This window comes from Dermacentor andersoni, chromosome 2, assembly GCF_023375885.2.
Source record: "Dermacentor andersoni chromosome 2, qqDerAnde1_hic_scaffold, whole genome shotgun sequence".
NCBI classification, from domain to species: Eukaryota; Metazoa; Arthropoda; class Arachnida; order Ixodida; family Ixodidae; genus Dermacentor; species Dermacentor andersoni.
Genome location: NC_092815.1, coordinates 99,971,072 through 100,024,244, shown reverse-complemented (window position 1 = coordinate 100,024,244; position 53,173 = coordinate 99,971,072). Strand labels below are relative to the sequence as shown.

The 53,173-nt window shown below is 45.6% G+C and overlaps 1 protein-coding gene and 1 long non-coding RNA gene across 2 annotated transcripts; both read left to right on the top strand.

Moving 5' to 3' along the window:
• Positions 1 to 9,630: 9,630 nt before the first annotated feature.
• On the top strand, positions 9,631 to 14,754 carry LOC140215938 (uncharacterized). The gene is made up of 3 exons (XR_011892533.1): positions 9,631 to 9,716; positions 14,388 to 14,484; positions 14,693 to 14,754. It is a non-coding gene; the product is annotated as an uncharacterized lncRNA (long non-coding RNA).
• Positions 14,755 to 17,185: 2,431 nt separating this feature from the next.
• On the top strand, positions 17,186 to 33,673 carry LOC126541950 (ornithine decarboxylase-like). The gene is made up of 4 exons (XM_055077024.2): positions 17,186 to 18,210; positions 18,590 to 18,743; positions 30,704 to 30,804; positions 32,355 to 33,673. Exons 1-4 carry the CDS (start codon positions 18,145 to 18,147, stop codon positions 32,676 to 32,678), a joined length of 645 nt encoding a protein of 214 aa, XP_054932999.1. The 5' UTR covers positions 17,186 to 18,144; the 3' UTR covers positions 32,679 to 33,673.
• The last annotated feature ends 19,500 nt before the right edge of the window (positions 33,674 to 53,173 follow it).

Below are 53,173 nucleotides of genomic sequence, written 5' to 3'. Positions count from 1 at the left end.
AAGAAAGCCTTAGGAGCTATGCAAAGGGGGAAGGCAGCTGGGGAGGATCAGGTAACAGCAGATTTGTTGAAGGATGGTGGTCAGATTGTTCTAGAGAAACTGGCCACCCTGTATACGCAATGCCTCATAACCTCGAGCGTACCGGAATCTTGGAAGAACGCTAACATAATCCTAATCCATAAGAAAGGGGACGCCAAAGACTTGAAAAATTATTGACCGATCAGCTTACTGTCCGTTGCCTACAAAGTATTTACTAAGGTAATCGCAAATAGAATCAGGAACACCTTAGACTTCTGTCAACCAAAGGACCAGGCAGGATTCCGTAAAGGCTACTCAACAATAGACCATATTCACACTATCAATGAAGTGATAGAGAAATGTGCAGAATATAACCAACCCTTATATATAGCTTTCATTGATTACGAGAAAGCGTTTGATTCAGTCGAAACCTCAGCAGTCATGGAGGCATTACGGAATCAGGGTGTAGATGAGCCATATGTAAAAATACTGGAAGATATCTATAGCGGCTCCACAGCCACCGTAGTCCTCCACAAAGAAAGCAACAAAATCCCTATAAAGAAAGGCGTCAGACAGGGAGATACGATATCTCCAATGCTATTCACAGCATGTTTACAGGAGGTATTCAGAGGCCTGGAGTGGGAAGAATTGGGGATAAAAGTTGATGGAGAATACCTTAGCAACTTGCGATTCGCTGATGATATTGCCTTGCTTAGTAACTCAGGAGACCAATTGCAATGCATGCTCACTGACCTGGAGAGGCAAAGCAGAAGGGTGGGTCTGAAAATTAATCTGCAGAAAACTAAAGTACTGTTTAACAGTCTCGGAAGAGAACAGCAGTTTACGATAGGTAGCGAAACACTGGAAGTGGTAAGGGAATACATCTACTTAGGGCAGGTAGTGACCACGGATCCGGATCATGAGACTGAAATAACCAGAAGAATAAGAATGGGTTGGGGTGCGTTTGGCAGGCATTCTCAAATAATGAACAGTAGGTTGCCACTATCCCTCAAAAGGAAAGTGTACAACAGCTGTGTGTTACCAGTACTCACATATGGGGCAGAAACCTGGAGGCTTACGAAAAGGGTTCTGCTGAAATTGAGGACGACGCAACGAGCTATGGAAAGAAGAATGATGGGTGTAACGCTAAGGGATAAGAAAAGAGCAGATTGGGTGAGGCAACAAACGCGGGTAAACGACATCTTAGTTGAAATCAAGAAAAAGAAATGGGCATGGGCCGGACATGTAATGAGGAGGGAAGATAACCGATGGTCACTAAGAGCTACGGACTGGATTCCAAGGGAAGGGAAGCGTAGCAGGGGGCGGCAGAAAGTTAGGTGGGCAGATGACATTAAGACGTTTGCAGGGACAACATGGCTACAATTAGTACATGACCGGGGTAGTTGGAGAAGTATGGGAGAGGCCTTTGCCCTGCAGTGGGCGTAACTAGGCTGATGATGATGATGATGATGATGATGATGATGATGATGATGATGATGATTCAACCATAGCAGATATAATCCATGAAACTCAAACGCGTGCTTATGAGGAGCTGTAAGGCCTACAAGTGTGCAATTTTTCCAGAAATTTCACGCTCCCTCATTTGTGGTGCCTCTGCGCTCAAGACGCAGTCACCAGGATGGCGTGCACTGACTCGGGCAGAAAGATAGAGCGATGCCAAGTTGGTGTCACCACCGTTCACCACCGCAGGCCCTCTACGAATAGGGAGCGAGCACAACTGTGAGATTACGCTGCTGGGTTCCGACTAGCTGTATCACAATTAATTAATTGTAAGCCGTTGAGGGCATGAATAGAGGTTAGGCGCTTTATTTGACATCGTTTTGTAGAAGAAAGAACCCATTACTGGATCACGAATGCGGCACATGAACTGATGGCGCTTTGAATGACGCATTCGGAGCAAAATTTTGCCTCCCGCACGGCGTTCAGAGAGGCGTAGCTCGGCAGTACGTTTGTCCGTGCGAGCAGGAATGGTCGCATCTGAGAAAGCTCACTATGTAGCAGTTGTGTTCTATCAAACCCAAACTGGGTTTATAAGGAGTTTTGAAGCGTAGAAATATACAAGTTTGTTGCATAAATTTCACGCTTCTTCTGCTATGGCCCACCTTCACTCGACACGTAGGGTCCCGAAATGGCGTAATAAGACAGCGGGATATGTAACCACCTTGACCATGGGGAAACCTGTCCCTCTTCGTATACGGAGCACGAGCATACGTGAATGAGGCTAACTCGCCAATCCCAAACATCTACATGTACGCCGGGCTCGAGCGGCGCGAGACCGTCTCGGGGGCCACAGGTGGAGTGGGCGGGTCGGGGGGGGGGGGGGGTGAGGGGGGGAGGGCACAAACACCGTTTGTAATGCAAATGCATTCTCCAGCCCTATGATTACAGAGTTCGCACAATTGCCAAATTAGATCGCCATACCCCCGCTAGCTGTAATGTAAGTTAAGAATGTGAGCTTTCTAATGCGCGAATAAATGTAATTTGTGTATTTATTCACGTCATTTTTCTATCCTTGTGCCTGTACACTGTCTGCAGCACGCACAAGATATTTCAGGAACTCCACTGTGACTGCGTCGCTGATTCAGCCCACGCTGATACACAATAAACCCCCAAGAAATGCCTTGTTAAAGGCCTCTCGCTTTTCAGTGAGTCTTTTTGAAGGGCTTTATCTTTCTCAGAGGTTAAATATCCTCACAGCTCAATAAAGTAGCAATTCGCATGACGTCTGCGATACGGCAACACCCTGGGAGTAGTTGCTGTGTTAAAGAGCGCTCACCTTTCAGCCTCGGTGAGTCGTTGAAGGCTTCCGTTGCAGATTACAATGATGATGGCGCGCCTGGTACATAGCACAAAGCCACTGTGAAGGATTGGCCAGAACCGAGTGTTCTAATAAGCCAACAAAAGCATGTGCAATTTAAGACAATAAAGAGACGGATGTTAACTCAAGGAAAATGTGCAATAAAGTTGTAAGCCTTTAGCAGACAGGAAGAAGGAGGAATAAGTTCAAGAGAGAGAGAAAAAAAAAAAGGTTGTGCAGCAAGGCAGGGAGTTTAACCAAAGGTAGTTGGGGTAGGCTACCCTGCGCGGGGAGGAAGGAGTAGGGAGACAAAAAGAGAAAGCCAGAGTGACGAACACAAACAAACCGCGTACACTATAGATCGGTAGGGGTCGGCGCTCTTAAAATCTATCATGAAGGCGCGTAGACCGGAGGAATCTTATTGTAACGCGAATAGGGCCTTGTGCGTGCATGAAAAGAACTTCAACATTAGACCAGACACATTTTATTTATTTATTTATTTATTTATTTATTCATTTATTTATTTATTTATTTATTTATTTATTTATTTATTTATTTATTTATTTATTTATTTATTTATTACACCCTCAGGGTCAACAGACATTACAGAGGGGAGTGGTATAAAATACAGAAAAACAACAATATTTTAACTACAAGAAGCAGCACTATATTTCTAATTATGCAATAATATTTATGAAGAGGCAGAATACAAGTTACAAACTATATATACAAAGAAGCAGTCCATTGTTTCTAAATATACAATAATAGCTACATAGATGCAGAATACAAGACGTTACCTAATGTAAAGTGTAGGCTTCAGTAAATTTTGGATAATAATAATATTGTTTATAAATGAGCCTTTCTGCTATATGAATTTTATAATTTAATGAAGGAGTAATAAATAAATCATGAAAATAAAACGGCATATATTAATAAAGTCATCTTTATGTGTTGCATAAGTAATTTCATATGGCATAGCGAAAATTCCTATGGCTGCATCACAACATCAGTGTTCCAAGTGAGAGTCCCGTGATACTGTATGAAGTGAGCCAAAGATTGGGAAGCTTGGGGAACCTTCCAAAAGCATTTTGGCGCCCGTTCCTGCGTTTCGCGTCGCCGTTGTGCCTCGCCGTAACCAGCCCCGTAGCCGTGGCCAGCGCGCTACTCTAGCTCCGCGTGCTCCTGGTGCTTTCTCTCGCGCACCGCGCGAGCCTTGCTCTCCTCACTCCTCTTCCACTGCCACCCCTGTGCGCCGGCTCGGTGTCGGCTGATCTGGATTATGTGCTGCTGCTCAAGCCGAACGATAGCCTTCGCCGTTCACCACTACGTGTACCCCTTGCCGCCCTCCTCCGTGGCGGTGACCGCGCAAGAGCGCGCGCTGTTCTCCGGTTGCCAAAGCGCCGTCTCGGTATCAGCGGATCACGGTGCGCGCCTCCCAAGCCGAAACGTAGAGCTACCTTCAGTGGACTCGCTAGCCGCGTCATCCAATCACTGCCATCTCTTCGCCTCGCAACGGTCCTGTGCGCCGACGCGCTACCTCCCGCGACCTCCCGATAACCGAGGCAGTTGCGCCAAGCTATGCTCCGTTTGCGGCGGCTGTTTACAAAATGTACCGCACGAGACGGATTGTCCGAGGCTCACAGACGGTTTATATTATAATATAATACGTCTGCCTATATAAAAAGTCTATTCTCAGCCAGTCGAAGTTCAGCGTCTGCCCCAGAGGCCCAGCGCCGTCGCCGCCTGAATCCAGAGGAGCGCTACGCCGAACCAGGCATTGGTGCAGCAGGTCGAGCATATATCCATCTATTACTCTGACCACAAAGCTTCCTTCATGACAATCAAGAACTAGGAATGGAGTGTTTCTTGAAGCAGGAATATGTGTGAAGTACAAGAAGTTGTCTGTAACTGTACACACATGTCCTGCTCGAATTATTTGTCTCAATATATCGAAAAGCCAAAACGGCTGAAGAGCTGCACTCAAATTTCGCATTAGGAATTATCGTAATTGTCGGCCATTTTTTTGGTTGGATTATCCAGTTCGGAGGTCGTAACGTCTTCTACAACGGATGTCACGAGCTAAGTGATGCACTGCCATTTCCTAGATTCGCACGAAAAAGAAATTACGGCAGACATCTCACGATGACTGCCGATGGTAATGCGAATAGCAATCGAGCAATGTAGTGACAGATCATATTTCTAAAGGTGCGTTTATCGGCTTCATGTCACATAATGCGATGCCGTCCCACTTTGCTAGGGCAGCCGCTTGCCAAGGTGATTCATGCGCATTGCGACATGATAAGGAATGGCTGAAGTCGGCGCAGCGACGATGGAATGGTGACGAAGGAAGGATATCGATCGAATAACAAAGGCGTGTAACAACGACGGCATCGACAATGATATGTTATTTACAATATGACGAGGGTATAACGACGACAATGTCATGACGACGACGTGAGGACAATGAGATGACGACGACTGCACGATGGCAGGACAACGGCGGTATGACGATAACCGGATGAAGAAGCGGGAACGACGACGACAGCCCGACCAAGACGGCAACATGACGACAGCGTGACAACGAATCCATGATAGCGTCTGTGTGTCGATGACGCAATAAGAACGATGGCATGACAACGGCAGAATAATCCCGATTTAATCACGAGAGCATCATTACGATAGAACGGCCAGCAAGGAATGACAACGATGGATCAACGAAGCTGGTATGACAACAAATGCATGAAGACAAATTTGTCACTACGATGGCATGACAACGGCATGAGGACCGCGGAATGACGACAAATGTATGATGACAAGGGTCTGACGATGACTCTGTCATGAAACCTGTATGATGACGATGGTTTGACGACGAGGGCATGTCGAGAACCGGATAATGTAACAAAATGACGATGACAGCACGGCAACGAGTGCATCACGACGATGGTCTAATAATGGAGGCACGATAGCGGCTCTCTGACGATGACGGCATGACAAGGGTGCATAATCGCGACTGAACGGGCACAGTATGATTACAATTCAATTAAGAAAAAGCACTCAGGTCGATGTAACGAAGAAGACAATAGGAGGACAACTGCTTGATGACAGTGGGATGACGATACTGAAGGACAATGATAAAACAACACCGTGAGACGAAGGCATAACCACGACTGTGTGACGACGATGACGTGATAATGACGGCATGAAGAGAGTCGGATGACAAAGTTTGAATGACGAAGTGCAACGACCACGGCCTCATCAGGACCCCGAACCACCACCTAGTCGCCTAAGCTATCAGACAATGTGGACCACTGGGTCAGAAGACGACAGTCAGATCGCGAAGCTGGAGTGACGGCGTTTCAAAGACCACTACGGCATCGCTATGGTGGCGTGACAACGAATGCACGACGACGATGGCATGAAGAGTGTCGGATGGCACAGCTGGAAAGACCGCGACGCAACGGCCACGAAGGCATTGCGATTACGAGCCCGTACCTAGTAGCTAAACTATTGGACAACTTGGGCCACTGGCCCTTCATAGAAGCGATGGGATGAGGAGAGTAAGATATCACGAAGCTGGAATGACGAGACTGGAACGACTACGCCACGTCAAGACTAGGAGCACACACCTAGTGGCCGAAGTAGGTAGAAAACTTGGGTCACTGTGTAGGCGTAAGGAGATGGATAGATAGATAGATAGATAGATAGATAGATAGATAGATAGATAGATAGATAGATAGATAGATAGATAGATAGATAGATAGATAGATAGATAGATAGATAGATAGATAGATAGATAGATAGATAGATAGCCGGCGCTATTTTCTATTTTCACGAGCATTACAGCGAGGAATTGCCCGCATGCACAACGTCATCTTGTCAAGAACAATTTTTATGCAATGCACATGATGTAATCGTCGGCCACTACAGTAGAATGCTCGTTCTGGCTTCCAGATTACGTGCAAAGACGCCACTGCTCTCAGAGTCTGCGTGCTGCGCAGTCTTTCACTAATTGCCCAGCACTGTTGTAGCATTGGCATTCTTTGGGTACTACACTAACTTATTTGGGGGGCTATCTATCTATCTATCTATCTATCTATCTATCTATCTATCTATCTATCTATCTATCTATCTATCTATCTATCTATCTATCTATCTATCTATCTATCTATCTAGACTCGATGTTTGGGCGATTAGAGTAAATAAATTACCCCCGTCCGCCCTTTACCGTTGGAGAAAGATTGACTTGCGTCGCTCTAGTCGCCGCACTTTTAGACGATTGAGGCTCCTGCGCTTGATTCAATACCCTGCGCTTCGGCACCCTATTGATGCGGACACGTTCTACAATGGCCCAAGGCATTGGGTACCCTTGTGTCTTGCTGTCCGAGTCTCTTAACGGCATTTCTGGACCGTAAGTGTCGAACGCAGGTGCGCCATAACCGAGCAAGCGAAAAATTTCTGCAACAGATTGAATATTTCTAGGCCCTACAACTCTTGATGACCACCGGTTTAGCCAGACTGCAAGTCCATGCTGTGAAAACTGCGGAGCCGTGGAATTTCTAGAGCATATCTTGCTTAAGTGCACAGCTTACAGATACGCGAGAGGTCGATATAAAATTAAGAATGAAAAGCTCGATCAAAGCACTCTGACACGGATACTGGGTACCTGGCCTTGCCCATCAAAACAGTGCACAGCCCTGGACTTCTTGTTTTTATATATGAGTCTAGACTTGCTCTCTAAACTAAGACTCACGCTCGCCGTCTCACCAGGAATGTGATTTTATGTTATTTTGTATTAGGCGTCGAGGTTTGACCAATATTATCTACCTCTCTCGTCTCGGACCCTTATTGTACTGCCAATACCATCGCAAGACCTGCATTTTGTTTTCGTTCCTCCCTCCTTTTTTTTTTTTCTTCTGGACACCTTCTTCTAGGACTTTTCTCCTCCTTGGTCCGATTCCCTAGCATGTAGGTGTAAGCACGCTGGCTATACACTCTGCTTTTCAATAAGTAGCTTTCTTTCTTTCTCTCTCTCTTTTCTCACTTCGTGTAACTCTAATGTCGGTATGTTTTGTTTTCCATGTGGACGAAATAGTTGACAGAGAGAGCTTGTGTCGCACCTTACAGTTATAGATGACATGGAGTTGTAAGTAAACTATAAGCCTGAATTCTTCTGAAACGAGGTAGGGCAACAATTTGCATCCTGCCAGTGGACCCCGACGACAACAGCCTTATTAATCGCATCTCAGGTGCGCCTCGATCCTTTGCAACACCATGGACATGCACTGCGCCGCTCAAGGTCGCGAGCTACATCCCGGCCGCGGGGGCCGCATTTCGAAGGGGTCGAAATGCAAAAACGTCCGTGTACTTTGAATTAGGCGCAAGATAAAGAACCCCAGGTGGTCAAAACAATCTGGAGTTCCCCACTTCATCGGGCCTCATAATCTTATCTTGGTTCTGGCGTATATTATCCCAGAATAAAGCTTAATTTATTTTATACTTTGCAACTATGTGGCTTTCGTAATGTAACTGCCGCTCTTTACTGAGTAGCAGAGGGCCCGAGGTATACGTTTTTGGACATAAGCGCGCAAGGCATGTTGATTGAAAATATATTTCTGGTGATGAAGAGCAAATTGTCAACTGCAGGTAAAAGGTACGTGAATATTTATTTATTTATTTACCTTTCTTTGTAGTGATACATACCTTACAGAGCCCAGATGGAGCATAGAATAAAAGTGTGCGATACCATGAAAGGCATTGCAAATGCTGTAAGCGCACTGCTGTAAGGTAGAATATCGCGCACGCGCACACGCACGCACGCACGCACGCGCACACACACACACACAAACACACACACACACACACACACACACACACACACACACACACACACACACACACGCACACACGCACACACGCACGCACGCACGCACACACGCCCACACGCACACACACACACACACACACACACGCGCGCGCGCACTCACGCACGCCCGCACGTACGCACACACACTAAAGAAATCGCGTGGTGCAACTGCGGAATTCAGTGCCATAATGGTCACACGCGATGTAATTTGGAAGGACGTTGAATAAACAGATAACAGAGGGCAGAGTCGATGAGTTGAAAGCATCATCATTTTTCCCAAGCTACGTGCGAAGCTGATTACAAGCTAAATGCTAGGTGGAGGAATAATTAAGACACCGCCTAGATGTTTTTGTAGCATATTTGCGTGACGTCGCAAAGTTCCCCTGCGTTTATAGAAGATCAGTTCGTTTTCTTAGTAGCTTCATCGTACTCAGATATGATCGACATGTTATAGCGGTAGCCATCGCATACATTTTTTTCAGCCGGCTGAAAAGGATGTCAATACTCCAGAACTTGGTGATATATTTTTGTGCCGCCAAGGCGTCATCGTCAGAATGGGATTGGTTTCTATAGGCACTTGATAATGAAAGAAAAGCAAAAATTGAGCTAGTGAAATGTAACGATTCATTTTATTCCATTCCATTTCTTTCTTATCATTCCCTGCTAACGGCCAGCCAAAACTGGTGATAACGCAGGCGGAGTGCCCCTCGGAAAAGACTTATTTGTTTTGTCACAATGATATAGACAATTTATTGCGATATTATACCATGTTTATAATACAACAATATCGACCCCTGTGCACTGTGTGCCTCAGGTATGAAGAATGTATAATGAAATTGGGCTCTTTGAGTTTTCTTCGACTGCTCCGTAATATCCATGCTCTGCAACAGATGCACTTTGAATAATGTTCAGGTCTGTTTTGTGCAGGCAGAAATGTCTTCTGAAGGCACCAGTGAGACGTTCATCCTCACGCGAGGCACAGTTCAAGAAGTGGCACGTCATATTGTGCAGAAACAGGTAACACAGGCTATCCCTAAGTGCCCCCCCACCCTTATAAAAATTTCTAGCAACATTTTTTAGACCATCTTTAGACTATTGTTACTAGAACCTATCAGCAGTCAATCGAAGTCTTACCAACTGTGTTTATACATCCTAACAACGCTCTAGTAACACCCTAGAAACAATTGGCCGCCAACTCCCAATAGTAACGTGTTCATATGATGTTTTTAAACTTCTTACCAAATGTTTTAATGAACATTCGTCTTTATAAACGCTAGTAACATTCTTTCAAAAGAAGGATGTTCATATATTTTTTGCCAATTTCCTACCAACCAGCTATTAACATTCTTCCAATTGGAGAATGTTCGTAAACGTTCGGCCAACTTCCTAACAATCACTTACTAACATTTGTTTTATCCACCCTAGTAAAATCCTGCCAACAGCTGGCCTAGCCACGGTACTTCAATTGAAACATGTTCATAGATAGTCTGTAAACATTCTAGTAGCCGTCAACCAACACAAGGATTTAGGCTGTATAGAAACATTGTGGCCATATTTTACTTGCGCATGTGGTTATGTACTTGCTACAGACGTTTTGCTAGCCCCCTAGTAACATTTGTCCTACATACGACCTAGTAGGGTAGTGTGAACATTTGTCTCTATGTGCGAACATGTTCGTATAAGGCAATATGCAACCTAGATGGCGCATGTAGATGGAAAACAGATGAAAGTTTGCAATAAAAGGAGTTTATTCACACAATCATATTTTTATATACCAATCATATACCAACCAGCTGTTAACATAATTCCAATTGAAGATTGCTTGTAGATGTTCTGCCAACTCCCTACCAATTCCCTAATAACAAGCCTTCTTTATACACTATATTAACATTCTTCCAATTGAAGAATGTTCGTAATCGTCCGGCCAACTTCCTAACAATCACCTATTAACATTTTTTTTACACCCTAGTAACATCCTGTCAACAATTGGCCTTGCCACGGTACTTCAATTGAAACATGTTCATAGATGGTCAGTAAACATTTTAGTAACCGTCAAGTAACACAAGCATTTAGGCTGTGTAGAAACATTGCGGCAATATTTTACTTGCATGTGGTTATGTACTTGCTACAGACGTTTTACTAGCCCCCTAGTAACATTTGTCCTACATACGACCTAGTAGCATTTCTCACTATGTGCGAACATGTTCGTATAAGGCAATATGCAACCTAGATGGTGCATTTACATGGAAAATAGATGAAAATTTATAATAAAAGAAGTTTATTCACACATTAATATTTACAAAAGAGTGAGAAGTAATAGTGAAATTTATAAATATATTACATAAAAATGACTTAGTTGATTACGACATCGCAGCTGTCGCATAATCTCTAGCAGGCATCGATGACAACGTATTTTTTTACATTCAGAGCTGATGTCTCTGAGAATGTTTGCAGAGTGAACCCTGCACAGAAACAAGATGGTCAGTGTTAAAATCATGTTCAGGTTGGCGCATCACATGTATAGAGCAGCTTTTTAACAAGGTTCACATGGAAGTTCACATGAATGCAAAAATTTTAGCCGTCAACCCTGTACACTTGCAGATGAAATGGCAAGGATGGGGCACATATTGCAGTGCGTATCCTTTGCTGTGTTGTGTTTACCACGTGTTATTAAAATTAGTAAAGTCTGCAACATCGTTTCCTTAAAAGAGGGAACAGCCTAAAACTATTCTTATGACCCCCCAAATCAGTGGCCTGACTAATTTCAGTTTCCCAAAATGTTTTCTTAACCAATTGTCTGCATAAATAATTTACTCACTCAAAAAGTCATTTACATGGACAGTCACCACATTCGCACTTGTCTAAACAGTGCAACTATGTCATTGTGAACCGCGAAACTATGGGCTCAATACATCACTACCTCTCATCCTTTACAGCCAGATTAGGCAAGAGCAAGGAATGGGTTCATGATCAGACAATATTTACTACACACTAAGCCATCGCGACCGCTGTGAGAACGTAGTGTTTGTACGTTTCATCTTTATAGCAATTTCAAGCGGACCGCATGACGCGGCGTAGTTAAAGTATGTAAGAAAATAGTTCTTAATACATTTCAGGTCATTAGAGTTCGCGCTATAATAACCTACCCAAAATGCGGCATAGGAAACTTAAATAAAAAGAATATAAAAACAATATGTTTATGAAAAATGATGGAAAAGAACATACCTTTTATTACAATGTATAGACAGACAAAACTTCGGCGCAGTGCTGTCTTGAGGAACTGCTGTTCGCCACTTGCGCAGGGCGCAGTTTAAAACACGTGCAGAGCGGATATTAAATCACTATCACTTTACACGACACTACCTCGCGGCTGGCAGAGAAGGTACAGAAACGTACACATCACGTAACGAAGAAAGCGCCGTGGGCTTCGGAAGCACGGTGCTGGTTGGCGTGTATCGATCAACCAGCCACAACAGAGCATACACATTAATAGCAGCAAAAATATCTAGATTGCTGCAATACACGACCAAAAACACCTACAACGCTGCGACCGTACCAAGCCGGCGTCGCAAAAGAAATGATATCGATGGCGATGATCTCCTTGTTTGCCTCGACTAGGACCACTGCCAAATGTGTGCGCATGCACGAGAGAGGCATGTAACATTCTTCCCACCCACCCGTTTTGCCTTCACCAACGCCAAACTAAAGCCCCTCTTTACGTGCACCCCCACCATGCGAACGTTGAATGACACCAAGACATTCATCACCTATAGGTTATTTGGGTGGCGGATGCATCCCCTTCAGGAAACTGCACTTAGAGGGAGGAATGTACCTTGCGGCCGAGTTTTAAAATGAACCTGACAAGACAGCCGGCTTAATGGCCGTATTATTTTATCTTTAGAGACAATTATTGTTCATAAAACCGGCATTTTATCTGCAAGTCTAATAAGACTGGAAAAATAAAATAATATAGGGTAAATTGTGCCGTTATTATATTTTCCGCAAGAACATCCTTTAGCACTTGTCGCTTTCAAAGAAAAATATTTGCTTCATGGCGCCCAGCGCGAGATGACGCTCAAATCTATTGTAGTAGTACTTTTATGCTTAAATAGATGTCCGAAGCGTGACGGCTATGACTTTAGTGGTTTTCAGACGCCCGTAGCACGGGAAAAGCAAAGCCTTCGATAATCTGGCTCTTGGTACCCGGAATGCCATAATTACCAATGTTATAAGGGCACCGCGAAAGCTTGTCGGAGATCAGATTTTTGTCGCCGTGTTATGAAGTGATAGAACTAAATACTAGTAGGGCTTATTTAACCCTTTTCGATATGTTTTCTCAAGCAGCAAGCAACCATCGCCGTTAAGCAGATCAGTTGGCATAGTTACTTTGCCTTCACTTTGCCGTAACGTTCTATTAGTTTCCTTTAATGTGCAGAAGCCGCCGGTAGGAGGCAGGGTCGAAATCGCGCGAATAGGGTACGCGAATAAAGCTACCATTTTATGCAGTAAGGATAATTTCATTGTCTTTTTCGCGGAAAGGTGTCGGAAAGGTCTTTTCACGCTACTGTGTTGACATGTTCCAGCTTAGGGCGCATTATTTACATTGCGGAGTGCACTGACGTGATTATCTCGTTGCATAGTTAACTTGTGGCCTTGCAATAGCAGGGCGTGGTAAGGGCCTATTTACGTTCGAGCCGTCCGCCACACCATCCTCTTGCCCGCACGCATGTGGTAGGGTGAAAATTTGCAGATTTCGCAGACTGGTACACATATTTCGGTTTACACTGCATGTGCGTGCCCAGTGTATACCGAAATTTGTGAACGAGTGTGCGAAATGTGCAGGTTTCCGCACGACCGCACCCACGCGGCAAGCGGGCGGTGTCAATATTAAGTGTTAATCCGCCTTTAATTAACCAGCCCCAAGGGCGGGATAAAGCTGTGTAACTGGTACGCGGCCTGCACACTACTCCGCTATCACACCGTTAAGGTGGTGCAGCGCAAGCAAATTTTCTCGAAGTGTGCTGACGTCAGCGTACGTTCACGTAGTCCAGGGCAACCTTTAAGAAGATTAGTTCAAACAGTTTACGAACACATTTCTTTAAACATTTTAGTAGCACTCCATCAACAATTCACCATCGACTTGGATTGAAACTGTGATTTAAAACAAAGAACTCGATTCCTGAGTATGTCATATATCGGCATTAGTGTGTGTTAGAAAAATTTATTAAAAACTTTCAAGTTACTTCCCATTCTAAATATTTTTCGGCAAACGGTACGAGCTGTTGACAAAATGTTGACGTAAAGTAACGAGCCTTTTGACGGAGTACTAAAGTTGTTATTTAACAAGAATTTTTTTATAACTTCATTGCTTCCGAAGTTGGTTAATTAAGCTTGACAAATATGCAATAAAGCAGAATACGAAAAAGTGTGACTTACTCCATACAATAGTCAGTAACATGCATTTTGTCCCGTCGTCTTAGAGTGCATCGGCATACTTTAAATCTGTGACCAAGATTAGCGGGAACACCCTGTATAAAAAGGTGGGAGACGTTAGCCCAACCGAGCTAAGGGAAGTATGGAAGGTCCGAGTTGCCTATCGCATGAGCCTGACTGGAATTTTTAAATCAGCCGATAAATATGTCATACCACAGCGCATATGCATTTCGCCGAACGTTTCATTTGACACAGAAAGAAGACGACTCATTTTTCGTCTGTGATGTCAGAGACATCGTTCAGAAGGTGGAACTCTGGCGCCAGCTCCTACCGCGAGTGACGCCTTTTTGCGGTGAGCAGCTCGACCCTTTATGAGCTATTTTCATGGTAAAGAGTAAACATATAATGAAAACTGTCAACCTTGCAGAATATTTTTGTAGTTGTAAAATATTTGTGAAATATAAAACCTTGTAAAATATCCCAACATGGCTGGGCGGGGTAGCCGTCAGGAGACCATGAGGAGTAATTACGTTCCACTTCCACACTTTCTTGCTTTCCAGCCATCAAAACAAATGGAGACCCCGTTCTTATGGCTGTCCTAGATTCTCTTGGAGTGAATTTTGATTGCTCGAACACGGTAAGGACGACTGCATGCCAGACTGTAATTCCTAATTCCCGAATCAGTGATTGAACTTATAATGCGTGGTGGATAGAAAATTTGCAAAGTCAAAGATTCATCGAGTGACTTTCTCTATGTTGCCTGTAGGTAGAAACCTTACATTTGCTTGGGGAGAACAACCCCTTTTGTTCAATAACCAAATCCAAAGGGTTACGGCACCTGATCTCAGAAATAAACGTGTTAATTAAGGATGCAAACATGCATATGAGCGCAGTAGAGAGCGAGATAAGGAGGAAGGAAGGGATGCTAACCAGTCAAGAGTCCAATAGGCTACTCTACGTTGGGGGAATAGAGAAGGAAATAGAAAGAATGGAGAGAGAAGGTAACAAGCATAGTAATGGCCTATTCATCGCATGAAGTTTTGTTGACCAACCACGAAGTGAACATCATTCCAAACTGGAGTCTGAAACTAATTACTATCAATTGAATCTGGCTAAATAACGAGGATAACAGATAGACGAGAGGCCTTCCCTCATATAGATGGTGCTTAATTCTTAAAGTATGCACTTCAAACGCTATTCGGTCCTCTTTATCCCCTCCCCCCAAAAAAAAATTTAGGCAAGAGGCAAAACTCCGTCGCCTGGCAAGGCCTTGTCGCCCACTGTGCGGTTGGCGCTGCTGTCACTACATTTTATTAACATGTAGAGGACAGCGCTGGCTGTAGCTGACATTTTATGCTTAACCGTCTCTATCTCTCCTTATATTTATTCTGCCGCGGAATAGCATGAAAGAGTCGTCAAACTCAGGCTAATCTCTCTGCAATTTATTTCATAAACATTTTTTTTTCACCTGATGCAGACGCTATGGTTTTATTTTCCTAGGACGAAATAACGCATCGCTTGCAATGCAACGAAAAAGCGTAAAATTCAAAATGACGTTGTTGGGACGAACTGTATTATTGAGCTGGCACAATGTGTTCTTAAAATGATTTCGTTGTTAGGACATTTTGTTTTCAGGTTAGCTCAGACTTCGCCAGTACTTGCTTGTATATATCCCGTACTTAAAGAACACGTAAGATTTTTTGTTCGTTCATGTTTTATTGTCTTATTGCTAAGAATACACAACACTCTGCCTCTGCTGTGGTGATCGCCAATGTACTGTTCACCAACGGTGCCATTTCTCTACATCAGAACGAAATGAGGAATATTCTGGAAATGGGTATTCATCCCGATCGCATTATTTACGCCCACACTATGAAAAGCACATCTCACATGAAGTTCGCTGAGGAACAGGGCGTCACAATGATGACTTTTGATTGCATCGAGGAATTGCAGAAGGTCAAAGACAAGAAGGCCAGGTAAGGACTTGCTCCATACTACGATTTGTCACATTAATCTACACTGGATGTAAGAGCAATACATTTTTCAATAATATTTACGAAGTAGTCATCACGAAAGTAACTGACTTATGTAATTTAAAACGCCGGTGATAAAAATCAGTTTCAAGCATGAGTGAAATTGTAGCTTTGCACATATGCTGCCATTTTTCATCACCATCAGCCTCTTCGTGCTCACTGCAGAACATAAGCCTCCCCCTGCAATACTGACTGAGCCCTGTCTTGGAAGCGCGTATCTTTTCTAAAAGTACCAGATGTCAAATGAAGAATATCAAGTGTACGTTCTAATTCGGGAAATATTTCCTGTACCAACATAGAACCAACTGATGCAGTTAGTCGACCACAGCTCTCCCACAGACCATAAAAATCAGGATTTCGACAAAAGTGTAATGGTACACTGCCAAATGTTACTTCCTCCGCAGATTGCTTCTTCGAATAAAAACCGAAGACGAGGGTTGCAAATTATTGTTTAACAACAAATTCGGCTGCTCTGTGGACGATGCAAGACACATTTTGAAGTCGGCGCTTGACCTTAATTGCAACGTAATCGGGGTCACGTGAGTAATGCGTGCGTATGATCACGGTTGTTTAGTTTATTTGAACAAGTGCTGAAAAATATCGATTCTTTATTTTACCTTCAAATGCATTTATTGTGAAATCGGTTACTGTGAAACCTTCTATAGTAATACAAAGGAAATTCGAATGTAAGGCAGTATTGTAAGCAACCTATCTTAAGATTAAAAGCACCATTCAGGAAGATAACTTGAAAACCAAATTCAGGAGGATATGAAGTATTTCCATAATATGTCTGATGATTTCGTGTCCGGTTTTACAGACATATCTCAATATTGGGCCTGCATGCACAAATTATGCCTCGCCCAAGTGACAAAGTGTTGTCGTGTAGATTTTCAAGTGACAAAGGGGTTCGTGTGAATTCCTTTCTGCGTTTACCCTCAGCAGCGTATTGTCATTCGGTTTACGGCCCACTGCTGGAAGCCTATTACCATTTGTACAAGCGCGCAAAACGCTGTGCGCCGAGTCACCGCAGATGCCAGGTAGGTGATATTGGTTCTTGACGCAGTAAATAATCGTAAAGTGAATCCAATGCAAGGTATGCTGTAAGAATTTATCTGTATCAGCTTGATATTTCTAAATGTATCCGTCAACTTTTTGATCGATTAACACAAGTGACCAGCTACAGCGTCAGTGATAGGAAACGAAGCTGTCACACATTTTACGAGCACGCCGACATTTGTGCCATATTTTCTCTGTGCACGAAACCTGTGCACTGGCTAAACTAGAGCAGGCTAAACGAGAGGTTGTGTGAGCGCCAAAAACAACAGCGATAGGGTAGGAAAGGAATAATGCGCCACGAACCTGTGACTCCTTCAAAACGTTATGTGCCCTTCAGTGATGCGCTTCGAAGAAGATTAACGCCTAACATTACGCTAGATGCACGTATATAACCATATCTGAATTCCACTTGACGCAGTACTTATTATGTAGCTAATTATTTTCTGTGCGAGATGTGGTAAATTTTGTGTGCTCTATCTTAAGCCCATCAGGGACATCAGGGACACGTGTACATGTTTATTTTTCTCGGGTGACCAGGTTTCAATAGTTAGTGTGTTCCCTTCGTTTACCTGTGGTGGCCTGGTGGACGGTTTCAACATTGCGCCCCTGTCAACCGACAGTGGCGCCTTAATGAGTGCAGTCTAAGCTACCTACACAACAATTAGAGTAAACACATGTGTTTTTAGAATTGCATGGAATTTTATGTTGGCGCGTTGAGCATAACATTTGTAGTATTCTATATTTTGGCGTAACATAACGGGAGGAAATCGGGAATACCGCGTCTTTCATTGTCATGGTTGTTAAACTGTACTTCTTAATCTAGGTTCCACGTGGGATCCTTCCATGAGCACCCGGAGATATTTTGCCGCGCAATAGAGCGGGCCAGGATCGTGTTCGACATAGCAGCAGATATCGGAAAACCTATGATGGTGCTAGACCTCGGAGGTGGTTTTCCAGGTGCACTGCGTGGGGATCATAAGTTTATGCAGGTTAATTTCGTTAAATATATTTTGCGCTACTTGACTTAGTTTGAAACTTACCTAGTAACTTGATGCATGGATGGGAATGAAATTATACACACAATTAAATGTGTGATGATGTAGAAGCAATTACGCGAAGCTTTTGAGCTAAATGTAGCATCAAATATTTTCAATTTTTCTTTCAATAATGCATACAATAATGCACAAGCTGAGTTCTTATAGGGAATGAGAAATGTGCTGACTGTGTTCTATATAAACAGTTCAGATCTTATCTACACGCTCTGGTGCGTGCGCTAATAACTGTGCAGCAGTGAAGCGTATGATCAAAGGCCTTGTGCAGCACTTGTACTGCTTGCATATTGACTGTGCATTCTTTTTGATGAAACAGACCTGCGAGTGCATCAAGCGGTCAATCGATGAACACTTTCCGGAATCAAGTGGAGTGCAGATCATCGCGGAGCCGGGCCAGTTCTTCTGTCAATCTGCTTACTTCCTCGTTTTGCGGGTCATTGGCAAGAGACGCAGTGACGTAGTAATCGACGGTGAGTGTGGGAGCGCCGCATGTGGGCAGACGTTTGCGAGTCTGAGGGGGCTCGTTAACCTGCAGCTGAAACGAAGGACGAAGCGAGTAACAAACACACGCGAAACAACTTTTCACGGGATACTGCATTTACAACTAGCGAAGACGTGCAATTTAGGTGACACACCAAAACCGCACAGGAAAAACTCAATTCGAAAAGAAAGCACGATCAAATCATTGTTGCGTAACGGCACAGATGTTTTCTTATAGCAAGCGTATTGCAATGTTTAGGTATTGGACGTAAACATTTCGGGTAAACGCGAGCCTTCGCCTTAGCGCACCAGTGTTTCCCTGGTCTTCCTATTAAAGAGGGCGATGCAAGTGGCGGCGGTTTGATATCAATTTTTCTGTCGCGACAGTTAAAACCTTCAAGTTGGGTTTCCTGTGTTCGTCAGTTCGGGCGTCATTTTTGCTACGCCAAAGAAGACGATGACAAACTCGGCTATCGTCGTCGTCAGATTGCGTTATCAATCGGAGAAAAACAAAGCTTTGCTGTGTACCACCAGAATGCGAACCCCAGCGGCAGCTCATCCGCAAGTTGGACACGACCTTTTGCTGCGCAATCGCGCAAAATTTGCGCTTGCTTACTTGGGCCGGATTTTGTGCCCCACGCAAACTGTGATAGTGGCGGTGTTTCTGCATGTATTTCGGAAGTCTCAATAACCAATACTTTTGTGGACACGAACAACGTTGTGGGCACCGCAATAAAATGTTCTCGATTATATATTATCTATGAAACAACACATTTAATACCGTCCGATGCTTAGCCAATTCACGGTAGTTGGTAAGCGCCATTGTTGGGATTCGTCAATTCATTCCAGCCTTCGTTTTAACGCAATTGCTTAAGAAACAATAGCAATATCAAGATAGCCGCGTTGGCGGCGAGAGCTGACTGCTGTCGCAGTAAATGAAGTTGGAGAAGATTGAATCAAGGAAGGCAGGTGCTCCTTTTTCTTCAACTATCACTGTTGGTTCTTACAGCAAAAGCAGCATATATCTAGCACAGTTTTTTTTCGGCGTCTGTCAACAGAAAGATCTTCATGTGGGCCGATCCTGGTGATAGTGCAGAAAGAGTCGAAGCTCAATGGCCCTTACCCTTGTGGGCTCGGGTACTTGTAACGTGCCCTTGAACCACTTTCGGCGGCGAGGAACAGAAATTTTTCATACGTGGCCCGATCCCGAAGATAGTGCAATGCCGGGCCGACCCGTGGAAGAGGTGCAGTTCTCCATTAAGGGGCCCGCATACACCGCTTCGCTCCTCATCCTTCTTCACAGAGTGGTAGGGCACCGAGTTTTTTTAAAAGATTTCCTCCTACTATTGTACCAGAAATACAGAAGCTGCGTCTCTTTCTATGAACGGTCCTACTGCGACCGTCACACATATCAAACTTTTGGATATGTGTGGCATATGACATATGTGTGACATATGTGTGACATATGTATGACATATTCACGATACTAGCACGTGTTCAAGGGAACGAGCGGGTTTTTCGCGAATAACAAAAGCTGCAGGTCGATCATTTAAAAGGCAGGTGACAGACATGTTCTGGAAGACGACCCACATGAGCCAAATGCAGTGATCACGCTGTGGCAAGCAAGAATTCTGTTCCCAGAGAGGTTAAAGATTCAGCAATGGAAGCCTATGGAAACGACGGAAATTTGTACTCGATTTTCGGGACATAAACGGTAGCTGTGATAAAAACTACGGCGTCTATCGTAAACGTTTCTGCAGCTTATGTAGTTCGGAGACTCAGCTTTTGATTGGTGCCTATCTTGATTCTCTATACGTGGCGTAACATTGTTCCCAAAAGCAATTTTTGAGACACAGTCGTGCAAGTTCACGTGGTATCTATTAAAACCCGAGCGTATCACTCGTGGCAACCTCGGAAGCCTTGACCGATTCGTTAAACCGCTTGTAACTATCGTTCCGCGTCAGGGTTGCAGCGATTCGACGCCGTGATATCGTTTTTTACTGCCGCCTAGGACTGAGTTCGACAGTCTTCCACCAGATGGCCGAAACACAAAACTCACGCTTTGGCTTCAGTTTTGGTTTTTTCAAGAGGGCTCTTCGAATACTATATTTTCTATTTTTATTTCTTAAAACGTAGGAATGGGTTGCTTGTTTGTTAAGACATTGCTTTCATGATCATATATTATTTCTTGGACAACATAACAACACGCATGCGCATGTCTGTGTTACGTTAAAAAAATATAGTATCGTGCCTTGTAGCATGGACATACTCAGGAATTCTGGACATTTCCCCTTGACCATCCTGTGTGTAATGCATATGCGTAACTCAATGGGCTAAATTTCAGACAATTTTATTATAATAGCCGAGTATCAACAAGTTTCAGCTGTCTGTGCCAAGAGGGTAGTCTTTTGTAACAACATATGCATTTGTGGCACTTAGTCGGAACATTGGGTATGCGTTAAAGCAGTGTTTTGGTCGAGAATGGGCGGTTATGTCACACGACAGGAGCAAATGGTTTTGTACCCTATGGGCAGAGAGCACATTGACTTGAAGAAGCACCAAATTTAAACCGTAAAGCCATTTATTACAGCTGGCCGCTATCTTGTACACGTTAGAAAAGCCGACTTTCGATTACGCCTCGCGCGATTGTCCAGGCTGCGCCGATATCGCGGCCAAGGCGAGTCTAGTCCAATCGCGTGAGGCGAAGTCAAACGTCGGCTTTTCGAACGTGTACAAGACAGCGGCCCTGGAGTTCGAACAATGATTGCAGAACGAGTGCCATTCAGTCTGTTTGCACGCGCATGTTTTTGCGAGGCAGCAGCGAAGGACAGGGAGTGTATATCCGTGTACACGCCTTGAGCGTGCTTGCGTGTGTACTTGCATTTGCGTGTGCGCGCATGTTTGTGTCTTCGTATTTGAATCTGCGTGTGCAAGCATAGGCGCGTTTGTGTGTGCGTGCAGTTTCGTGTGCCTGCGTGCGTACATTTTTGTACATGTGTGCACGCGTGGACGCGTATAAATATGAATGCGGACAAATAATTGTCGTCTCTCTCTCTCTCTGTGCGTGTGTGCGCGCGCGCGTGTGTGTGTGTGTGTGTGTGAGCACTTCCCCGCTTACGCCTACTCTCCGGGTTGAATGGTATATCGAGTTTATTTAAACCCGTATTTAAATCTACGAGACAAGAGCGAATTACTCTGCATTTATAGCACTATATCTTTCGGAAAGCGAAATCAAGGCAAAAAAAAAAGCAAGATGCCTGAGCCGTCAATGTCGCCGCCCCAAATTTCGTCACGATGGCACCGTCACTATTGGCACGACTCCGTGAGCCGCTACCGGCAGATCACTGTCTTCAAGCCAGCGACGCGCTAAACCTGCACCATCGTTGCGTCATGCGTCGCTTCTACAACCAAGCAAGCTTTCGGTGGCACACGCTCACTGGTATATTGATATTTTTTTTTTTTAAATTATAGGGTTTTACGTGTTAAAACCACTTTCTGATTATGAGGCACGCCGTAGTGGAGGACTCCGGAAATTTCGACCACCTGGGGTTCTTTAACGTGCACTTAAATCTAAGTACACGGGTGTTTTCGCATTTCGCCCCCATCGAAATGCGGCCGCCGTGGCCGGGATTCGATCCCGCGACCTCGTGCTCAGCAGCCTAACACCATAGCCACTGAGCAACCACGGCGGGTGGTATATTGATATTAAAGCTGTGAACTACTTGCCTTCGAATAAACAGTGTTAAGGGGAAGCTTTAGCTCGGGTGCTCCTATCTAAATTCATGTAAAAGGAGAATTCGTTTTTCTGGGCAACCACTGCACCAAATTTGGCGAGGTTTGTTGCACTTAAAAGAAAGATTTAAAATGTAGTGACTGTTGGTTTCGAATTTTCGATTTAGGTAGGTCGTCAATTTTTTTTTATTAGGAAGTGACAAAAATCAGACATTTTCAGAAAACGAAACTATCAAGTTTACAGCGCTGTAACTCAGCAAAGAAAAATGATGCAACAAATATGTGAATTGCATCTAATAGTACATTTAAAGCGGACAAAATTTACACGTTACACATGAATCTCTAAAAATTCAGTAATATGTACATGGAGCTTTTGCGGAAGCCTTGTACACAATGTAAGAAATTCCCGTAACATATCAAACGTCATGTCAAGTTTGTGCGCTTTCAATGATCTAGTGGATGTCGTTTACAGAACCGCGATATGTGTTCTTGATGCAGAGCTAATTATTTAAAAAGTTTGTGCTTCTATTCTTTTTTACTTTCAAATTTCCGAAAAATTTTTAAACAAAATTGAGGCCCTAAATATAAATTCCGCTTGCAACAGTCACTAGAAATTAACTTTCTCTGTCAAATGCAACCAATTTTATTAAAATTGGTCAGGGGTTATCTGAGAAAAACGTTTTTGCGTCTTGCATCTATTTGAATAAGCCGCGTCGAAGTTGGGCCCGAGCTAAAGCTTCCTGATAATAAGAGTCGAAAGCGGTCTGGCCACCAGGAACACGCTTACGGAGCCATATAATTGACATCAGAAAAGGCTACGTGCGTTCAGGTTAACTTTAGAGATTTTCTAAAGCGTTCGTGTACCATGTATCGGTTGCACGTTATACAGATCCTCAGGTGCGCAAAATTAATCAGGACTCCCGATCCACGGCAACTTTCATAACTAAGTCATAGTTGTGGCACGTGAAATACTAGAATTTCATTATTTGACGAGCAGCTTAGACGCAGGTCTTACTGGCTAGCCCGTGGACAGATGTCAACATTTGCCGCCTAATGCAAGAACACCTAAGTCCCACGCATTAGGGGTACATTAATGATATACACGTGGCCAAAAATAATCTGGAGAACCCCACTATGCAGCATGCCTCATTATGAAATTCGGGTTTTGGCACGTAAAACCCCAGAATTCAATTCATTCAGGTAAAATTTTACTCCTGAACCCACTATCTTCCTTCTTTGTTGTGAACTGTCGACATCATTTCATTGTATCGTCCTATTGATCTTGAGTAGCGGGTTAGGCATGCCTCCAAGCAAACCTGTACAGGATCGAATAACTCTCTCTTATACACTACCTCGCTGAAATAGGCAAGTCGCATGTTCGACCTACACGGAGCGCCGGTCGAGGTGTGTGTGTGTGTGCGTGTGCGTGTGCGTGTGCGTGTGTGTGTGTGTGTGTGTGTGTGTGTGTGTGTGTGTGTGTGTGTGTGTGTGTGTGTGTGTGTGTGTGTGTGTGTGTGTGTGTGTGTGTGTGTTGCAGGCATCCGGTATACCATAGCGATCAGGCAGGGACGAGACGATTTCTAGTGCGAAACTGGCACGGTTTATTCAATGGTTGGTAAAAGGTAAGAAGAAGACAATCAAGTGAAAAGTGCATTGCGAAGCCCCTTTAATAGGCTCTCTAAAATCGTGGGCGGGATCTTGCTCACGTCAACGTCACGTGACAGGCACTGTGCCTGGTTTGTGGATGGGCGTCTCCCAATTTCACTGAGCCGGTACGGGCCTGCCTCCGCAGGTACCAAGCCACCAGGTCCGGGATCGGAGGCGCCTTTCCTTTCTTGACGTGGTAAGCCTTCGTCGTGGCTTTGCAGCTGCTCTCACTTTCAGTGAGCCTGTAGGTCCGGGTGGGGCGGTTCGATCTGTCCTTCTAAGCGACGTTGGTTCGCGGAAGTTCTCCTGTAGAGCTTGACAGTTCGTGGAAAGGGCGTCGGGTTGAGGATATGCGGCTAATCGATCGTCCCAGTTGACGTCTTCACGAGTGTTTCTCTGCTGGCGGAATCCCGGGGTCCTGTCTGGTTCGCGGAAAGGGTTTCCATGCACACACACAAAAGGGCCTGTAAGCACTGCGGGTCCCTGCCATACCGGTCATCCACTCGAGACAACCATGGCGAATTAGGAAGTCAACATTCGTTTCGATGAGGCATGGTGGTCGAGCATCCTTTTTGCACGCGGTGCTACACGCCAACCATAACAGCATCTCCGGCGGGGGAGGAAGATCCCGACACGTAGGGGCGAGGGGTCGGCATTTCAGTAGCAGAATTTCCTTCAGGGGTGACGAACCCTTGGCTCGTAGCTGGTAGATTCCTGGGAGTCGTTCATCAGTCCTCGTGGTGCTCTTGTGTCTTTTCTCCCTGGTCCGGTCCGGTGACTGGACTTGCAAACCGGTCTTGCAACTTTTCGTCTCCTATTTGGGCAAGCAATCACTCCAGAACAGTACCAGACCCCCAAACACAAAGCTGCGAGCACAAGGGCACCCTCCCCCAAGACACACCGGGCTTTACAAAAAAAAAAAAAAAAAATGAGAACCCGCTACTGTTTTCCCATTCCTTTCGTGCGTACTACCCCCCCCCCCCCCCCTGTACACTAAAGACAGCCATTTCTTGAAAGCGTTAAGACGTCTTTACTAAAATCAGCTCACAATCAACTACAACTTCGCAATAATGAAAAAAACGTATGAAAAAAATACACAGGCAAGAATGCCACGGAAACCCGAGCGAGCACGAGGCATTCATTACTCTAGGGGCAACGACTCAGACCTTCGGCATTGCCGTTACGTTTACCCTTCTTGTAGCGACTATCCAAGGTGACTGTTGAAGAGCTAACCTCCAGCGCAAAAAGTGACTGTTTTTCATCGACGTGGACTGCAGCCATGTGAGGGGACAGTGCTCAGTTTCTGTGGTGAACCTCGAACCAGCGATATAGCAAGCTAGCTTCTGCGCCGCCCATACTACGCAGGCGCATTCCTTTTCCGATGCACTGTATGCTTCCTCGTGAACTGAAAGCTTTCTACTGGCGTACAGTGAAGGGTGTTCGTTTTTGTCATCTCTCTTTTGACAAAGCACCACCCCGATACCCCTGTTGCTGGCATCACACTGAAGAATGAATGGCTTACAGCAGTCAGGCGCGTTCAACATTGGCTGACTCGTTAGTGCTTTCTCTAGCATACTAAAAGTCTTTTCTTTTTCATCATCCCATTTAACCGTTTTTGGTTCTGTTGTTCTGAGAGCATTCGTTAAAGAACTTGCAATCTCGAAGTAATGCGGGATATATCGTTAGTAATAACCCGCCAAGCCAAGGAATGACCTGAGTGCGTGGTTGCAGGAAGTTGTCTATTGCGGTCAGTTTAACCTCGGAAGGCCGACGATGGCCTTGCCCTATTACGTGACCTAGATAAGGTATTCCGCGCGCCCTAATTGGCATTTGGGAGCCTTGACAGTTAAGTTGGCCTCTCGTAGACGACACAAGACGGTTCGCAAGTGTTGCATGTGGTCCGCCCATGATGAAGAAAAGATTGCTATGTCATCGAGATACGGAAGTGTGTGTGTGTATGTGTGTGTGTCCTCCATTCCTCGTGGCACCAGGTCGATAAGGCTAGAGAAGCAATATGGCGCATTCTTCAATCCAATGCTCAGGACTTTCGGCCGAAAGGTTCCCATCGGGGAAATAAACGCCGCCAGCCTGCTTGCCCTCTCGGTCAACGGAACCTGCTAGTACCCTCTGACTAAATCGAGCGTAGAGATGAAATTAGCACTGCTTACTTTCTCAAGCCTTTCCTCGATATGTGATATTGGGTAGGTCTGGTCCTTCGTGATTAAGTTGAGTTGGCGGTAGTCGATACACGGTCGCGGCTCCTTTCTTGGGATCTCAACCAAGATAAGAGGCGACGTATAATCACTCTCTCCTGGTTTGATTACAACTAGCTCTAGCATCTTCTTTACTTCGGCGGCCCTGACTTGACGTTGATGAGGTGAAACGCGATAAGCTTTCGAACGAACTGGGTCCGAGGAGGTTAACTCTGTATCGTGAACGATCGCAGTGGTCCTGCCAGGTGTGTGTGAAAATATGTCTGAAAATATGTCTTTAAATTCAAACACAAGCTCCCTCAGTTCGGCCCTTTGACTGGCAGTAAATTCCCCCTGCACTACTAGCTTGTCAATGGTCTCGTGAATGTCTTTTGCCCCCATTACTGATGTTAACTCCGGAAAGTCGACAGGTATCTCCTCAGGTTGGTTAAGGGACATGATCACAACGGCCTCCCTCTGCCGGTACGGTTTATGTAGATTACTGTGATACACTTGTGGTGTCCTTCGTTTTCCCGGTACCATGGTTACCTAGTTTGTTTCAGACAATTTCTGAGTTACGTCAACAGGTCCTTCCCATTGAACCTGTAGTTTGTTTTTCAATGAGGATTTCAGGATCATTACCTTTTCCCCAACTTCAAAGCGTCCTGTTCGAGCCATCCTGACATAGTAATGCTTAGCATTGCTTTGCGTCTTACGCATTTCCTGCCCTGCCAATTCTTGAGAAGTGTGCAGACGGTCCAACAGGTCTAGCACGTATGCCACAATTGAAGGATCGTCTGCCCGGCCTTCCCAGGCTTCTCGAACAATGCGAAGACAGGACCGAAGGCAGCGACCGTAAACGAGCTCTGAAGGGGAAAAGCCTGTTGATTCGTGCGGTGCAGTTCGAAGCGCGAACATTGCTGCAGGCAAGCAACCCTCCCAAGTGGCATTGTGCTCATAACAAAGGGCTCGCAAAAGCCGTTTCATGACTGAGTGGACTTTCTCTACCGCGTTTGACTGCTGGAGGTACCCTGAGCGATGAGTGATTTTAATACCACACGTTTCCAGAAACGTCGAGGTCAGTGTGCTCGTAAAGACGGATCCTTGATCTGACTAGATTTCTGTGGGAAACCCTACTCGCGCGAAGATAAACAAAAGCGGGCTAACAATCTCCACCGAGCTTAATATTTGAGGGGCACTGCGTCTGCAAATTTCGTTGCGGAGCATAGTACAGTAAGAACATGTCGATAGCCAGACTGCGTTGCAGGAAGGGGTCCCACTGTGTCTATTATGAGCCTGCAAAATGGGTCCGTGATAATGGGAACAAGTCTTATTGGCTCTTTAGCCTTATCTCCGGGCTTGCCTATGCGTGGGCATGTGTCGCAGCTTCCTACGAATGCTTCCACTTCCCGAAAGCAGCCGGGCCAGTAAAATTCCTGCAGTAAGCGGTCCTTTGTCTTTCGAACGGCCGCGAGCTTGCTTTCCTTGGAACACGTGAGGACTAGCGCTATTCCTTCACTAAAGCCGATTCCCCTGCGTCGCAGCCGATCCTCAGATTTATTATAAAACAAATGTGGATACTGTGGCGGGAGATTTGCCGAGACGGCGGCTACAGTGTCTAGTACTCCAAAAGGGGCTTCGATACGAATCTTGGCCACAGGGAGAGAAACACTGGACATCTCTAAGGCTTGCCTTATCCAAGCACATTATCCCTTGAACTGGCCTTCCTCTACATACGACGGATGCACCACGTCCACTGTGGCTGCCGAGTCGCGAAGCACCCTACACAGTTTGCCGTTTACCACGACATCTCGAGTGTACGGTTCTAGCAAGTTCAGATTTTCCACGTTACTACTTAGTGACATCAACACTAGTTTGGGATTTCTGCACCTCACGGAGATATGTCCCGTTTGCTGGCAGTTGTAGCAAACTACTGGTTTCTTTGCCTCGAAAGCTTTTTCCTTTTGCCTTTCTGCCCTCCATTCAGGTGACTCCTCCTTTACCTCGCTGTCCTTGTCACTAATTTTCGCCGAATCTGACCTTTCCTTTGATTTATACCGACTCGACTTTGACCATCGCTTTGGCTTGCCGGGTAGGTATTTATTCATCGCCTTCTTAGGAGCTTCGTTGCCTTCGAACACACGGCGAGTTACGTACCCCTCAGCGAGATCGGCCGCTCTCGTCATAGTGTCTACGCCTGGCCTATCCTGAACCCAGTACTTGATGTTTTGTGGCAGCCGGCGGTAGAACTGTTCTAAAGCAACGCACTGCATTGTCTTTTCGGCGTCGCCGAGTGCATCCTCTTCTCTGAGCCATTCCTTCAGGTTTACCTCCAAGGTGTATGCAAAATATGAGTATGACTCACTTTTGGTCTTCTCGACTTCTCTTAATTTTCGACTGAATGCTTCTGCTGATAATATATACTTTTTAAGCAGATTCGCTTTGACTTCATCGAAGTATTCTGCTTCTTCTTTTGCCATGCGGGCAATGATGTCAGCTACCTCACGTGGCAGTAACGTAAGCAAGCGTTGCGGCCATGTCTTTTTCTTGCGAATTTTGCCTTCTCACACACGCGCTCAAATTACACCAGAAAAAGACCTATGTGCCATCTTACTGCGTAGGAGGTGCCATCAAGTCTGCCATTAGGCGATCGCTTTCGCGCGCCGCTGTGCTACGTCTTTCAGTAATTTGCTCACGTCAACGTCCCGTGACAGGCACTGAGTCTGGTTTGCGGATGGCCGTCTCCCACTTTCAGTGAGACGATACGGGCCCTCCTCCGCCGATACCAAGCTCCTAGGTCCGGGATTGGAGGCCCCTTTCCTTTCTTCCAGGCGACGTTGGTTCGCGGAAGTTCTCCTGTAGAGCTTGACATTTCGTGGAAAGGGCGTCGGATTGAGGATATGCGGTTAATCGATCGTCCCAGTTGACGTCTTCACGAGTGTTTCTCTGCTGGCGGCATCCCGGGGTCCTGTCTGGTTCGCGGAAAGGGTTTCCACGCGCACACACACACAAAAGGCTCTGTAAGCACTGCGGGGCCCTGCCAGACCGGTCATCCACTCGAGACAGCCATGGCGAATTAGGAATTCACCCTTCGTTTCGATGAGGCATGGTGGTCGAGCATCCTTTTTGCACGGGGTGCTAACGCCAACCGTAACATTACCCAAGAGTAGTTGCTTCCCATGCTGCGTCGCGGTAACATGCTCATGTTGTCACACGCGAACGATTTCGCTTGGTGTCAGTTTTATGGGCGCATTATTTGGGTGCACTAACAAATCTCCTAAAACGAAGTATTACGCGCTTGCAATGACTAGGAAGCATTGCTGGAAGCAACCCAATATAAGCATTTGCTTTTCCGTTAACGCGAGAACTGGCTGCTTTTGGAGGAATGGCTCTACGTTCTAAGGCGCGCAACATCGGCGATATCACTCACAGCTAACGCTAACCACAGTAGTTTCAATCTGCAAGAATATTAGGAAGTACCATTGTAGAACTAGAAAATTATCCTAAATTTCTTGGCTTAAGTATTGTTGCAGGATTGTCTGGCACGCAAGGACAGGTGCAGAACATTAGTAGGCTTCCGATTCGAACCGGTTGAAAGAGAACGCAGACACTTCTGCAACACGACAAGAATTTTTGCTCAAGATAGTTAGATACAACGTCATAAGAGCATGCTGACGCTTTTGAATGGATCCATAAAACATGTTGGTATGATCATATGAGAGCACGAATACGTTGGCTATGAGATAAAATGTAGGCAGATTCAGTTCAGCGCATACGTGCTTCGGTTGCCATGTTGGAGCAATTTGAGCAATCAAAAGCAATTAGCGATTTCTCAGGAGTATGCGGTAATTAAAATGGGACCTTATTTTCATTATGAAGGCAACATTGTGACTGTAGCTGTTGGGTTAATTTTTTTTTCTGCCTATGATATAATTACACCGTAGCTGCCTCTTGTAATTCATGCAGCGGTACAGGATTAGATTTCACTCGCAGCTGCGCTCAACCTCTAAGTATAGCATTGCTGAGGTTAATGTTTTATTCTCCGCAAAATGTTATCTTATTGGAGTAACCCTTAGTTACGTAACAGCTCGACATTGGCATAAAAAAATCTGGGGAATATGAATCGCTAGCGAACATTTAGCCACAACGTGTCAAACATGGCACCTCTCTTTTTCGCAATCTATCCGGTACATTGAAATTGAGTGGTACACTGCAAGTGCACCAACAACGCAGGGCACACCACATATTGACGGTTGCACATCTACACAAGAATAGAACTGAAATGTCTCGCTTCTGTAGTTTTTTCCAAATTATTTATCGCGATTATTCACCAAACTAAACTTATTGACTCTATATTCCTTTCGTTATATCTTAAACAGGGGTTCCTCATCGACATCAGGATGTCTTTCTGAATGAGAGCAAGAACAACTGTATTTCTCCCATCTGCGACTTCATAGACGTGAAGATAATGCCGTTGGAGGTAAGTTTAGCGTTGAACAATCGCACGTTACGGCATATATGACATTCAATTTGGTTAATGCTCTCCAAACCCACCAGACATTGCCTACCATGTTGGCTAATTAGAGTAAATTTTGAATTTCGACGTACTAAACACTCTGCGAATATGTTTAATCCTGAGACGTTATAACGTAAAGCATTCCATCCTGATTTTATTCATATTGCCCACATCAACTTTACGTAATCGCCAACGCAAGAACGGGCGGTGACACGCAAGGTAAGTTTAACAGCCCAATCAAACGCTCTCTTCGTTCATAAGAGGTGATTTTTGTTTGGATTCAAAGCGAATACCATCGACTACTGTGACAGCACTTACCTATCAAATTGGCTGACGAGAGGCGAGGAGCAGATAGAAGAAGAGAGCGTTTCAGTTAGGCTGAGTGTGCGCAGTGAAAATAAATAATCGAGTGAGGCGAGTGGTGCCTGCGTCTCCGCTTGGTCCACTTCCCCTTGCTTATAGGTTGCGGTGGTTCTCGCCGACCACTGCTGCAGGGTGCAGCAGCACATTAGAAACACCGCTAGAACGGATGCTTGGTGAATAAAATTTGGAAGAGCTTTCGTGCTTACGTTCATAAATAGGTCAAAAAACGTTATACCGTCACGCAAGTTTTTTTGTTATACGCTAAGAAATCGATCCTCGCTGGCAGTTATGAGCAGCCAGTGCCAGTGAGATCGGAAGGGAGCCCTGTTCTATTCCTTTCGGAAGTGGGCCCCCACTCTCTGGCTATGAGAAAAAAAGTCAACCTTTGTTCGGTATATCCATGTATTTTAGTGTATACACGTCAAATCGACATTGTGCGTTTTCGCCGTTTTGTGATGTCGAGTGACAGGCGAAGTAGGCGGAGCGCGAAAACAGTTTGGCCAATTTCAGAAAGCTAATAGCGACATATACGTAGAATCGGAAACAAATTTGCTTCGTTTGTTCGGCCTAACGATGCATATTCAGTGTGTAAACATCATATCGTGATGGGCAGTTTTCGGGATTTTCGTTAAGTCTTGTTACAGGCAAGTGAAGCGCTCTTTGCCGAAGAAAATGTTTGACGAATTGCGGTGGGGGGCTCACGAAGGAAACGGAATCGTAACAAACTTCAATAGTTTTGCATTAAGGGCACCTGCTAACAACAAAAGATATTTCGCTGCTTCAAATACTGATAAAACTTAGGGTTCGCTGAACTAATACGATACCGTAACCGGCCCTGAACGATAAAAAGTTGTCCCTGACAACACTTCATAAGGGATATCTAAAGGACTCTATTTCTTTCGAGATACCTCCGCCGACATCTATAAAGCTTTACTGAACTGATGCAGTCTAACTAGAATAGACCCGTTATCCTATTTGTCTCTACCCCTTGGAAAATAAACATTGTAAATTTTACTCACTTATACTACGATCAACATGTCACTGGCACAGGATAGCAGTGTTAATATTGACTTCTGATGCAAACTGACATATTTGAACCAAATTTCTCACTGCAAGTCCTGCTGTCCTTTTTTTTGTATTTGGCACTGCAGGAGCCACGGGAGAGGCCCATGGATGTGTTAACCACACTATGGGGTAGTACGTGCAACCCCCTAGACCGCATCGCTGATATGAAGCTGTTCTTTGACGTGAATGTCGACGAGTGGCTCGTGATGGATAACATGGGCGCCTACACGTTGAGCTTTGTGAGCGGCTTCAACGGAACCGGATTTCCCACTGTTCACTACATAGCACCACCTTCGACCATAGATCTGGTTAAACAAACTGTTGAAAGTTCTCCCATGCGCAGTGGCTACCGCCAGCCAGAAGAAGCTCTCAAGCTGAAGCGTGTACGGGACAAACCAGAACTTGTGTAGGGGAACTACTCTGCAGTCATGTGACGTCAAGGTGATACCAGCAGTCACCCGCACGAACTTCTTTACAATACCTGTTGCACTAAAACTGTTCAGATTACAACACCCACTTCGTTTTATCTAATGTACCAATAGCACACCGAAGCTCTCGTTACGTTCCACGTCATCAAGAAAACGATTTTGTTGGAGACGTAGGTTCAGGCAAGCCTCGCAAGCAAGGATGTCGTTCCTATCTCGTGTCTCGCGACTTTCGCTTGTTTTTTAGTGGCATGGTGCCACACTTTGCTTATAGCGTAGAATCCCATTAAAGGAAACGTAAAGATCCCGGATAATTATGTTCTGTTTGACAGGAGTTTTGTTAATTCAGAAAGACGTGCAGAGTTGAAGCACTATGCATAGTATATCATCCGACCACTTTACATATGTTAAGTATAAGGAAGTGAATTTAGCAGCTAGTTTGTCTCGTGGTTTTGGCGTGGCCTACGGCTACTACATTGAGAAGGCTTCGTTAGTTTGATTTCGAGGAGGCGCCGGCGACGTATAAGAACAAAAACACAGCTCCTGCCGAAGTAGTTGCCTAATGACACGCAGTCGTGCTGCTGAGTAGGTCCCGAGAGTCCAAATTATGGAACGGTGCGCTTTAAGGCGTCTGCAATTTCTGTTGTTTTACACGCAAGCGTACATCTCCCGTCGGTGAAAACGGCGAGATTATGTGTGTCGCCGCGAGAGAAGCGAACGCCAAAGGTGGAAGGCGCTTGGAGGTGGAGTAGAGAATCGCGCTCCGGGGATGGTATGGAAGAGCGCATCCAGCGAGCGCAAAGCATTTGACCCATACATACATACATACATACATACATACATACATACATACATACATACATACATACATACATACATACATACATACATACATACATACATACATACATAATACATACATACATACATACATACATACATACATACATACATACATACATACATACATACATACATAATAAAACTGCTATAACCTGATACACGACGGCAGTGTACGGATTTTTTGCGAATTTGTCTCTCATTCGCATGCGATTATATTATATTGAAAAACCACTCTGAGCAAACTTAAGCTAAAACGAACATGACAACATAGCTGCACTTACCATCATGTCCCAACGTGCAGTTGAACAATCTGTACTGTAGAGTAACTTGAACTTCACTTACGTGCTGAAACATTCGACAAGAAATGGACACATCTTTAATAAAAGAAAAAATCATAAAGAGCAAAAAAGAGCGAAATCCCATACGTCCATCTACGCAGGTTCAAACCAGAATAATAGTTCCGTTTCTCAGTAATGGTGTATCTGTGCAGCCAACATACAGGTTGTTCTGCATAACTTGAACTAAAGTTTTAAAAAATGAAAGGCACTCCGGACGCGACTTGAACCGAATGCATAATGTTGGCACTGGCCTAGAGTTACTCAGGCTATTTCTTATTTTCCCCTTAACTAACAGAATCATCATCATCATCGTCGGCGTCGTCGTCGTCGTCGTCGTCGTCGTCATCATCATCATCATCAGCCCGGCTACGCCCACTGCAGTGAAAAGGCCTCTCCCATACTTCTCCAACTATCCCGGTCATGTGCTAATTGTGGCCAAGTTGTCCCTGCAAACTTCTAAATCTCATCCGTCCACCTAACTTTCATCCGCCCCTGCCACGCTTCCCTTCTCTTGGAATCCAGTCCGTAACCCTTAATGACCATCGGTTATCTTCCCTCCTTATTGAATGTCCTGCCCATACCCATTTGTTTTCCTTGATTTCAACTAAGATGTCATTAACTCGCATTCGTTCCCTCACCCCAATCTGCTCTCTTCTGATCCCTTAACGTTACACCCACCATTCTTTCCATAGCTCGTTGCGTCGTCTTCAATTTAAGTAAAGCCCTTTTTGTAAGCCTCCGGGTTTCTGCCGCGTAGGTGAATACTGGTAAAAAACAGCTGTTATACACTTTTCTCTTGAGGGATAATGGCAACCTGCTGTTCATGATATGAGAATGCCTGCAAATTAGATTAGTTATGTTTAGTTAATCAACTTTTTTAAGTATTGGCTGCAGACCCAAGTGCGATATGCAAAGTTGTAGAGCACCTTAAAAAATCTCTCAATAAATTGTTTCCAACACCATATGTCTCACGTGGTCCTTTTTTTCCGCGTTCGCCCGCGAAATATGAAAAAAATATATATACCATGTGACTGGGCACTTGCGCGCTGTTATTGCGCTGCTCTTAAGCGCGCGATGGAGTAACAAGGTCGGCTGCAGCGAGACTGGGCCTCGACAGGGAGTTATGCCTGGTGTAGGTATCTGGGCATGCGGCTTTTATCGCATGACGATGCAAATGCGGGCTGCTGGCCGAGCGTTGCCGAAGCGATAAAGCGTCTAAGGCCACGAAAAAGAAAAGGTGAAGCACGTGGGAACGATGGAATGCGATGAAGGCAGCTACAATTTCGCCTTTGCAGGCAAATGACCTTGTAGTAGTTTTCTATTTGAACAGTGAGGCTACAACATTAAACCTTTGGGCTCGAATAACAGCAGATAAATCACACGGGGACAAAACTAATGGTAAAAAAAAACTTCTGCTATATTTAAGGAAGATTACGCATGCCTTCTTCAGATGATGACTCGCTTCGCACTGGCCCCGTCTGATCTCCTTCTTACACTTACTGTCTACCAAACGTTCTTGTTTTATCTCGCACCCCGCACGTGCGCATCTCTTCGTGGTCACAGTATCGGGTGGCCGCGTCTGGCTTCACACTTGTGCACCGGAACCAGCGCATCAGTCCCTGGGAGAGTGCTCCCGCAGGCTGTTCCAGTTTACCGGACCTAGATCACACGTTATGTACCTCCTTTGAAGCAATCCCAGCGAATTGCAATATATCCAGTGCTCCTCGGGCGCCCGTATCCCTGCGTGTTCTCCACAGCAACGCTATGTGGCTGTGACCAACGTTGAGCAGATATGGCTTACTCCAGTGAGGAAAGAGCGGATGTGGTTTTGGCTCTAGGTTGCGTCAAGTGAACATAAAAGGCGCGCAGTTGAGCCCTTTCAGCACTGACATCCAGGTACGTGCCCGAGCTCAATGGCGATTGTGCGTGCACATGAAACGCTGAATAGACTGGGACTTTTACGAAGAAGCGGCATAAATCTTCAATCCTGGGTGAGGACGTGGAGGCACATATTCTGTCAAAGTTTCTTCAGGCCCACGTGCAAATGTTCGTAGTGTGGGTGCTGACGCTGGAGTGTCAAAGTCTTCAGTGTGGAAAGTACTTAGGAAGAGGCAACTTCATCCGTACCACGTGCAGCTGCACCAGATGTTGGAGCGCCGCGATTTCTAAATCGAAAGGACTTCGCAAGCTGCCTTATAATCAAGACGGAAGAGGACCCTGGCTTTGTCAACAAAATACTGTGGACCGATGAAGATACCTTCTCACTTAATGCCCAAGTCAACATCCATAACGTTCAATATTGGAGCGACGAAAACCCTCACTGGGTTTTGAAGACACATCACCAATATCAGTGATCGGTTAATGTGTGGTGTGGAATGGCACTATGACACTATTATTGGCCCCATGTTTTTTTTTATATTACGCTTACGAGCGAAAGATACGTCAACGAGATCCATGATGGGGCGCTTGAGGATTTTATTTATGATGTTACATTGGCTAGAATCAAGGATCTTGGTGTCAGCATGATGGTGCTACCACACATGCAAACAGCAAATCTTGCAAATGGCTGCATGAAGTATTCCCGCACCAGTGGATTGGACGGCATGGGCCCATTGCTTGGTCAGTACAGTCGCCAGATTTAACTCCCCTCGATTTCTTTCTCTGGGGCGACGTTCAAGGATCAAGTATACCGGACACCAATCACAACATCAGAGAACCTAAAAGAAAAATAAGACAAGTCTGCAACTCCATCCCTGATACCGTGATCAAGAACGCCCCGTAAAATGTGTCTATGAGATGCCAAATGTGCATTGGAGCGGAAGGTGACCTCTTGGCGCTTTTTGGATTGATGATCACTGGAAAATTATTGCGGCCCTAACGCCGCCTCCCCACGCAACCTTCTTACACTCCGTCGGCAGGCTGCCAGCTTTTGTTCATTTTGAGCACCAAGAAATAAAGCTATGTTGTTCTCTTTCGTGTCCTGAGACTCTTTATCGCTTCGGCACGGCGTGGGCAGCAGCACGCATTTGCGCCGTCATGCGATCGCTTGGCCAGATACCTACACCATGCATAACGCCCTGTCGTGGGCCACTCTCACTGCAGCCGACCTTGTTCATCCATCGCACTCTTGAGAGCAGCACAATAACAGTGCATAATCGCCCGGTCACGTGGTATTTTTTCATATTTCGCGGGCTCTCTTTGGAACGTGGAAGAAAGGACTACGTGAGACATATCGTGTTGGAAACAATCTATTCCGAGGTCTCTCAAGGTGCACTACAACTTTGTGTCTTGAACTTGGGATCTGCAGGCAATACTTAAAAAGTTGATTAAGTAAACATCAATAATCCTTTAGCTAAGGGGAAAACAAAAATAGCAAGAGGAACGCTAGGCCAGTGCTAACATTATGCATTTGGTTCAAGTCGTGTCCGGAATGCCTCTCATTTCTAAGTTTTGGCTGAAATTATGAGGGACAAGCTGTATATGTAGCCTCCTCAAGATATGAGGAGCATCATTAACTTTTCCTAACTACTCTGCGTGCTTTGTTAGTTTCGAAAACTAATATAAGTCAATGGCGTGATTTAATACATTGTGCTTAGTGTTTCTGAAAGACACAACGAGGTGACGCGGTTTCGGAGAAGGGGACAACTATGTTGACATGGGGGTGCCCGCTTGAACGCTTTTTCACACCTCACAGGTCAATCATACGGGGGCCATGACGGCCTTAATTACCCCTTGTGGTCTGGTGGTCATCACTGTTTTCTTGGGGAGCTTGTGGAAGTAGGTTCTGCCGTCGGCGACCTCCTGCTATTCGGGTTTTCTTTACTTCGTCCTTCCCTTTGTGTCAGCTTGTGGAATAAAAGGGGTGACGTCGTTTCGGAGAAGAGGGCAATTATGTTGACATGGGGGCGCCTACTTGAACGCTTGTCACACTTCGCACGTAGAGGCTTAATGTAACAACCTTTTCCGGGACGAGGTAAATCATCTTGTCATGGAAACGTGCGCCTTAATGTCTCTCCCCCCCGACAGGTGGATCATAACACGGGCGAGGAGTTCTTTACAAAGACATCTTTCTCGCGACAAAAATGGCGACAATCCTAGCTTGAATACTGTACCAAGGGCCCTATAACGTAAAATTATTGCAATCTCTTTTAATTCCAATCCACTGACTTCAAATCGACGCAACTGCCGGTGCAAGCATCGGGCATTTACTCGCAGCGTTGTTTGAACAGCCCAAATGAATGCTCTACTCGTTTGGAAGTGCCCTCAGTTTTGTTTGCGTTCAAAGCGAGTAGCATTGCCTACGTTGAGAGGTTCTTATCTATTTGGCTGACAAGAGGCAAGGAACCCGCAGTAGTGGAGAAGGATTTGTCAGGGCCGAGCTAGGCCAGTAAAAGCAGATAACTGGAGGAGGAGTGTGGCGCGGTCGTCTATGATTGGGCTGCTTCTTGTTGCCCCCTTACTTAGCTTGCGATGGCTGGTCAAAAATCAAGGCGGCGTGCAATGGAAGAGCCAAAGGGCCGCCGAAACCGCAAACACTGACCCTCACTGAAGAAAAGTTGGCCGAGCGATGTCGTATACGTGTCGAAAAGGCTCGACAACGTTAGACTGCCCCACAATAATTTGCATTATACACAAATAAATCCATTCTCCCTGGCAGCAGCAAATAGCGAGGGCCGGAGTGATCGGTGGGCAGCGATCTTCTATACCTTACGAAACGGGGCAGTCTGTGGCCATTACGAAAATGCTCGGTTTTGTTCGGAATATTAATGTACCTTTAATGTGTACAGGTCACTTTCACGTGGCGAGTTTTTGTGGCTTTGTGACGTCGCCTGATAGACAGGCGAAATGGGCGCAGCTCGAAAACATTTTAGCCAATCACGGAGGGCTAATGATGAGAAAGGCGTAGAAGCGGAAAGAAATGTTTTGTTTGGTCTAATCAAGGGTGATCACTGTGCCCACGTCATATCAATTCAGGAGTTTTAGTGGTTTTCGGGACGTCGCCTGAGAGACAGGCTAAGTGGGGCTTTCCTTAAAATGTTTGGCCAATCGTGAATAGCAGAGATGGGATAAACACAGTTTGCAATAGCTTTACGCTATAGCGACGCCGGCTGGTCTTGCTTCCAAGTACTCGACAAGGTGTCTTAGTTCAAGACCTTCTCGCTGCTGTTCCCATCGGATCTTGTAGATCACGGTGATGTGGAATTCTTGCTGGCTGGGGCTCCACCATGCATGGTGACCTCAAGGTAACGCCACACTTGACAGAGTGGCGAACAGAGAGCAGCACAAGCCGCAGCTAACCGTCGATGCTGGGCAGAAAGTTCGGCTCGCAGTTGTCAAATGAGCGAGGCCATGAGGCTTCACCGAAAGAATAGCGGACATTTGCGGAATTGCGGGAGGCGTGAAATGTTCATTCACCGTGGAGGAGTGAGAGAACATGGCGCTCGGCCGGACATACAGGACGTTTTAACCACGCACGTATAAATTGAATTTTGTTCAAGAATTACGCAGAATACTGAACATAAGATGGATGTCATAATCATCCGCCAATCTGAAGATTAGTGACCCTTTTCCTATCGGGAGGGCTTGGCCCAAAACACATGCACACCACATGCACAACCAAGGAAAGAGAAAATCACAACGACGCTGTTCCGGCGTGGACCTGGGCGGCAAGGGCTGAGGTCACATGAAAGAATGTCCCCTTCCAAATTTCCCAAACCCGTACTTGCGGTGTCCAAATGTTTTCTATAAATAATCGCTATGGAGACGGCTCTGACATGGCTGTCGCCTTATCGCGTTCTCCATGCGCGAGTGGTTTATTAGGGCAAACAGTCGATAACAACAGCGTTTAATATACGGGCTCTGATGAGGGCGTTCACGCAGCTAGCGCTGTGATAGTGCTGTCAGTATTTCGCAAGCCAGATTTTTTGTCCCTATGGTATTAGCCGGAGCGGGCCAACTGCCTCATCTATGACGAACAACGGAGTATAATAAGAGCACTGATGGCGTAGCTTCTGGTTAGGCGAGTGGTTCGCTGTCAGTGCTGAACTGAAAAAGCGATTCCATTGTTAAACCGACGAAACGTTTTCGGAGCCTGCTGTCGCCACCACATCCATCTATTTTTGGCTGCTTCCAGAAAGGTATTGTGCATGATTCCTCCAGCTTTTAGGTTCGTTCAAACTTCTCAATGTTCCTGACACAATCATTATTTATAAAATATTTATTTATTTATAAACTACGATCATCGGGAGCCCGGCCCCACGTAATACGGTGGACAAGAAGTCCAAGCTGGGTGAGCAAAATATAAAAGGTTATATACACAGAAGAACAGGATGACACAAGTGCGTAGCACGTTTTTCACAACAATTCTTTGGTCATAAGGTAGACGAATAAGAAAATTTTCAACTTGATTTTAATACAACTGCATATAATACACGAACTAACAACATTATTTACACAAATGGTATGCAGCTCATTGGCGCCGGGGACATGCTTCAGTTAGTTTATTCCAGTGAGATATTGTTTGTGGAAAAAGAGTACCGAGAAGTGTCAGTCCTTGTGAAAATTTATTTTAGAGAATGAGGGTAGTGGTGCCGAGTGGGCCTGCTTATCAAGGGGAAGACGTGTTTTGCAGTGTCTAAGGCTAGCCTATGATTTATTATGTTTCAAGGAAACTCTAGCCTACTTTTCTTTCTTCGAATTTGTAATAGTTCAAGGCCGTTTGCGCTTAGTAATGCAGTGGGGGAGTCAGTAGCCTTAAATGTACTGTAAATAAATCGTACGGCCTTTCTTTGAATTCTTTCTAGGTTCTTAATGTTAATTTTTGTGTGAGGGTCCCAAACTGTAGAAGCGTACTCCAGTTTTGGCCTAATTAAGGAAACGTAAGAGAGTAGTTTAACATTAGGCGGAGCAGTCTTGAGTTTGTGGCGCAGAAGGCAGAGTTTCCGGATAGCGGCAGAGCACATGGTATTTATGTGCAAGTTCAATGATAAGTCACTCGTTAATGTTAGACCTAAATATTTATATCAGGCTACTTTCACTAAAAGTACTGCAGCCAAATTGTAAGTGTAGTCTAAGGGGACTTTTTTGCGCGTTGTGGGGAGATAGACACACTTAGTTGCATTAAGAAGCATTCGCCATTGCTCACACCATTTCACCACATTGCCTGAGTTAGAGTTAAGGTCGCATTGGTCACTAATGCAGGTAACTTCTCTAAACAAAACCAATCGTCAGCAAATAGACGAATTTGAACTGGGGTGTTAACCAGATTGACAATAATATTAATACATAGCAAGAAAAGTAGAGGGCCAAGTACGCTCCCTTATGGAAAGCGAGAAGTTACCGGAAGGCCGCAGAAGTGTTGTTCTCCCACCTCCACATATTGGTTGTGGTTGTTTAGTGAGGATGAAACCGAGGAAATGAATTATTCAGGTATGCCAATCAACCAAAGCTTAGCAATTAGTTTATCGTGTGGAACTGTATCGAACGCTTTGCTGTAATATAGGAATATTACATCAATTTAACTGTTAGCGTCTAAGCAAGCTGCAAACCTGTGCACTATAGTAACCTATTGTGTTGTAGAATCCTTCTCGAAATCCATGTTGATGATTTGATAAAACTGAGTGTTCTTCTAAGAATTCGCTTAATTTGTGGGTTAATATGTGTTCGATAATTTACAACACGAAGATGTTAAGGAGATTGGGCGATAATTTTGTAGTAATAGACGGTTGCCTCTCTTGAATATAGGCACAACTCGGGCTGACTTCCAGTCATATTGTAATTCTGCTGATAACAGAGACACGAAAAATAATAACCAAGTATTTAGCAATAGAATCGGCAAAGCGACGAAGAAATATGTTGGGTATATTGTCAGGACCACAAGGAGTTTTAGACTTCGAGTCAAGCAACATAGCAACAGCGTCAGGATAAGACGTGAAGTTTATATTTACAGCATGGTCCACGTAAAGCATGGACCATGATCTAAATGCTGAAATTCGTGCCAGCTAGAATTAATTACACAGTCTTCGTGAGTATTACAATGCGCCTGGGCTGATATGGCGAGGTCCGAAATCCCGCTGCAGAAGAAACAAAAATATTCATTTTTGCGTCCAGTTGTACAATGTGCTCAGATATTATTTTCGTTTCTATTAATTTCAAACGGCTTTAATTATAATCGTTCAGAGGGGGTTCCTTGCTGCAACCGTATGTAACGAAAACATGTTATTCTTTGATCTCTTATACATTTGCAACCGTATGGCCTATGCGCTTTACTTTGGTATTGTTGTGTACTGGAAAGAAGCCATTACTCGATCATGCATGTTTCGCTACAGATGTCGCGGTTGTGGCCCCACGCATGACGTGATCGGGGATCCATTTTGTCTCTCACTCGGCGTTCAAAAATGCACCTAGCTGGACAGTACGTCCGTCGATCCGAGCGGGAGTCGTCACGCTCGAGAGACCCAATTCAACCATAGTAGATATAATCCACCAAACTCAAACGTGTGCTTATCAGGAGTAATAAGGCCTACAAGAGTGCAATTTTTTCGGAAATTTCACGCTTCCTCATATGTGGCGCCTCTGCGTTCGAGAAGCAGTGTCCAAGGTGGCGTGCAGTGACTCGTGCAGAATGATAGAGCGATGCCAAGTTGCTGTCACCACCTTTCACCACGGCAGGCCCACTACGAACAGGGAACGAGCACGACTGTGAGATCACGCTGCTGGTTTCCACTAGCTGTGTCATAATTTATTCACGTAAGCGCCTGAGGGAATGAGTAAAGGTCATTCGCTTTATTTGGCATCGTTTTGTAGAAGTAAGAACGCATTGCTCGATCATGCATGCGGCACATGAGCAGATGGCGCCGTTGTGGCGTTATGCATGACTCAGGCGGATCAAAATTTAGCCTCCCGTGTGGCGCTCAGAGAGGCGTAGCTCGGTAGTAGGTATGTCCATCCGAGCCCGAATGTCGCATTTGAGAGAGCTCACTATGTAGCAGGTGTGTTCTATCAAACCCAAAGTGGGGTTTATAAGGAGTTATGAAGCCTAGAAATACACAGATTTGTTGCGCAAATTTCCCGCTTGCTGAGCTATGGACCGCCTTCATCCGACACCATGGGATCCCGAAAGGGCGTGATAAGACTCGGGCAGCAAGAAAGCGGAATATGTAACCCCTTTGACCTCGGTTCAAGCTGTCCCTCTTCGTAGGGAGCACTAGCGCATGAGAATGAAGCAAATTCGCGAATCCCAAACATCTACATGTGTGCTGGTCCCGAGCAGTGAAAGGCCATCTCGGGTGCCACAAGTAAGGAGGGGGGGGGGGGGGGGAGGAGTGAGAGCATAAACACCGTTTGTAAAGCAAATTCGCCCCCTCCCCGTACGAATACGAAGTTCGTACAATTGCAAAATTAGATCGTAAGACCCCCGGTAGCTCTAATATAAGTTAAACATGTGAGCTTTCTAATGCGTGAATAAATGTAAGTTGTGTATTTCTTTACGTCATTTTTCTATCCTTGTGCCCATATACTTTCTGCCGCACGCACAAGATCTTTCAGGAGCCCCACTGTGGCTGCGTCCCTGATTCAGCCTACCCTGATACACAATAAGCCCGCAAGAACTGCCTTGTTAAAGGCAGTATTTTTTAAGGAATTTATCTCTCTCAGAGGTTAAATCTTCTCGCACCTCAATAAAGTAGCCATTTGCATGGCGTCTGCGATACGGCAGCACCTTGGCAGTAATTTATGCGTTAAGGAGCGCTCGGCTCTCAGCCTCGATGAGTCGTTTAAGCCTTGCGTTGCGGATAACGATGATGATGGCGCACCCTGTACATAGCACAAACCCACTGTGAAGGATAGGCCATGAATCAGGTGGTATAACAAGCCAGAAGAAGTGTGCGTAAACTAAGAGAATAAAGAAATGCATGGTAAATCAAAGAAAATGTGCAATTAGGTTGTAAGCATTGAGCAGACAGGAAGAAGTTGAAATAACTTCAAGAAATAACTTCAAGAGAAAGAAAGAGAAAAAAGAAGTTGTATAAAAAGGCAGGGAGGTTAACCCAAGATAGTCCCGGTTGGCTACCCTGCACTGGGGAAGGATTAGGGAGATAAAAGAAGAAAAGAGAGGAAGGATTAGATAGATAGATAGATAGATAGATAGATAGATAGATAGATAGATAGATAGATAGATAGATAGATAGATAGATAGATAGATAGAGGGAGAGAGATGAGAGAGAGAGAGAGAGAGAGAGAGAGGGGGAGGGAGGGAGGGAGAGAGATGAGAGAGAGAGAGAGATGAGGACAAGGAAACCGTGTACACTATAGATCGGTAGGGTGCGGCGCTCTTAAGTCTATTCTGAAGGCCCGTAGATGGCAGGAATCGCACAGTAACGCGAATAGTGCCTTCTGTGTAGATGAAAATAAATTCAAAATTAGAGGGACGCCTAATGTAAAGTGTAGGCTTCAAGTAAATTTCGGATAATAATAATATTGTTTCTAAATGAGTCTTTCTGCAAGTTCAATTTGATATTTTAATGAAGGATAAGTAAATGAATAAATCACGAGAAAAACTAGATATGTTGAGGACGTAATATTGCCGTATTGCACAGATAATTATATGTGGCTCAGCGAAGATTCCTATGGCTGCATCGAAACATCAATGTCCAAAGGTAGGGTCCCACGGTACTATATAAAGTGAACCACAGATTAGGAAGTTTTGGGGAACCTCCAAAATCATTTTTTTGGGTTATCACCTCGCAGGTCGTAACGCCTTCTACAACGGATGTCACGAGCAATATGATGCACTTCCATCTCCCAGATTTGCGCGAAAAAGAAATTACGGCAGACATCTCACGATGACTGTCGGTGGTAACGCGAATAGCAATCGAGTAATGTAGCGACAGATCATATTCCTAGAGCCACGTTTGTCGGCTACATGCCGCATAATGCGATGTCCCACTTTGCTATTGCACTCCCTTGTCAAGGTGGACCAATGGCATGGCGGCATGGTCAGGAATGTATGAAGCCGACGCAGTGACGTTGGCATGGCGAAGAAGGAATGTATAGATCGTACAACAAAGGCGTGCAACGACGGCGGCATCGACAATGATATGTTAATTAAAATATGACGAGTGTATAACGACGTCAATGTGACGGCGACGACCTGAGCTCAATGAGATGACGACGGCTGTATGACGACGATTGCGGAACGACGATGGTATGGCAATAACTGGATGAAGAAGCGGGAATGACGACGTTGGCGCGACCAAGATTGCATGACGACGACAGCATGACAACGAATGCATGACAGTGCCTGCGTGTCAATGACGCAATAAGGACGACGGCATGACAACGGCAGAATAGTCCCGATTGAATCAGGAGAGTATGATTACGATAGTATGACAAACAAGGAATGACATCGATGTATAAACAAAGGTGGTAAGATAATGAATGCGTGACGACAGACATGTTACCACGACAGCATGACAACGGCATGTGGACAATAGAATGACGGCAAGTATATAATGACAATGGCCTCACGGTCACTGTGTCACGAAATCTGTATAACGGCGATGGTTTGACGACGACGGCATGACGAGAGCCGGATAATATTGTTACGGGGTACTCTCCGTGTAGAGAAGGTTTATTGGGACACAACCGACGGTCCAGGGCGCCAGCCTAGCTTCCCTTATCGCTAGGCGAATGTCTTCTTCTTTTCTCTCTTCCCCGTGTCGCACTACTACTGGCGGCACATACCCAAATCATACAAGAGTTTCACGCTTGCAACACCCACCCCGCGCCGACGAAGCCCACTGGGCAAGACAAATAGCATCTCAAGCGGTGCAGGGCTTCAGGCGGGCAACATGAGTCAGTTCAGTCTTTGAAGAACGTCGACCATTTGCAAGGAGACGCGCTATGTGGTAGTCAATTCGCTTATACGATCTAACACAACGTAAGGCCCAACATAGTGCGCCAGCAGTTTTTCGCACAACCCAAGTTTTCTGATATTCTCAAAGGCGTCCACAGCCACACTAAGTCACCTGGATCATAGGTGACGTCTTGGTGTCGGTGGTCGTAACGTGCCTTCGAGCGATCTTGTGAAGCAAAGTGCGCCAATATGCAAGGCGGCGGGATTCTGCACGACAGATGGTCTTAGATAAGCAGGCATCATTGTGGTTCATAAGTGGGAAGATCGTATCAAGGGTATAACGTGGCGGCCGGGTATTAAAGGAGAAAGAAGGGGCTGTAGCTGGTAGTTTCGTGCTGGGCGGTGTTAAATGCATAAATGACGAACGGTAGAACGCTGTCCCGGTTCTTGTGATCCGTCGAGACGTACACGGACAACATGTTCATGAGAGTTCTGTTGGTGCGTTCCCTAAGGCCGTTTGTTCGTAGAGGGTACGGCGCAGAGTGTAGAAAACTTGGGTGAAGCATATCTTCACCCACATCTTCAGTAAACGTTTGCCCACGATCGCTAATAACGACTTTTAGGAGGCTCGTGTCGGAGTATGATAAAACGTAGCAAGAACAGGCACACGTCGGCTGCAGCAGCCGATGGTATTGCAGCCGCCTGACGGTAGCGTGTCAGGTGGTCAGTGCACCCTACGATCTAACGATTTCCGTTAGAGGACCGTGAGAACGGGCCGAGAAGGCCGATGCCGACTTGCTCGAATAGAGTCCTTGGGCGTGGCACAGTGTGCAGTCTAACAAGAGGAGTATTTGTGGGACGTTTGCAACGTTGACATTCGTTGCAGTTAGTTACGTACTGCCGCGTCGTCTGACGCATATTAGGCCAGTAAAATCTTTCTTCAAAGCGGAAAAGCGTTCTAGCTGCTCCCAAAGGACCGGAGGTTGGTTTGTCATGCAGAGCCCGCAAGATGGAAGTGCACATACTTTTCCGGACCACCAGGAGATATCGTGAGCCTGTGGTAGAATAGTTCTTCGTGTGCAAAAACGATTGGCTGTTGATTTCTGTTTGGCAGCAAGTAGTTGTTTTAATGTGTCGTCGTTTTGCTGCTCAGTCTTAAAGGTATTGTGATTGGGAAATGCAGGCTCCGAGGAGCCGATGTAGTGGTCAAAGTTGTCCGCGTCACAGTCCGTCGTGGGAAGCGGCAGCCGCGACAGGCAGTCGGTGGCCACGTGCCATCGACCACTTTTATAGGAAACGGTGAAGTCGTACTCCTGCAGATGGAGTGTCCAATGTGCAAGCCTACCAGATGGATCACGCAGATTGACGAGCCAGCATAAAGAGTAATGGTCTGTGACGACGGTAAAAGGGCGTCCGTACAGGTATGACCGAAAGCGCTGTACTGCGAAAATCGCCGCGAGACTTTCCTGTTCTTTGACGGTGTAATTGCGCTCGGGTTTGCTTAGAGAGCGATTCGCGTACGTAACGACTTGTTCTTTGGTGTCGAAGCGTTGAATAAAAACAGTGCCGACACCAATACCGCTAGCATTCCGAGTGTCACTTTTCTGAGTGCCACTCAGAAAAGCTTTATTTGTTTTCACACAAAAATACGGACAATTTATGGCGATATTATATTATGTTTATAAAACCGCAATATCGAGCCCTGTGCACTGTGTGCCTTGTACATTAAGAATGCAGAATAAAATTGGGCTCTTTGAGTTTTTTTCGAGTGCTCAGTAATATCCATAACCTGCAATAGATTTACTTTGACTGATGTTCACATTTGTTTTGTGCAGGCAACAATGTCTTCTGTAGGCGCATGTGAGACATTCATCCTCACGCGGGGCACAGTTCAAGAAGCAGCACGCAACATTGTGCAGAAACAGGTGACATATGCTGGCCCTGAAGCGATAAAGCTTCTGGTGACATTTGGTGGGATCACTACACCTTTCGGGATGCGTCTTGAAGCAAAAGAAAAATGATCTTTTTCATACTTCTGCAAGAGTGCATGTTAAGCCTATATAAGGGCATCCGCCAACCAATATATATTGCTCACAAAAGCAAAACATTTCAATGTATGCTGTTGACGTGAATTACGCTGAAAAAAAACCATCGAGCAGTGTTTTATGCTTATAACCTTGCAAGACTCAGACGTGTCTCACGCACGCATCCACTATCTCAAAACATATTGATGAAGGTACGATTCGCGGGAATGCCCCCTCAGTGAATTAACTATGTACAGAAAAAAAACTGCATGTGGTATTTTTCCACTGGTCCTTTAGAATTGTCCCGGTGGTGAAGTTGGAAGGATAAGGATACCCCCGTACGTACAGCCACGAAGCAAGAGCTAGTTCATCAATCAAGGTTGCTATAACGTAAAGATATTCCAATCTGTTTCTATTCCAGTTCCTTCGTTAGGCCACGCCCACGTTTCCCGTCTGTCAAGAAAAGTTACGAAAACCGCGAAAACTCCAATCGCAAGATGACGTGTACACACTGCATGCTTAGGCCGAAGAAGAGAAAACATTTCTTTCCTATTCTACGCCTTTGTCACCACTAGCCTTCCGCGATTGGTGAAAATGTGTTCGCGCCGCGCCTAGCTCACCTGTGTCTAACGAAACGTCACAAAATCACGGAAACTCACCACGTCAAAGTAACGTGTACTCACTGAAGGTGCGCATTATTACGCCGAACAAAACAGGACTTTTTTTTTAATAGCCGTAGGCTGTCTCTTTCTGAAAGGAATAGGAGGAGGAGGAGTAGATTTTAATGAAAAGAAAGGAGGAGAGGTCGGCCTGGAGAGCGTGTCTCTAGCCTGCTACTCCTCACTGGGGAAAGGGGAAGTGGGAAATACAGGGAAAGGTAGGTGGCGGGTGATAATGTTATGGTACAATGAGATACTATATACACGTTGTCCAATATGCGGTTGCGCACTGTAGACGCAGTACACGTATGAGAAATCTTGTCCATAGAAAAAGTAATCTTGTCACAAAAAGTTATTGCGCAAACACATTTCGCACTGACTGCACGTCTCACAGCTTCCAGAGGCGATCGCCTAAACTAGTCTCAGTTAAAAAGTTCAAAAGTGATTTTATGGCACGTTGGGCACAGTGAACACACCTCCACGCGCCCAAAAGCTTTTCTTCTGAAAAGGGGCGGGAGTCCAAGCTGTCAACAGTAGATTTGAGTGTCCTTCGTTCGGCCGCATATTGAGGGCACACGCAAAGTACGTGAGCTATTGTCTCGAGAGTGTGACAGACGCTACATTCAGGGCCCCGTGCTTGTCCAATCCTGTGAAGGTATCGGTGGGTGTATGCCACACCCAGCCGTAATCGATGAATGAGTGTTTCCTGGCTTCTCCGCAACCGAAGTGGAAGCCGGAATTGTAATCCAGCGTCAAGTCTTATGGAGGCGCTCTTGTGGATATTCGGGGTTGTCCCAATGTCGCGCCGTAGAAGTTTTAATGGAGGTACGGAGTAAGGCGTTGATGTCATACCGGGAAAAATGAATTTTTTATAATGGTTCCGTCAGTGTGCGCCTTTTTTACTTCCGCGTCAGCCTGTTCATTTCCAGCTATTCCACAGTGGCCAGGAATCCACTGCAGCACGATGGTATGCCGGGAATGAGACGCCTCAGCAAGCAGAAACATGATCTCATAAACCAGAGGACTATATGCGGTTCTGTCACTCATATAATTGCTGATGAGTTGCAGTGCTGGTTTTGAGTCACAGAACACTGTCCACTTCTCGAGACTCTGTTGCAGTATGCAGCGAACTGCTTCTCGAACTCCAGTCAACTCAGCTGCTGTAGACGGCGTCCTGTGTCCTATCTTGAACCGTTGCGCGATCCCTATTCCTGGCACCGTGTAGGCCGCCGCGGAAGAGGTCTTTGTCACAGAACCATCTGTAAAAACATGTTCGTAATATCCATACATGTAAGCAATGTATGATAGCGCGAAATGCTTGAGCCCAGCAAGCGGCATCTTCGACTTCTTCGTTATTCCAGGGATTGAGAGTCTCACCGTTGGCTTTGCCATCGTCCAGAGTGGAACTTCGGGCGTGTCATACGGCTCGAAGTCCGACGGCAATAAGTCTTGCTGCGACAGCACGGATTCTGAGTAGGCGGACACAGGCCGTACGCTTGTGACGTTCGTGAGTGGATGATTCCTGTGTCTACTCAGTAGCCTTAGATGCACTCGCAATAGCTCATGTTGCAGATAAACTCGAGCTGGGCACGCACGTGCCTCTGCAATAGTGCCCCAAGTAGACGCACATCGTGGTAGTCCTAGGCAAATTCTCAGTGCGCGAGCCGGAGCACTTTCACGTGTGCGTACAGCAGTTGTACTAAACCGAGAAAGTACAGGCGCACTGTAGCGGAAGTAGCCAATAAAAAGTGCCTGGTAGAGCTGCAGAAGAGATGACTTGGATGGCCCCCATGATTTTCCAGACATATGTCGAATGATCTGAGTAAAGCTGTCCAGCTTTTTTCTTAATCCAGAGAGGTGCTTCGACCAAGATAAGTCACGGTCGATGATGACTCCGAGAAACTTGTAGTGGGTTACTGAAAGTATAATCTTCCCATCAATCATAATGGGGTAGCAGGCCATTGACTTCCGTGTAAATGCCATGGTTACACTTTTTTCCGGTGAGAGCTGCAGTCCGCGACTTTTTAGTATGTCGACGTTATTGACGCCGCGCGCTGCAGCTTCGTTTGCACTTGCAAGCGCGTTAAGCTCGTGGTCCATATACAGATGTCGTCTGCGTACACAGAGACCGAGACTGTGCCTGCGTGTTCTTTGAACAGTCCAATGAGAACGATATTAAATAAGGTTGGGCTCAATACACCTCCTTGAGGCACTCCACGTTAGACGGGGTGGTTCTCTGTTTCACCGTCTGGAGTTGTCATGAATATCGTTCTCTCTTGAAGATAGCTGGCTATCCATTCATGCATACGTCCCCCGACGCCACATTCTTCGAGGCATTTAAAATTGCATCATGTAGAACGTTGTCAAAAGCACCCTTGATATCTAGAAAGACAGCAGCCGTTAATTGACGGCGACGTTTCTGATCTTCAACAGTTGTTAGTAGGTCAATGACGCTGTCGATTGACGACCTACCCTTTCGGAAACCTGTAATTGCGTCTGTATAAATATTACGCTTCTCCAAAAACTACTCCAGGCGCGTCAAAACCATGCGTTCCATGGTTTTACCTATGCAACTGGTAAGCGCCACAGGTCTGTAGGAAAGCATAGCATGAGGTGTCTTGCCTGGTTTCAATAATGCCACGATTTTGCTTGTCTTCCAGTGTGCAGGCACAGTTCCCCAGGACCAAGAGAGATTGTATAAAGCCAAAAGCTCTTCAGCCGCTCGAGGGCCTAGATGGCGCAAGGTAGAATAGGTAATGTCATCAGGACCAGGAGCACTTGATTGTCTTGAAGAGGAAATCGCTGCACGTAGCCCTTGTAGCGTTAATGGGAGGTCGAGACGATCGTCCATTGTTGGAGGAGCACACCTGAGCACTGAAGCTACCGATGTTGTAGATCCAGAGAGGTGTATGCAGAAATCTTCCGCGATTTCCTTCTCACTGCGCGTCTGGCTGATAGCCAAAGCTTGGAAGGGACGTAGCTGTTGTGGAGAAGATGGTAGTGCTCGTACAACATGCCATATTGTGGACAACGGCTTTCTTGGGTCCAGGCTGGTGCAAAAGGACCTCTAGCGTTGTCTGTCGAGCTTGTCTAAGTATCTTTGAATTATATTTTGCACACGGCGTGACGTCCTCAAGTCTGATATCAATTTAGTTCGCCTGTATTTCCTCTCGGCGCGACTTCGGACTGCCCGCAGCTCTTCATATATAACGTCAACGGATGTTCTTGAATTTGATGTTTGGATGATGCGTGTTGTTGCGTGCATTGCTGCTCTAATGCGCTCTTCAATCTCTTTCGGTGAAATTATACAGTTGCAGGATTCTTCCAGCTTGTTCTGAAAAGCATCCCAGTCATTGCGTCACGTGTGAGAACTTGGACGTCTTGTAAACCATCTCAGTTGTACATAAGTAGGTAGGTGATCACTGCCATAAGTTTCAGCATCTCTGCATCAGGCAGCAGAAGACGAAAGGCTTCGTGAAGCGATAGCTAGATCGACACAGCTGCTGTACGTTGTGCCACGAAGAAATGTTGGTGAGCCATCTTTCAGGATGTCAAGATCATCGCTGCTTGTGAAGTTAAGAAGTTGTCTTCCTCGAAGATTTGTGATCCTACTACCCCAAAGATGGTGGTGCGCGTTGAAATCGCCTACAATAATATGAGGTCCTTGGCAAGAGTCAAGAACAAGTTTCAGGTGTCTAGAGTCAAATCATCCCCTGGGAGAAATATAGCCACCGATGATCGAGATTATCCGGCGCTTTAGCTTCAGTGTTATAGAGACGTAATAGGAGATTTCTGTACGCTGAATGCTCCGGCTCCGTGTACGCGGAACGGCCAGTTAGAATTGATTTCTTTACGTATGTAATATGAGGATTTATTATAAGACAGTACAGACATAGTCTAGTTGCACCGGCAGTACACGGACGCTGATCGCACCCACGGCCGACACAAGAGCGTTTTCTTCGTCCTCCTCTTCACTACAATGGCCCCGGGAGAGAAGAGGAGCCATCCTGGCGACTTACGGCGTTGGTAGGATGAGAGGGTCATAGTAAAGCTTAAGTCAGTTTACATGAACCGTGTCACGCCCGCGATGTCTAAGGTCAGGTTATGGCGTCACAGATTGTACAACGTAGGTGACAGCGGAGGTACGGTCTATGACGTGGTAGGGGCCATGATAGCGTGCAAGAAGTTTGGTTGAAAGGCCAGGGCTGTGAGGCGGGACCCACAACCAAACAAGGGAACCAGTCGGGAAAACATATGTAAGCGCGCCACTGTCACGCCGCAGCTTTTGACGACCTTGAGCAGCGGTCGTAAAGGTTTGCGGTTCGCGCGAGCTGCCTACAGTCCTTGGCATATTTGCAGCTTCAGACACAGGAGTGCAGTCGGAAGCGTCGGGTCGGTATGGGAGCAGTGTGTCCGTAGTACGCGAGGGCTCCTGTCCATACAGCAGAAAAAAGAGCGAAAATCCAGGGGTAGCTTGTGTGGTCGTGTAATAGGCATACGTGACGAACGGCAAAACAGTGTCCCAGTTACTGTGGTCCGAGGCGACATACATAGTCAACATGTCACCGAGTGTGCGGTTGAACCTCTCTGTCAAGCCGTTCGTTTGCGTGTGGTAGGCTGTAGACTTGCGGTGAACGATGCTGCATGCAGCGAGAAGGGCTTGGATTACTTCGGACAGGAAGACACGTCCCCTGTCGCTGAGCAGTTCGCTTGGTGCACCATGTCGAAGAATGAAGTTCCGCAAGATGAAAAACGCAACTTC

What these genes read in the sequence shown, in the direction of transcription:
- LOC126541950 (XM_055077024.2), top strand. Translation starts at nt 18,145, where the DNA reads ATGATGGTGCTAGACCTCGGAGGTGGTTTTCCAGGTGCACTGCGTGGG. An exon ending in GGGATCATAAGTTTATGCAG is followed by an intron (nt 18,211 to 18,589) that starts GTTAATTTCGTT and finishes TTGATGAAACAG; the next exon opens with ACCTGCGAGTGCATCAAGCG. An exon ending in TGAAGATAATGCCGTTGGAG is followed by an intron (nt 30,805 to 32,354) that starts GTAAGTTTAGCG and finishes TTGGCACTGCAG; the next exon opens with GAGCCACGGGAGAGGCCCAT.